General features: G+C 37.7%; 8 protein-coding genes across 8 annotated transcripts; 4 read left to right on the top strand and 4 right to left on the bottom strand.

Moving 5' to 3' along the window:
* Nucleotides 1-7,295: 7,295 nt before the first annotated feature.
* On the top strand, nt 7,296-8,070 carry K441DRAFT_240016 (uncharacterized protein). Its single transcript, XM_067640708.1, has one exon. It carries the CDS (start codon nt 7,431-7,433, stop codon nt 7,860-7,862), a length of 432 nt encoding a protein of 143 aa, XP_067499895.1. The 5' UTR covers nt 7,296-7,430; the 3' UTR covers nt 7,863-8,070.
* K441DRAFT_732074 (uncharacterized protein) lies at nt 8,064-8,882 on the top strand. Its single transcript, XM_067654241.1, has one exon. It carries the CDS (start codon nt 8,278-8,280, stop codon nt 8,500-8,502), a length of 225 nt encoding a protein of 74 aa, XP_067499894.1. The 5' UTR covers nt 8,064-8,277; the 3' UTR covers nt 8,503-8,882.
* A 68-nt stretch (nt 8,883-8,950) lies between these two features.
* On the top strand, nt 8,951-9,178 carry K441DRAFT_666042 (uncharacterized protein). Its single transcript, XM_067649600.1, has one exon. It carries the CDS (start codon nt 8,982-8,984, stop codon nt 9,147-9,149), a length of 168 nt encoding a protein of 55 aa, XP_067499893.1. The 5' UTR covers nt 8,951-8,981; the 3' UTR covers nt 9,150-9,178.
* A 19,651-nt stretch (nt 9,179-28,829) lies between these two features.
* Nucleotides 28,830-30,587, bottom strand: K441DRAFT_239867 (uncharacterized protein). Its single transcript, XM_067640707.1, has 2 exons — nt 30,504-30,587; nt 28,830-30,423 (listed from the first exon to the last, which is right to left on the bottom strand). The coding sequence occupies exon 2, from the start codon at nt 30,400-30,402 to the stop codon at nt 29,095-29,097; it is 1,308 nt and encodes a 435-aa protein (XP_067499892.1). The 5' UTR covers nt 30,403-30,423; nt 30,504-30,587; the 3' UTR covers nt 28,830-29,094.
* Nucleotides 30,588-31,791: 1,204 nt separating this feature from the next.
* K441DRAFT_666036 (prokaryotic type I DNA topoisomerase) lies at nt 31,792-34,263 on the bottom strand. Its single transcript, XM_067649598.1, has 7 exons — nt 34,106-34,263; nt 33,850-34,050; nt 33,625-33,803; nt 33,078-33,573; nt 32,891-33,027; nt 31,920-32,839; nt 31,792-31,858 (listed from the first exon to the last, which is right to left on the bottom strand). Exons 1-6 carry the CDS (start codon nt 34,181-34,183, stop codon nt 32,056-32,058), a joined length of 1,875 nt encoding a protein of 624 aa, XP_067499890.1. The 5' UTR covers nt 34,184-34,263; the 3' UTR covers nt 31,792-31,858; nt 31,920-32,055.
* K441DRAFT_666037 (uncharacterized protein) lies at nt 31,795-32,152 on the bottom strand. Its single transcript, XM_067649599.1, has 3 exons — nt 32,098-32,152; nt 31,920-32,045; nt 31,795-31,858 (listed from the first exon to the last, which is right to left on the bottom strand). The coding sequence occupies exons 2-3, from the start codon at nt 32,043-32,045 to the stop codon at nt 31,823-31,825; spliced, it is 162 nt and encodes a 53-aa protein (XP_067499891.1). The 5' UTR covers nt 32,098-32,152; the 3' UTR covers nt 31,795-31,822.
* Nucleotides 34,264-34,416: 153 nt separating the features above from the next.
* On the top strand, nt 34,417-35,694 carry K441DRAFT_689417 (DUF1295-domain-containing protein; the record flags this gene model as incomplete). The annotated part of the gene is made up of 4 exons (XM_067652292.1): nt 34,417-34,797; nt 34,853-34,993; nt 35,050-35,200; nt 35,270-35,694. 4 exons carry the CDS (start codon nt 34,417-34,419, stop codon nt 35,692-35,694), a joined length of 1,098 nt encoding a protein of 365 aa, XP_067499889.1.
* A 209-nt stretch (nt 35,695-35,903) lies between these two features.
* On the bottom strand, nt 35,904-38,779 carry K441DRAFT_239819 (RabGAP/TBC). The gene is made up of 6 exons (XM_067640706.1): nt 38,625-38,779; nt 38,463-38,574; nt 38,250-38,408; nt 37,642-38,171; nt 37,446-37,588; nt 35,904-37,387 (listed from the first exon to the last, which is right to left on the bottom strand). The coding sequence occupies exons 1-6, from the start codon at nt 38,645-38,647 to the stop codon at nt 36,114-36,116; spliced, it is 2,241 nt and encodes a 746-aa protein (XP_067499888.1). The 5' UTR covers nt 38,648-38,779; the 3' UTR covers nt 35,904-36,113.
* Between the last annotated feature and the right edge of the window lie 24,187 nt (nt 38,780-62,966).

Below are 62,966 nucleotides of genomic sequence, written 5' to 3'. Positions count from 1 at the left end.
CTAAACGTGCGATAAAGATGGTTTATCTAGCCGGAGAATAGACTAAGGTTACCCTCCTTTATTAGGGAGATTTAAACTAACTATAAGATACTAGCTGTAAGGGCTAACCCTACCTACTAGTAGGATGTCCGGGCCTATGACCTAGCCTTTGCCTAAGAAGACGCCCGCTACAAAGCTAGAAAGAACTCTATACTAATAAAGATACTCTCTTAAAGCGCTATGTTTAAAGAGCACTCTATATACGGAAGCGGGATAGATAATAACGTAGATAATATCTAAATTGTATAGATCTAACCAGTATAGAAAAGAACGTATTAATAGGATATAAGGGATGACCTCTAAAAGATATAATAGGAGCTAAAAGGAGTAATAATAACGCTAGTACCCTAGAAGTCCCTAAAGTTATATACACCCCTATTATTAGGCAACCCCCCTACCATAGACATTACCGCAATTAGCGCTATAATGTTTCACTTTAATATATACCAGAAGGATAATAAGGTCTTTATAATAAGCCTATATAAGATTAACCGAATTATTAATAATAGAGAGGAAAGGCTAACTAAGGAAACCGACGAGGAACTAGTTAAACGCCTCCTTTTTACCATTTTTATAGACTATAAGGATGCATTCTCAAAGGCGGCCTTAGATAAATTACCCCCTTACCAGACATATAATTATAAGATTTAATTAAAAGCTAATAACTCACTAGGCTATAGCCCCCTCTACTATTAATTAACGGATAAGCTAAAAGCAATAAAGTAGTACTTAATTAATAACCTAGATAAAGGGTTTATTAAGCTAAGTTAAGCCCCTTTTACTTCCCCTATCCTGTTTATAAAAAAGCCTAATAGAGGCCTTTATTTTTATATCGACTATTAAAAGCTAAACGCTATTACTTAAAAGGACTAGTATTCTATTCCTTTAATTAACGAGACCCTTGCATATCTAAGCTAGGTAAAGATCTTTACTAAACTTAATATCCGCTAAGCTTTTTACCAAATTAGGATAAACCCTATATCTAAAGATTTAACAACGTTCCGTACCCGTTATAGTTCCTATAAATATAAAGTTCTTCCTTTTAGACTAATAAACGGACTGGCTACGTACTAAAGGTATATAAATGACGTTCTTTTTAATTACCTTAACGAATTCTATACGGTATACCTAGACAATATCCTTATATACTCGGACAACAAACTTAAGTATTAAGTTTATGTTAAGAAGGTCTTGGAGAGACTACAGAATATAGGCTTATAAGTTAATATTAAGAAATGCAAGTTTAGGGTAAAATGTATAAAATACCTTGGGTTTATTATAACTATAGAAGGAATTAAGGTTAACCCTAAGAAGGTAGAGGTAATCCGTAACTGGAAGCCCCCTTATATAGTAAAAGGAATCTAATCCTTTCTTAGCTTTTATAACTTCTACTAACGGTTTATCCGTAACTATAAAATTATAGTAAAACCTCTTATATAACTAACCAGGAAGGATACGCCTTTTGTCTTTAATAATAGCTATATAGAAGCCTTTAAAGAGATAAAGGATTGGCTTATCTCTTCCCTAATCCTTTATTACTATAACCCGGACCTTAAATTAATGCTAAAAACGGATATCTTTAATAGGGTCGTAGTGGGAATCCTATTACAGTTATATCCAGACGGCGAATAGTACCCTATAGCTTTCTTCTTAAAGATAATAGACCCGGCTAAGTATAACTATAAAGTATATAACAAAGAAATGCTAGCTATTATTTAATTACTCTCCTAATAGTGCGTAGAGCTTAAAGGTATAAACTCCCGGATTAAGATATATATAAATTATAAAGCCCTAAAGTACTTTATAACTATAAAGCAGCTTACTAGATAATAAGCCTATTAGGCTAAAATACTCTCCTAATTCTTCTTTACGATTATATATTATTCTAGTAAGTAAAACTTTAAGGCTAATGCCCTAACCTAAAGAGAATAAGATATAGGACCCTAGGATGAGCTAAAGACCCAATATCGGACGCGCGCCCTCCTCTATCTAGAATAGCTTAACCTACAGATTCTTAAGGAGCTAGACTCCTAGTAAAACAAGCTAGCACTAATAGAGGAGTCCCTAGAGAAGCTAATAGGGCTAATTAACTACCTCTTAACTGCAAACCGTATAGCTAATGCCCTAAGGGCCCTCCACGAATAAGCCGTAAAAGGAAACCCCAATTTTAAGATAGAGGAAGGATTGCTCCTATACTAGGAGTAGCTTATAGTCCCTAACGTTAATAATCTACAGACTAAACTAATCCGCGAAGCTTATTGCTAAGTCTCTACGGCATACCTTAGCAAGAATAAGACCCGTAAAATTATTAACTGCCGCTACTACTAGCTAAGAATAGTTATAGATATTAATTAATATATACGGAACTGCGAAGACTGCTAGAGAGCTATAATCCCACGGGATAAGACCCTAGAACTACTTAAGCTACTCCTAATACTAGAGTGCCCTTAGTAGTATATTTTTATAGACTTCTATAAACTACCTAGGGACCGTAACGGATACGATATAGTTATAGTTATAGTTAACCGCTTTAGTAAACACCCGTTCTTAATTCCCTATTATAAGAACATTAATGCTAAAGAGACAGCCTGGCTATATGTCTATTACGTCTACTAAATCTACGGACTACTAGATACTATTATGTCTAATTATAGGCTATAGTTTATATCGGCATTCTAAAATGAGTTTACCTAGATCTTAGGCATTAAGCTAAAGCTTTCTATAGCTTATTACCCCTAGATAGACGGTTAGACAGAGATTGTAAATTAGTACCTAGACTAGAGGCTTAGGCCCTTTATTAACTATTTCTAAGACAACTGGTCTAAACTACTATCCTTAATGGACTACGCGTAAGTAACCTTACCCCACGACTTTATAGGGTTTGCCCCGATTTAGCTAGAAATGGGATACTTGCCCTATATAAGCTTTAACTAGAAAAGGCTAGAAGAACCCTAGACTATATAAGAGAAGCTATCCTATACTAAGGCCTAACAGTACGCCAAATGATTGGAGGAAGCCTAGATGGTAGCCCGCGAGAACCTGGAAAAAGCTTAAAGGTTAATGGAATAGTAGGCGAATAAACACCGCCGAGAGCCCGATTTTGCCCCTGGCGATATAGTATAGGTTATAATAAGAAATTGGAAGACTGAACGACCTAGCCGTAAGCTGGACTACTAAATAGCAGGACCGTATAAGGTTCTTAAAAAGATAGGCAACTTATATAAGATAAAGCTCCTAGATTTAATTAGGGTTTACCCTATCTTCTCGCTAGATAAGTTACGGAAAGCTATAAATAACTTATTACCTAGACAAAAGAATAAGCCTTCCCTACTAGTTTAAGTAAACGGTAATAATAAATAGGAGGTTAATAAAATACTGGCCTNTAAGATAGTANNGGGANNGCTAAAATACTATATNTAATNGAAGGGCTANAATNCTAACCTAACCTNGTACCCTNNNTAGAACTTTATAGGCTGCCCCTAGAAGCTTAAAGAATTCTATAACCAATACCCTAATACGCCTAGACCCCTAAAGTACCTAGACGAATAAATGGAATGCTAATATAATAAAGATAATAAGTTACCGGAAGAATATAGGGATAAAAACGCCCTAAAGCCCTAATATAGCTGTCTACCAAATTCTGCTATATTCTGCCGTTTTCTGCCAGTACCGTAAAATTTCAAATATTGAGGAACTTTAACCGCCGGTTGAAGTTGTCTAATTAGTTAGATCCGTGCCAAGACTTTTAGCGGCTACTCTTTCTAGCCTAGTGCTTCCACTTAGCCCATAATCGCCTTTATACTTAGTCTAGACGTACTTATATCCCCTTTATCTCCTTATCTTATATTTTGTAATCCTATATTTATAAGCCTAATGCTACCCTATTTCTAACTAAGCCTAAGGGTAGGCTTTTCTTTTAAAGAGGGGGGTGATGTAACGGCGCTATCGCATGTTACCTGCTAAATTCTGCCATATTCTACTAACCTGCGATTGGCCCGCCCAAAGCTAGCGCCTTAGCGGCTTCCCTATATATTTGTTTACATCGGTCCTAGCGACCCCTTTTCCTTCTCTTTAGCTTAATATCTTCGTAATACAGCATTCTACAAGCTTCGGTTCAGAGGCATTTGTATAAGCCGTAACAATTAGATCTCCTAAAATCGTAACTAATAAATAAAAGTACTCCTTCTATCTGTAAGGTAGTTCTATTCTTTTTACTACTGCTAATAAGATATAGTTTCTTATTACTTTACTATCTATTAGTGCTTTAAACTATTAATCTTACTAGTTAACTTACAAATTTAGGTATTATCCTTAAATTCCTTTAAGGGTCTAAGGCTCTACTATTAGCTCCCTTTAGTTTTATAGGCCTCTACTTTTCCTAATTACTAGTTACTTAATTCTACTATACTTGGCTTACTTTTTAGCCAATGCTTAGTTTACTTTTTGTCCTTAATATACTATAGATATATATTCTTTAGGCATTTCTATTACTATTATCTATCTAAGTATTCTTCCCTAAGGAGTTTTTTTAGTTAAAGTATTAAGTCTCCTAACTCTTAGACTTCTGTTAAATACTATTTATATATATATTTAGTATTTTTATACTATTACTCTTCTAGCGCCTAATATATTCTTATAGGGTACTTCTAATTCTTTTTCTTTAGATTCTTGTGCATATTATATATATTATCTATATATACAATCTACGCCAATATATAATACGCTAAGTACTTTAGGTTAACTCTAGGTTTATTCTTTTCCTTAAGTTTAAACCTCTATTACATTAATTTAAATATTACTATTTTATTTATAAGTATTAAAATCCATTATTTACTTCTCTAGTCCTCTATTTATTCTTTTAGATCTCTTAATATTATAATTAAGACTCCCTTAATATAATTTATCGCTTTTTCTGTAATTAGGTGGTCTTAAATAACTTATTTATCTAACTATATATAGAAATCTTCCTACTTATTATTATATCGTTGCCTATACCACTTTTAGTATAGCTCCTTAAGTGTATACGGTTTGTCTATAAGGAAGTATTTTCTTATTATTATATTGTAACAGCCCTTTATATATTATTCTTTAAATCTAGTTAAAAATTTTAAGTCTTCTTCCTCTTCTAGTTCGTTTAACTATTTTACTCTTAGCGTTTCTGCCCTTAGCCTATTAGTAATTCTTTATATAGGTGCCCTATTCCTTATACGTCCTAATATGCTAGATTTCTATTTTAGTTTCTATTCTTGCTATATAAGGATTTATTGCCTAAATTTTTCTATAATTTCTTTCTTTGTTTATTATATAAGTAGATTTTTAAAGTCTTCTTACTTTTTAATTAAGGTATTAGCTTTCTGATCCTGTTACTAAGCCTTACTTATAATTTCTTTAATAGTTCTTATTCTATTGCTAAAATCTTAGTCCTATAAGATTCTTAAGCTAAGCTCCAGCCTTAGTCTAACTAGGCTTCTATAGTGTTTTTATCTTATTTTAAGAGTTTTAAATCTTACTTATCTTACTTTAAGAGTCTTATACCTCTAGGAAACTCTATCCCGTGCTTATCTATATATCTCCAAACTAAGTTACTACTCTACTCTATTAATTGTCGTCCGTTATAGGTCTTTAAGCTTATTTTATTCCCCCCTAGGAATCTTAAGTCTATGGCCTTTTGCCTTTATTAAGTGGTAAGTTAGCACTAGCAGTTATCTGCTTACTTAATCCCTTTTATTAGGTATTTCTCCTTCTATCTTATAAAGTAATAGATGCTGTATCTAATAGTATTATAATTTCCATTACTAATCCTTATTCTGTAAAGGTTTTAGTCTTTACTTTTAATATAACTATTCTAAGGTCTATACACTTCCAGTAAGCTACCTTTATTACCTTATTATCGGTAACGTATGTGATGGGGTTATGAAGGTGACCCTAGTTATGACCGATTTGAAAATCAAAATTTACCAAAATGCTAATTTGGTGGTAAATAATTAGTAAAAGCTATTATAAATTATTGCATCATCCTTCCTGCGAATCCTTTGGTAAGCAGCTTCTTCTACTGCCTTCTTATTGGTCTCCTAAAGTTGCATAATAAAAGCTGTAGCTATGGCTGTAGCGGCGGCTGTGGAGGACTCTTCCGCCCGCTTTTGGAGCGGTTGATTGTTTCCATGCCTTAATATACGCTAGGTAGACTCTAGGATACGTTACGTGGGCCGCAAAATACGCACCTGTGCTTGCGCGTACGCTAGTTTAAAACTTCCTAGGCTTTTGCATAAGCTTCAGCGCCTTTATAAAGATTTTTTTTCGCTAGGCTGTTAAAGCTGCTTATAGACGATCTTTTGTATCTAGAGCACGCGGCCAGCGAGGCATGGCTTTAAGTTCTGTGCAAGGAAGTAAGGAGAAAAGTCGATGTGTTGATGTTCAAAGCGGCAGTATATTTAGCTACCCTAAATGAGAAGGCGGTAATGTAAATCGGTCATAACTAGGGTCACCTTCATAACCCCACTCTACATCGCCAAGATAAGTGGCCGAAATTGGCACCTTAGAAAATCTTTAATTTTGCTACCTACAATACCTCGTCATTTGCCCTTCAGCCCTCCTACAATCACGTAGTCTTTTGGTATACCATTTATACATCTTCTGAATCGCACACTGATCCATGGTGCTTGTAGTTGATATACTGGTTGGTTTATTTACATGTAAACAGACGGTTTTTGGTTGTTGCGCACGTGCCAATTTCAGCCACTTATTTTGGCGACGTAGAGCCCCATCACATACGTTAAATATTTTACCTATATTAAATTTATTATCTTTAATATCCAATTTATATAACAGTTCGTTAGTTCCTCTAAATTTTAATAATTTTAGCTCCTATAGCTAATAGCTTACTGTAACGTTTCCCGCCCTAACGTCGCCATTCGGCCAAAAAGACACGGAGTGCTTACGAACTTGTTCGCAAGCGCGGCGGGATCTAATATATGTACTCTTACAATTGCCCTCCCCTCTGCGCGTTCGCCCTCGAACGCCGAGCCGCAGGGGGTCCGCACACCAAAAGTCGCACCATATATTAGGAGTCCCCAGTAACGTAAGCGATTGGAATCTTCACCGACACCTCATCGCACGGATGCGCGTTAGACTGTACCAGAGCGAAGTACGTGACCGTCGGGAGTCGCACCTACGACCTACCTAGCAACGAGCCCACACACCTATGTAGATTGCCACAGCCCAGCCATGACGCAAAGACAGCTCCCCTGCCAAACTAAGAACCCCGCCAGACACAGACGCCGTTTACCCCGCAATCCTGCCATACCTTCCTCACTCAGTCTCTTCCCCTCTTTCATCCACTTCCTCCCCTATTGAATGTAGCCCCGTTAATACCGCATCCCACTACCATCACCATGCCCTCTCTGATCCAACACCAAAAATCCACCAAACACTGCCCCTGCCCCCGCTGCGATCCCTCTGACAGCCACGAAGCGCTACTCGAAGCCCGCCTATCCCCCATCGATAAATACTCCTGTCCCGAATGCAGGCGGCGCTTCGCACAGGAACCATCCCTCGAAGCCCACCAGCGCGAGAGCCTGCATGCCTACTGCCACAACTGTGACATCCTCTCTCCTACGAGATGGTTACACGCACTACNCATGCAATCGCACGCCCCCGTCCCACCGATGACGCCATCTTCCGCGACCCAATTCCGGTGCTGCGACTGCGAGCGCGATTTCAAAAATGAAGGGGCACTCGCAGAGCATCTTCGTTTCAGCAAGGCACACGGACCGCGGAAGGGGGGCAACAAGAAGAAGAAGAAGAAGAAAAAACAAAAACAATAAGAGGAGGGCAATTACTGCACGAAGTGCAAGAAGTGCGAAAGGACTTTCAAGAATCGGGGTGCGCTGGGGCGGCATCTGTCGCCGGTGCGACATAATCCGCTGAGCGACATCAAGTGTGTAGCAGATGCGAAGTGCAAGAAACAGTTTAATTGCCCGTCGGCACAGTTGCAACATCCGGGGACTGGGGGGTGTGTGTCAGGGATGACGAAGACGAAACTGAATGCAGCTATTGCAGCAAATGATACAGGACGGATAATAACATTGGGAGGAGTCACGGCACAGTGGCTGCTAGAGGACAACCCGTCTGCGACTTCGATACTCACCCCAACCTCGACCGAAATTCCTCGACTCCTATCCACCCTCCGCGATCCTCACACCCACATCCACTCTCTCAACTAACACGAACTTCTACTTCATGCTTACCTTCCAGCCTCTTACTCGGAGTGGCTATCAAACATGCCCCCTCTGCCCTCCGTCCTATACTCGCACATTCAAGCATAGAGCACTTCAACAACATCCGTCGTCAAGGGCCCACGCTCAGGTATCTATGCCCTTGTCCTTACCAGTACCCGATGAGATATCATTCCATTGCCCGCGTGCCTTGATGGGCGAGAGGAGCAAGAAGAAGGCTGTTAGGTAGTTCTCGACTATGAGTGGGCTGGCACAGCATCTTGAGAGTGGTGCTTGCAATGGAGGGAAGGAAACTTTTAGGCGCGTGGCAGAGTATGCGCAGGAGGAGATGAAGGTAATGGGGTTTGGCGGGCTGAAATTGTTGAGCTAGAGATTAGTATTTCTACGGGTTCACCGTGTTCGTCGGGCGATAAGGTGTTTAGGTGTTTGTTTTGCTTAATAAGGGTACTCCGGTGATATCTATTATATATTAGGGGGGCACGGGGGGGTTATTTGGCGCGGTTACGACCCGGGTTAATACGAGGTTAGGACCACCTCTACTACAGTCGCTTCGGAAAAGGACGATCAAATGTCAGAAACCATGATCAAAAACAGAAATTTGCCGAATCCTCACCTGTTTGAACCCTTTTTCTGTACTCGCGCATGCCACCACCCATCCTCCATACTAATATATCGCTATCGCCTATTTTTTAAAGCCATTCAAAGCCTATGTTATTTCCTATTTTAGTTAGCGCTATAACGCACAGGAGGAGAGCTAAAGCACCTAAGAATACTGCAAAGAACGCTTCTAAAGGGCCTAAAGAGGTAGACCTTACTGTCGAACCTATACCTATACCGACGCCTTTTACTGTTGTAAAACAGCCCAAAGATCTTTAAACCTTTCTTCTGAATATTATCGTATGCGCTAATGCTATAAAGATATTTAGTAATATTCTAGCTATCTTATTTAGAGCCTTTAAATACTAGGAGTTTATTACCTAAAATATATATTAAGCTAATGAATATTATGGTCTTTATTCTTTCTAGCTTAATTAATTAACTGCTATTATTACGTTATTAAATCTAAAGGATCCTATAATACCTAAAGAGGTAAATAATATAAACGAATGGCGCAAAGTAGAGGGAATAATAGAGGCACAGTTAAAGTACATAAGAAAGGCATAGAGGGTTAATCTTATAGTTAAATATAAGGCCGCTACTACACCTATTAACGCGTCTACTAATACTAAAGACGCTAATTTTACTGCGGCTATTAATGCGGCGCTTTAAGTAAGAGGTATTTTAATTAAAGCAGCGGCTAATAAGGAGGTAAAGTCCCCTAGTAAGGATTATAAAGGTATAGTAGAGGAAGCTACTAGTAAAAAGAAGGCGTTAACTACTACCAAATTACAGAAAGAGGCTGCTAAATAGCGTAAACGTGTAGAAGCTAAAAGTAAGCATCTATATACGCTGCTTAAACGCTATTGCTGCCTTTAATAGTACTATAAGAATAAAAAGCACGGCACTATATACTGTCTTAAATTTGACTTAAAGCACTACCTAACGCGCTGGTTAGAGGCAATAGAATAAAAGAAAGCTACGGTTAATATACTAGATCTGTCCTTACTATTAAAGATTAAATATAGTAAGTACCTATAGGATAAGGAGGATAAAAAAGATATAAAGGCGTCTTTAGGCAGCTATAAGCACCGTTAAGGTAACTCTTATAGTATAGATAAATTAAGCTCCCCCCTCTAACAATGGTAGCGATAAAAGGCTTATACTATAGTTATATAGTTACTAGCCAATTCTATTTAATAAGATCTATTACTAATAGCATTAACGCTTTTAATAAACTAGATATAGCAGTAAAGCTAAATATAGTAGTAAAACCAGCTATAGAACTAGTAGACGCTATAATAGTTATAGAGCGCTATATAGGCAGTACCGCCCTCTTTTATATTACTAACTATTGTTAATACTTATTTTATAGTGGATTCTATACTAAATATAAGATCTTCTTTAGTGCCTTCTTTATAGAGCGCTCTATCTAATTCTACTCTATCCTTTAAAACGCCTACCAGTTCTTACTATTTACTTTTAAATATGCCTTTTACTAGCCTACTACCTAGCAACCCTGCCCGCAGCAATATTAAATAATTAGATAGTAAGCTTAGCGCCTTTATTAAATAGCTATAAAGCCGTTATCTAGCTTTTATTTATGCCTTTACTAAAGCAGAGTTAATTTTAGTTAATAAGTACTATACCTTTAAGATACTTAAGTATGCGCTACTTAATAATAATATAGGCCATATATTACGGACGCTTTAAGTGCAATGTTACAACTACTAGGAGAGGAGTTAGAAGTAGCTAGTTAGTTAATTAAGGCACGGTCTAAAATGGAGCCGATAGAACTATATAATAAGGAATAGTAACTAAGGTTATATAATATGCTACGTATTAAATAAGAGGGATAAGAGGAACTTATATACCTTATATATAAGACGTACTTTATATATAAGGAGGATTTATTAGGAGTATAGTTGTATATTTAAAGGACTATAGTCCCTACCTAGATAGTTCTTCTCTCCTTATAGTAAATCTTAGAATATAATTAGAGTTAATCTATTAGGTAACTACTCCACTAGTTATATTTACGTTGTTAACTATTCTATACCTATATACCTAGCCTATTAATAAGTCCACTATAGTATTTCCTACAAGGCTTCGTTATATATTTACTACTAAAGTTATAATAAAAGAAGTTAAATAATATGCCACTAAAAGCAGTAGCCACAACGGCGTCTACAGTGGCGACTACTTTAGGATTAAGTAATAATACTAGTATAGCAGATACTAACTCGCAACTAGTTACTATTAGATAGCTATAGGAAATAGTTAACCGATTAATAGACAATAATAAGATATTTAAAGAAAGGATTAGTAGAATTAGAGTAGCTAAGGTTAAGTTACCCTTAATTAAGCGATTCTTAGGAGAGAAGTTAAAGCTTAAGGGATTTCTTACGTAAATGCACTTTAAGGTTACGCAGGAAGGAGTTAAACTAGAAACGTTTATAGATTAAGTTGCTTATATAGGATTATTCTTAATAGGAAGGGCACTTAAGTAGTTTAAGCCTTACTTTATAAAGATATAAGAATATAGTATAACAACCGCTAACTAGGAGGTATAGTATATATTCTTAAGTTAGAATAGGTTTATGGAATAATTAACGCAAATATTTAGAGACCCGAAGGCAACCACTATAGTAAAAAAAAAGCTTTAAAACCTAGTATAAAGGACTTTAGTAATTAAATATACGATATAGTTTTAAACGTTAGTAATATAGGTTAAATAAAATAATAAAGCGCTTATAGTATAGTATAAATAAGGACTTAAGGCGAAAGTCTAAGACGTAATTATCCTAATAGAAGATGCGGATACTCTTAAGAATTTAATTAAGTAATTAAAATTAATAATAGGATCTACTAAAGAAAGTAGACTAAGAAGGGTTAGAATAGAGTTTTATAGTTATATAAGGCGCAGAATACGCATTAATAAAGTTAAAGTTAGAAACTATAGTATAGCGTAGAGCTAATAGACCTAAATAGTATTAAAGAATCTAAAAGATAAAATAAGAAATTATAGAAACCTAGAGGATAAGGATTAAGTAATTAAAGGTTTAAGAAGTAGGGGCTAAACTAGGGATCTTAGTAGTAGAAGACGTTTAGGCAGACTCTATAGTAAGAAAAATAGTTTAAAGAAGGAGCTTATATAAATTGCGGAAAATAGGATTATTACGTTAAAGACTATAAAAGTAGGTAGAGTTACTATATAGTAAAAGGAACGTAACTAGTAGACGGTATATACGTATAAAGGGATAATAATATGCTATAAGGAACAAAAGAATATTTAATTAAGAGTTTTGCGTTTTATTATAATAATACATACTAAATTTATAAGGACGCTAAGTATGGCGTAAGCTATTAGCTATAAAAGCTAAAATTATTAAAGTTTAGAGGAACTAATAAACTAGTTTATAGATCGGACATTAAGGACAATAAATTTAACGTAGGTAAAACATTCCGTGACGATAAGGTAATAAAGGCAGCTTATTAGGAGTATATAGACCTTAGAGATATTATATAAAAGGTAAAGGATAATTCTACTACAGAATAGGGAATATTAGTAGCGATTAAGACCCCACTAGATACGATGTCTATCACTTTATAAAATATAAGAGAAGTAGGATAGTAAACTATTTTAGTACTTAATAAAGGCAAAAGGCTAAAGGCTTAAGATTCTTAAGCTAAAATAAGGTAGGCTTAAGGACCTATAATAGACAATAACCGATAGAGTAGAGTAACGGCGTAGTTTAGTAATATACGAATAAGCTTAGGGCGAAGTTTCCTAAAGGTATAAGACTCTTAAGATAAGATAAGAATACTATAGAAGCCTAGTTAGACTAAGGCTAAAGTAAGGCTTAAGACGGAAGCAAGCTTAGGATTAAGAATCTTATAAAACTAAGATTTTAGTAATAGAATAAGGACTATTAAAGAAATTGCGAGTAAGGCTTAGCAATAGGATTAAAATATTAATACTATAATTAAGAAGTAAGAGAACTTTAAGGATTTACTTATAAGACGTAAACCAAAAGAAACTATAAAAGAATTTAGGTAAAGAATTATCGTATAGCAAGAACAGAAACTAGATAAGAGATCTAGTATACTAGGTTATATAAGGGATAGAGTACCTATATAAAGAATTACTAATAGGCTAAGAGTAGGCATACTAAAAGCTAAGTAGCTTATTAAATTAGAAAATAAAAAGGATCTAAAGATCCCTACTAGGTTTAAAAAACGATATATAAAAGGTTATTATAATATAGTAATAAGAAGATACTTCCTTACGGATAAGCCGTATATACTCTAACAGCTATACTAAAAGTGGTATAGGCAAAGGCATAATGATAAGTAGGAAGATTTCTATAAGCTCGGACCCCTAGAACTCGGCCACCCCCGAACTCGGCCACTTAAGCGAATCGAACCCCACCACTTTTAAAGCTATCTATACTTAATCAAATCAATCTAATATTCTACCCCTATGTGCCATTTAGTAAATCGGCTCTGGCCTTTCTATCTGACGCCTTTTAAGGCTTTACTTTTAACTCCTTTGCCCTTATTTTAGCCTCTTTCTCCTCTACCTCCTCTATACCATATTTAATCAATTATATAATTATAATTTTTATATTTAGATCTATAGCTGCCTACCTATAAAATTTTGGGCCTTTAAGGCCTTTAAGCTGCGATTCCAAGCTATATCTTTAAGCGCCTTTATATATAGCCTCTATAGTAAGCTGCTTAAGTTGTTGACTTCCTTTTTATATAAGTAACTAAGTCTTTTAATTAAGTATATACTCGTTATAAAGGCTATAAATGATCTACTATATATTATAAGGCCTTTTTAAAATGTCTATAATATTAAACCAATTACTATTAACTTATTTAAAGCTTAAAGCCTCTATTAAAGCCTTATTTTTAACCTATAAAGACTTAAAGCCCTTCTACGGATTCTATAGATAAATACTAAAGGTATACTACCTAAATTTAACTATTTTTGCTAAGAGGCCTTCTTTTTAGGCTTTATGGTTATACTTAGTAAAGTAATATCCTTTAATTTAAGTTATATTATTAAGAAATATAAGCTCTATAATTTAGTCCTAATATTTTAATTCTATAAAAGAAAAATATAATAGATTTAAGGGTTATTATATTAAATAAAGTAGTAGAAAAGTAAGTTGTGTGCTATATTATATATATTTTAATAAAAACTTAATTATATAGTGGCTTATATAGCTATTAAAAAATAATAATTAAGCTTTATTACTAAATAATTTAGTTTTAAGTAAGAAAATATTAGTAAATTAGTTAAATATAATATAATATTTTTTTAACTATTTTTTAACCTTATATATACTTAACAGAGTGTTTTTTCTTAGTGGAATTATATTAATTGAAAGTGTTTTACTTTAAAAATTATCAGAAGTTTAATTAATTAATTAAGGGTAGATATTATCTCTATAATAAATACCTATTTATAATTATTTAGTAACTATATAAAAGTCTTTATTTTGGAGGTATCTCCTATAGTGATTTAGTTTATATATACACTTAATATAGCCTTAAATTTATTTAAAAATTAGGTATTTTTTACTCATATATTAATCTTCCTTTATACCTTTTTATAAAGGTTATAGAATTTTTAAATTTACTTTAGTTATGCTATATTAATTTAAATACTTTCTATTAACTTAGTAAATAAAAATTTTATATTAAAATTTTATTTAAAATAGCTAATTACCTATATTTTACTAAGGGGCTTAGTATCGCTATTTTAATTAAGGGTTTAGGTTACTATTTTTCTATAACTATATATATAAGCGGGTAAAACTTTATAAGTCCTATTTAAGTACCTAATTAATAAACAAAGTCTCCTATATAGGAGTTAATTGCTATTTATATTAGTGTATAAATTGCCCTAGTAGGTACTACTTAATTAATCGCTTAAAATTGACAAAGGGACATTATATGCAAGCATAGCTTTTTGCGCAGACTTATAAATACCAGATTTAAAATCTACAATAGCCATTTATAAGTTCTATATATTTTGGTCTATATTGATCGATTCGTTGTGGAGAAAATAGGTCTACAAATTGGTGGTTCGGTTTTGGTTGGGTGGCCGAGTTCGGGGTTGGCCGAGTTCTAGGGGTCCGAGCTTATATGGTTAGATAAACGAGTTATTTAGAACTACCTAATTATAGAAAAGGCCATAACTTATATTAAAGGAGCCTTAATTATAATGTTAAAAGATTTAAAGGAATAATTAGAGGACTAGAGAAGCGAAAGGCGCATCTTAGTACCCGCGAGCAAAGTTATAACGTTTAGATCAGTATAATAAAGGTTTAAACTTAAAGATAAAGATAAGTTAAGAGTTAACCTAAAGCATATAGTATACTATACGCTATTATAGATTATATGCGTAGACGATATATATAAAATATATAAAAATCTAAAAGAAAAGAATTGGAAATACCTTATAAGGATATATTAGGCACTAGATAAGCAATAGTATAGGAATGCTAAGTATATATATAAATAGCATCTAATAAAAGTTTAAGAGTTAGGAGACTTAATACTTTAACTAGAAAGATTCTTTATAGAAGAATGCTTAGATAGATAATAGTAGTAGAAATACCTAAAGAATATATATTTATAGTATATTAAAGATAAAAAGCGAACTAGGTATTAGCTAAAGAGTAAGCTAAGTATATAAGAATTAAGTAGCTAATAGTTAGGAAAAGTAGAGGCCTATAGGATTAGAGGGAGCTAGTAGTAGAGCCTTAAACCCTTAAAGGAATTTAAGGACGATACTTAAATTTATAAGTTAAGTAGTAAGATTAGCGGTTTAAAGCACTAATAGATAGTGGGGTAACGCGAAACTATATTTTACTAATAGTAGTTAAAAGAATAGGATTACCTTATAGATAAAAGGAGTAATCTTACCTATTAGTTATAATTTTAGGAGATCTAATAGCCTATAGAGGAGGGATTATTAATCTTAAAATAGGACCTATTTAGATAACCATTAAAGGAAGATAAATTAAGATGTCTTTTAATATCCTACTATTAGGACAGGATAAGGCAGTATTAGGAATGCTTTAGTTATAAAAATATAACCTAAGGATTAATTAGATTATAGGTTAAGTTAATATTAGAGATACTTAATAACGTAAAATGCAATAGTAAACTAAGTTAGTATAGTATTAAATTAGAGCAATATATAAAGAGACTAAGTAAGGCTTAAGTTATATACTAAAAAGATACTATAAATATAGTAAGAAACTATAGAGCCTAAAAAGTAAAAAGCTAGCAAATTATATAGTATAGGACTATAAAATAGAGTTAGAACTAGAAATAAGTTTAAGGTTTTTTCTAACCTATAAGCTTACCAAAGAAGAGTTAAAAGCACTTAAAGAGTTTATCTAAGAGAACTTATAAAAGGGATACATTAGGCTATTATAGTTATTAGTAGGTTATCCAGTATTGTTTATACTAAAGAAGAATAGGAAACTTAGGTTATGCATTAACTATAAATAGTTAAATAGCATTACTCGGAAGGATAGATATCCTTTACCCTTAATTAGCGAAATCTAAGATTAAATAGGTAATACGCAAATCTTTATAAAGATAGATCTAAGATAGACGTACCATTAAATTAGAATTAAGGAAGGCGATAAATAAAACGCAGCCTTTAGGTTAAGAGAAGGACTATATAAGCTATTAGTAATATAATTTAGGTTAATAAATATACTAGTAACGTTTTAGAAATAAATTAACAGTGTATTAAGAGAGCACCTTAATAAGTTTGTTATGGTATACCTTAATAATATTATTATCTACTTAATAACTAAGGAAGAATATAGGGAATATGTTAAATAGGTCTTAAAGAGACTATAGGAAGAATATATACTAGTAGTAATTAAGAAATACAAGTTCTTTACTAGGAAGACCAATTTTATTAAATTTATTATTAAACTAGGTTATATTAGTATAGACCTAAAGAAGATTAAAGCTATAGTAAATTAGTAAGAACTAGAGAATGTAATATAGTTAAGGTTATTTTTAGGGTTTTGCAACTACTACAGAAGGCTTATATTATAATAGTTAAAGAATATTAAACTATTTACCAGGCTTATAAAGAAAGAGGAACTATAGGCATAAAGAGATAAGTAAAAGAAGTTATTTAAGGAACTTAAGGAGTTATTTACCTAGGAGCTAATTCTTAAAATCTATTAACTAGGACTAGATACGGTTGTAGAAATAGACGCATTAAACTATATACTAGGAGTATACTTATTATAAAGATATAAGGACGCATAGCATCTAGTATTATACTATAGTAGAAAGATAATACTACTAGAGTTAAACTATAACGTCTATAATAAGGAGTTATTAGGTATAGTTATAGTACTTAAAAAATAGAGAGCATTCTTATAAGGCGTAGAAAAACTATTTATAGTTAAGATAGATTATAAGAACCTAACGGGGTTCCTAATAATAAAAGAACTTAATTAAAGATAAGTTAGATGGGCAGAGATGCTTATAGAATACTATTTTAAGATTTAATATACTAAAAGAACTAAAAATATAAGGGTAGACGCACTTAGTAGAAAAGCTAAACTATAGAATAATAAAAAGCTATTAAAAGTAATACTACGCAGAGATAAGAATAGATAGATTAGATATAACCACCCTAAGCTAGTAGTAACTTAAGAGGATAATAAACTAGAAAGAGTCTATTAGATACTAAAAAGCTTTTAAGTATAGAGGATTCTAAAAGAATAGCTAGAAGATTTATAGATAGATATATACAAAAATTAAAAAGTAAAGTATATCTTAAAGAGTATAGCAGAGCATTTTATAAAAGACTTCTATAAGGGAATAACTTAAGGATATAATAGAGTAATAGGCTTAGTATTAAGGCTATAAGAGGAATATATTATTAATAGAATCTAAAATATTATAAGAAAAGTAATAAAAAAGTATTTAAATTATTAAAGGAATAAACTAATAAGGTATAAGCTATACGGAGGGCTATAACCTATTAAAATACTAGAAAGACTATAGGAGGTTATATTATAGGACTTTATCGTTAAGTTACTAAAGTTAAGAGATCCTATTACTAGATAGGAGTATAACGCGATCTTAGTAATAGTAAATAAGTTAACTAAATAGGGCTACTTTGTAGCATATATAGAAGAAATCTTAGTAGAGAATATCGCTAGAATTTATATTAAAGAAGTGTTTGCAAGATATAGAGCACTAAGTAAAATTATATTAGATAGAGATCCAAGATTTATAGTAGTATTTTAGAAAGTATTCTTAGCGGAGTAAGGAGTTAGAGTAGTAACTTCTACTATATATTATCCGCAGATAGACGGTTAAATAGAAAGATTAAATTAGATGTTAGAATAGTATCTAAAATATTATATTAATTACGCATAGAATAATTAGATATTATTATTACTAATTATATAGTTTATATATAACATAACACCATAAAAAGGAATAGGTATATTACTATTTAAGGTAAATTATAGATATAAGCTAAGAATATTATTATTACTACGGTAAGTAAAGAAAATAAGTAGTATAGCTAAAAAAAGAATAAAGATATTAATAAATCTTTATATAGACCTTATAAAATTAGTAAAAAAGGTATAAGAAAGAATAAAAAGGTACTATAACGCTAAGAGATCTAAGGGATTAGATCTTAAGGAGGGAGATAAAGTATAGCTACTATATAAAAATTTTAAGAGTTAACGACTAAGTAAGAAGTTAAACTACGTTAAACTAAGACCTTTTAAAATTATTTAGAGGATTTTACCAGTTATATTTAAGTTAAACCTACTAGCTAAGATAAAGATCTACCCTATATAGTATATTATAATGCTAGAACTAGTATATAAAAATATTAAACCACTAGTTTATAAAGCAGATACGTATAAAGAATAGGAAGAAGATAAATAGTAAGTTTTAAAGATTATTAGTTATAAGGACATTAACAATAAAATATAGTATAAGGTTAAGTGGATAGGCTATAATAAGACTACCTAGGAGCTACTAGGGAACTTAAAAAATGCTATAAAAAAGGTATAGGAGTATTAGAAGAGATTAGGTTAGGCAGTATTAATAAAAAAAAATTGCTAAAAAACGAATTACCTAAAAGGGACCTAAGAAGAGCAGTTACCGAACTACTTAGATTTATTTCCTTCTTAGTTAGAGAAGAATCCATTTTTTTTTCGCTAAGTTCCTATAAACCTTATTTTATAAGTTTTTACTCGTTAAAACGAACCTTCTTATAAACCTTCTTAAGATAAAGTAACTAAGTAGACGCCGCGATATAAGCATCTAGGGCCTTCTATTCCGCATTATAAGAACATTTTAATTTAGTAAGAGCTTAAGATAACTCGCCATTAAGATAAGTAGTAGTAGATTAAATATAAGACCCTAAGATAAATTAACTAGGGAACTAGATAACTATTAAGAGTAATAAAACGCGTATATTTAGTGTCTATACGAGTAGAGGTTATAAATATTGTTATTAGATAAATGGCGTAGAGTGTATACGGTAGGGGCTGTATGCGTAGCGTAGGTCACCTGACTGCCCACGGCCCGATAGATAGCCCGACCTTTACTACCCCTTTCTTTCTCTTTTAGTAGACGAGGACAGAACACGAATAAAGAACCAGAACTACTATATTGCAATTGCAGTACCCCCCTAGGTGATACCGACACTAATCAGTGATATCACAGATCAGAATCCGGTGTTATTACAAAGAGAGACAACACGCGATCGCTCCTACCAAGGCCCGTCGATCTCGTCGCGTTTACTAAGGAGAACCCTTCCTACCAAGGCCCTAGGAACTTAAAGAACCGACTCCTACTAAGGCTCGTTCGGTTCGCGTCCACCACGCAAATTAATACCCAGTATAACCTCTTTACTGAGCGCCAGTACACCCAGCAGCGTCAGCAGCACCCCCTACCTACGCCACAATCTACACTAGTCAATTATATCCGATATAGGAATCCAACGTCCGGACTAGGGCAACAGGATTACCCTAACCAATAAGACTACCGTAAAAGACATCACTAACTATATTAACTTTAAAATCAATAAGTATACTAAACGTAACTTTAAGGATAAAAGCTTATGGGAATTATACTAAGAGGACTTTAATAATTTTGAGGTACAGACATTTAAGGACGCTTATAGGTCCGCAATTAAGGAACTTAAATAACTACTCCAACGTAATAGAGTATAGGTCTTTAATAAGAAGAGCAAATTAGTACTACAAGCACTGTACGACATCGCTTATAAGAACGACCGTACAGAATAATCAGATAAAGAAATTAAACTATTTATTAACAATAAAGGACCCTTTAATTTATATGCTATAAACTACCGCCTTAAATCACGTTTATTAACTCCCTTAATGTCATCTGTACCCCAGCAAGCTACTCCATCCGCGTAAGCTCCGTCCACACAAGCTCCGCCCGCGCAAGCTCCGTCCACGCAAGCTCTGTCCGCACAAGCTCCGCCCACGCAAGCCCCGTCCGCGCAAGCTCCGTCCGCGCAAGCTCCGCCCATAAACGTCACGGCTCCGCCTATAAACGTCACGGCCCCGCCTACAAATGTTACGGCTCTCTCTACAAACGTCACGGTTCCCTCTACAAACGTCACAGCTCCCTCTATGAATACCCCTATAACACCTCAACCACCTATTATATCTATACCCCAGTAAGCTGCACTAACTGCTACTTAACAGCAGTACTACCCTTAAATACCTGTTGCACTTGTACCCTAGCAACCTGCCTAGTAATAGTATAACTTTTAGCAGCCTACCTAGTAGTAGTAGTACGACCCTAGGCAACCTAGCTAACAGTAGCATACTCTATTGCAATTTACCTAACAATAGCAACTAGACCTAGGAGGAGGAACAACCTTATACAATGCTTAGTTATCAGCCCTTCCACCTACTTTCCCCTATAGTCTATAATAACTTTTATACCTTCTAAAGCCGCTATACCTTTAGTTCTGACTTTAACTACGCTCTGTTACGGGATACCTTAGTAACACCTTATACGCGCCTACCCGTTTCCACCGTAATATCCGTAATATTCACAATATCCGCAATATCCGCAATATCCGTAACGATATCCGCAACGTCTGCAATATCCGTAATACCCGCAATACCTAAAACATCCGCGATTACTGCCCTGAGCACCTGTTAACCTATATACTTCTTTATACTTTCTTACCTTCTTTCCTTTTTATAAATGTCGCCAGTATCTATACGAGTAGAGGTTATAAATATTGTTATTAGATAAATGGCGTAGAGTGTATGCGGTAGGGGCTGTATGCGTAGCGTAGGTCACCTAACTGCCCACGGCCCGATAGATAGCCCGACCTTTACTACCCCTTTCTTTCTCTTTTAGTAGACGAGGATAGAACACGAATAAAGAACCAGAACTACTATATTGCAATTGCAGTACCCCCCCGGGTAATACTGACATTTAGCATTAAAAGTAGAGTAAATATCGCAAGACGAATAAATATTTGCTTTAGTGCACTCTGAGTAAAAGGATAATTATTAAGAAGATGGACTCGCTAATATAATATAAACTAACCCCTTTTTTGCATAATAAGAATATAAAGATGGTATAATTTTACTAAGCAATAATATCGCAGCAATAGTGCGGGCACAACGTTAGGCGTATAAAGAAGAAGAAGCTTTAGGTATAATAAGTAATAATATTAACTAAATTAATTAGACGGATATTATACCTCTAATAAATAACTTAGAGATATTAAGAGTCTTTAAGGACAAAAATAAAAAGGAGGGAGATAGTATTACGGACGCTTTAAGTACAATATTATAACTACTAGGAGAGGAGTTAGAAGTAGCTAGTTAGTTAATTAAGGCACGGTCTAAAATAGAGCCGATAGAACTATATAATAAGGAATAGTAACTAAGGTTATATAATATGCTACGTATTAAATAAGAGGGATAAGAGGAACTTATATACCTTATATATAAGACGTACTTTACGTATAAGGAGGATTTCTTAGGAGTATGGTTATATATTTAAAGGACCACAGTCCCTACCTAGATAGTTCTTCTCTCCTTATAGTAAATCTTAGAATATAATTAGAGTTAATCTATTAGGTAACCACTCCACTAGTTATATTTATATTGTTAACTATTCTATACCTATATACCTAGCCTATTAACAAGTCTACCGTAGTATTTCCTATAAGGCTTTATTATACTATATACAGCTATATAGGGTTAGTTTAATATATAGGCTTATTAATCGCATAGTAAATAACTTAGAGGACTTTAGAATAGATTGGTAATATTATAGTACTATAGCAGAGGCCTTACTTAACGTCTTAATTAGTAGGCGCTCTATATAATAATAGACCTTATCCTCCCCTTTACCTACTACTTAATTTCTGCCCGTAAGAAATGGCCTTTTACCCTTTTATTAAATCCTTATTACTCTACCATATAGTTTAAAAAGTTACTAAAGTTATTTTATAGTTTAGCTTTAAATTAATAAATATATAGCTACTGCTTTAGGTTATAAAAAGAAGCCTTAATTAGATTAAAATTGGGTAAGTAAGGAAGAAGATATTTTAGTTTAATACTAGCAGCATTACAAAGGCGTTAAACTTCCTAGGTTTAAGTAAGCAGCAGCGTTAACGCGCCTATCCTTTATAGTTACTACGTACTTTATTGTAATAGATTAATATATTATCTATTATTAGAACTGATTAAGGCTATAAATAAGGCTATATACGAGTAAGAACCTTATTTTTAATCTACTAAATAAACATTAACCTATTAATAGAGCCTTAGTGTATTAACTAATTAGGTATATAGCCCTGCTAGGTATACACTAGTAATAAGCTCTATTTTTTAAATCTCTTTAATTCTAACATTCCCTTAGTAGGCTTATTAATAGGTACCCACCTATACTTCCTATCTATTGTCTTCTTATTATAAGCTAATTTGTTAATAAAAATAAACTAATTATGCCTATAGCTATAGGTTTAAATAATCCAGTCGTCTCTTAGGCCTAGGTTGCGTTGTTATATAATTATTCTTATAACCTTTCTACTCTATCTCCTTCGCTTTAATTTAGCCGATAGTATACTCCATGCTACTATTATATTNTATTTGTTATATAGAAACTAGAGTATCTCTTTAAAATAGGTGTTTAGACTATATAAGAGGTATTTAAGGAGGCCCTAAGGTACGCGTTAATAAATTAATATTAATAATCCCTAACGTTATATATCTAGAGCCTTATCCATAAGCAGCTGCGGCCTACTATTTGCCTTAATTGGTGGATTAATCTAGCTATATCTCTTTAAATTTACCCTCTAGCGTTAAAGAGTAAGTTAAGAAATGCCGGTCTTAACTTTTATATAGAAATTGTTGTTACCGAGGTTAATTAGAGCTTATGTAATCAATTTCTGTTTAATTAACTAAGTAGGTTTACCCATGGCTTTAAAAATAAGGTAATAATAAGGTGGTGGGTGGTGGCATGCGCGAGTATAGAAAAAGGGTTCAAACAGGTGAGGATTCGGTAAATTTCTGTTTTTGATCATGGTTTCTGACATTTGATCGTCATTTTCCGAAGCGACTGTAATACAGTAACGCGCCCGAACCCCCGTATAAGGTCGCGCAGCGACCGCCCCCGAGTACCCTCGCACACGATTTTGGGCGAAGAGATATATAATTTTAGTTAGATTGGTATCTTATAGGCGGCCACGTAATATTACCTTAAAATTTAAATACCTAAACGCGTTCTATTATCACTATTATATATAGGACACTGCTAGTCGTATACCCCCTAATTACTACACGCACATCCCCTAATTACTGCTTATACACCCCCCCCCCCCAAAAAAAAAACAGGCTTAGATCCTTCCTCCTTAGGTTAGAATACTACGTATCTTTAACTTATCTACACTTAAATCGTGAAAACAACACCACGCGCCTATACCTAAATTAATACCTTATATTTGCCTTACCTTCTTATCTAAAAGCCTATAATTATAGAGCGTTATTACGGTCGCCCTATAAATTGCATTAATAACTCTACCTAGTGGGAGCTCCTAGCATTTAAGCAAAATGCTAGCTGTACTACCCGCACGCGGGCATAAGTGTGGGCGTGCCAGTAAAGGTAATCTATAAATATTAAAATAGAGGTAGTAGCACAAAATCTAGTTCTTACAGCGCTTTATAGAGCACTCTATAGTCAGTTATTAGGTATAGGCGTAAATAAGTCAGGTATATATAATATTTTAACCTAAGGAGGAAGGATCTAAGCCTATTTAGGGGCGGTATATAAGTAATAATTAGGGCCTTTCTATATAAAATTAGAAGCCCCGCGTAAGCTAACACGGGCATAAGAATAGGAGAGGGCTAGAAAATAGATTGTCGAGGCGACGATAAGGTCGAAGGCGCGCTAAGACCCTCTATACTAACCTAGTACTAACCTAGGCCTTCAAAACGCGTCCGAAAAGTAGGGGCCACCCCTTAAGGGGGGGTGATATTTGGACGATATATCGCGGACCTTAGGGGCTCGTGCGTAACCCAAGGTTATGCCAAGATTAACCTGGACCTCTAACACCTTCCTAGAGACATTGCAGAGTCACAGAGCCACAGGTTGGGAAATAGTGGATGATCCTAGTAAACAATAAAACTGCCAGTTTCGCTCATAAATAGGACCATAAGGTATTACTGATAATATTGATTTATGCAGTGCGTAATCTAATTTCAAACGTATTCTGTGTGGTAAGGTATTGATGATAGAATCTAGGCGCTGATCAGTAGAATATTGGAAGCCGTGACATAAAATTAACACACTCCCTTCCACCCTAGTCCTCCTACTTATCCATAAATGTTAGAATCGCGACACGCACCATCATTGATAGGACTCAGCTAAACTTCTTATAAGCCTACAGGTTTCACTTGACATGCAAAATATTACAGCCTGATTTCCAAATTTATATTCTCAACCGAAATCCAAAAGAACATAACTATCCCTAAATTGCAATTTTATCCAGTTGTCTACGAATCTTGTTCACCATTTCCCAGCTCACAAAACATCATGGATCAAACGCAGTATAAAAGAAAGCTAGATGTCGAAGGAATGGAGCGACGCCGGTGAGGTAAGAGCTTATAAAGGCGGCGGCCGTGGAAAGGATAAGGAGAAGTAGAGATCATAAAGGCAGAACCCGGTGTGCACACACTTGTCCGCTTGGGATGTAACGGTTACTTCTGCAGATTTCGTGAGCCACATTTGATGACGAGAGGTATGAGAAACGGGCAGAGAGGACAAACATACTCAGCAATTGCAGGCACCAGCAGCACAGCTACAATCGTCGCCGCATGAACACGTCTCATTTCCGCAGCTAGGCATGATGATATCCTTAGGATCTGAGAGAATTTTTTGTGGTAAAGGAAGTACTTTGTATTTGGATGTTTGTATAAAGGTCTCGTGTAGATTTCTCAGTTCAGAGCTGTCAGAGGATGTAGGGCAGAGCGGGGGCCTTTTAACTTGGTCACTTCAGGACCTCCGCGAAGCGCCGATTTCCCCAATCTGTGTGGTTGGACTAGGGACAAGGACTTGCAGAACGCCGGTGGGCGGCTTGAGACATTCTGGAACAGGGCATCCCGGTATCGGCACCAATTATGTGGAGCTTTGAGCGTCAGCGGATGGAAATGTTGCTGTTAGCTGCACTTATTTGAGCAAGTTTCGTGGGGTCGGTTGCGGAAAGCCGGATTGGGCTAGGTGATACGCGTGTTACACTAAAAAACGCAATGCACTTTTCTTAGAGGTCTCCGGGGTGTTGTAGTGGATTGGGAAGGTATTCAGGTGATGCTTTTTGTGATAGCTCGAAAGTTTAGGGGTTCCTTGCAGACTTACACGAACACTAGAACGGCCACGAGACATCGTTCTTAGAATACCTTTGTTCTGTAGTTGATCTGGATAAATCTACTTAATCTTGATGCGTTGGAACTATGCAATTAGCTCAGCAGCAGGTCCCTGTGTATGTTAATACGAAGATATACCCAGCCAAGTAGTCCTAACCATTGTCTAGAGAACGCGTATGTCCCCAAACCCGTGTAAACCTCCCCCACTGCATTAACTGCGGCCAACTCTTATGTACTCTTTTTGACTCCAATAAAACCTTCTGCTATAGAGGCAGACAGAGGACAGTTTTCCGTGCTTACTACCAATACCACACCCCTTGAGTTTACTGAACTCAGCGAGCTGGGCACCCGATTTTCTTTGGGGATCTTGAAGATACATTATCTCTTAATTCGCACTGGAATGAAAGCAAAGTACGCATTCGGATAAGTCTCACTATTTGTTTGTGAGTACTAAATTAGATTTTGTGAACAATTGAAAGCTACAGAGAGCCAGGCACTGTTGTAGTTGGGTTAAGGATTCTGCAGGGTCTGCGACGGCTTAGAGAGTACGTACACTTGGCCTTCTTCGCCGGAGCTGATGGGATATATTTGTCAGGAGTGGCCCTGCCTGGTTACAGAGAATAACCTAAGGATCCCCCACCACATCAGCGATGCATGTCACATGGAGGGCCAGAAAGTCAAGAACAGCTCTACACAGAAGCCAGAACAGGCTGCGGAGGACTTCGTCAAGTTTTTGGCCTTTATCCATATCATTTGCTAGTTTGGTGCGCGTCTCTACGGTCAAATCCGGTGTGGAGAAGGAAATCCAAAGACTCTAAGGCGGAGTCCTTCGTAACTGGGCTGAACTAAGTCCGCATTTTGGAGTAAGTATCTTATAATGTTTTTGAATCAGCCTGCACCCAACTTAGGGCGGCCTGGAATCGTAAAGATTAAATATTGACAAACGCCACTCGCTGAAGATATTGTGGCTGGGCGATCGCTGGCCATGCCACAATGCCGTGGAATTAACGTACGGATGAAATATAGCTGGAAATTTTATAGGTAGGGGGCTACGGTCTTTATAATAATATCATGATCTAGGCCATATTGTCTTGCGCAATGTGTTAGGTCATCACAGGAAATAACCAGCTGGTCCCGCCTCCTGGTCCAATTAGCTTGTGAACCTCGAAACAATCCAGTCAGGGAATAAACAAAGTTTCCATGAGCCAGCATGTTAAGTCTGAAGCGTCCAGCTTGGAAGAATGTCTGCTTATAATGTATGTACTCGGGTGTAGACTGCAGGCTTTCAAAGTTTCCATGAAGGACAGACTACTGAAAGCGACTTGTAGGAGATGTGAAGGATGAGCTAGACATGAGTAATTCCCTATCCCATGTGGCAGTACTCGTGGATAATTTTACGAGTTCTATTGGGGCTGTGTTGTGGTATGAGGCCATCAGAGAGGTGCTTGACCGATTGTAGTCCAAAGAGTGTCATGATGACATTTGTTTGCTGAACATAGCTAGGCAAAATGCGGCCTAGTTTATATGAAATTCTCATGAGTTATACTTGCAACGATACTTCACCAGAACTTGTTTTGGTTGCTGCCGGCAATATTAATTTATAACTTGTCACTTCCTTGCTGAAGCGTCTAGAAAGTCGTCTATTTTGCGATCGGCTGATATAGCTGTTTGGGTTGATAGAACATGTTCAGCGCAGTTTCCCTAATCACGATCATTGATATCCCCTTAGCACGTTAGCGTCCAACGAGTAAGTAGTCCGTGCGGGAACACCGTTTTCGAAACACGCGTACATATATAGATTCTAGCAATTAAATACCCACCGCAATGCCTTCTAGTCGTGCTAGAATTTTTGTAGAAAGGGTAAGTGCTGGAAACCTCATATTAAGCGACTCAGCTCCAAAGAATAGGCTTATATATCAAAATACTACGGTGTTTAGCCTCCATCAAAAGCTTCATATTCCTAAGTACGGGCATTAAATGCAGCTCAATTGATTCGCTAGATCTTATCGATAACAGTTGGACCTGAATTAACGTGCTAAGGGATAAGCTCTTGCGTCAGCTGAGTAGTTGAGCTTGTTATCCCTGTTGAAAGCAATAAGTTGGTATTTAATGGAATGACCTAACTCTTTTGGATATTTCTATGATGAAGGATGCCGACGTGAGCGCGGTTAAAGCGGGTATTCTTCCAAAGAATGTCGATCTACAATTTCCAGTACGTGAGGGAAGGAATAGCTTGTAGGATGGACAACACGCCAAAGTTATCTATAGCAAGCGTAGGCGAGATTCTTCTGACATCCTATCTGCGACCCGTAAAATCAGAGCTCCTAATAGCTAGTATTAGACGAGGAACGCGTGCTGAAATGGGTGCTTACCTTCAAATACTACCGTAGATCATCAGTAAGTGAGGCCTATGCAGCGTGTCAACACAGCCTCTAATGATGCTAACACCTCAGAGATACGGGTTAACGTGGTATATATGGACAGCGCTCGTCGAGAGAACTGGAAATCGCGTCAAAAATTACGCTAACTATTTCTAGATTGGTAAAGCCGCGGTCGTCAGAGAAAACAAGTCTAGTGAAATGTCCCGATGAACCCTAGAGGCAGTAGAAGCTGGTATCCAGTGACAGTCTTCATACATTGCGAGCATATTCTAATCTCCTCACTGTAATATCGTCTCGGAGCTATGCAGACTCCAAATAAGTGCCCAAGCACCCCTAATTTACCTTGTCCGGAAAACATCGCAGCAATTCCGATTAGAACACAGGTAAAGAATAGTTGAAGAGGGATAGGCTGTCGCCTGATATATGATTGTCTCCTCTTCTCAAATTCTCGCGACGCTAGTAGGCATGATCGCGACCCGCTAATTCCAGAGCAGGGTGTGGTTGTTGTATATACATAAAATGGATTAAGAAGAGCGTACTTTGAATAATAAGAGTTTGTGTAGCTGCCTTGCAACTCGATGCTCTGAGAGCCAGTGAAGAGAAAGAGAGATGAAGTGTAAGACTAGAGAAGGTCGAGTTTGTTGCATGACTTGCGTAATATCCCTGCTAGCTTCATCCGTACGTTGACCAAACGTGATAAATATGTTGTAGGTAAGAGAATTTCCACTGTCGAGTGCTCCTGAGTCAGCGCTTGACGTTCAGTAGCAGGAGCCTTGTCCTCGACCAGATCCAAATATAAAAAAAGGTATCCATTCAGAACTCAGTCCTCCCAAGTGGCTGGAACCCAATCCTAGCCGTCCAAATAACGCCAGTGTCCAGGTAGTGTTGTTACATAGATCCCATCCGAAGCAACGCCTCAACAGCCTCCCGTTCCTGGGAATCTTGACCCATAGCGCCGTAAAACTCCAAAGTAGATGCCGCCGTGTTGCCCACGCCCAAGCGGGGAACAGATGCTAGTGCTGAAGGAAATGTCGTCACCGGGTGTCCGGTACGAGAATGCTGGTAATGTTTCTGTAGTTGCAAAGAGGAGAGCCTCGAACGGTGAGGCACAGATTTCGCGAAGCTTGACCCGCCCGCAGATTTGATGCGTGCGGCCGAAGAGCGCGACATGTAGTTGTAGTTGCGGTGCGTATGTTTACGCCCAAAGGTATCGTTCCCTCGTCGGAGGGCGTCGGGGCCAATGGCAGCCCAGTCCTCTTGGTCTGTAACATCGTCCAGGTCGTCTTCCAGACCGGGAATGTCATCTGCAGCCTCAGAAGAGGAACCGGAGCCGGGCTCGGAACCGTCCAGGGACATTTTGTCCGCTTCGTGCTCCGCCATATTCATGTCCTCCATCTCTTCGTCTCGTGAACTGAGAATCGAGTCTCCTGCCCAGCTGCCAGAATACAGATCCCTCTGATACTGTCCACCCCGAGGTATTTGCAGTCCGCTAACGCTGGACATGGTGTATGAATCTGGTACGCTGGGTGGTGGAGAAATCCCAGAATGTCCTATCCCGTGTTCCACCATAGGGACTGAGCCCTGATATACCGTCCGTCCCTCTCGAGGCGGCTGTCCTCTCATCCGCGCGTCCCATCGGCCCCACCCTACTTTCTCAAACTCGACCTCTCCGCAGGTGCCTCCACCTCCGCGGCTTTCTAATGCACCCACTACTAGTCTCCTGGCTTTCGTGGGAGGAATCCTGGAAAATCCAGGGACTGACTGAGCCAAGTGGTTCAGCACATGGCGGATAGCCATGGGGCCATGCGCTAAAAGGATATCTGGGAGATGATGCTTTGCGAGCATAGCCGGCGTTATAGCGCCTGCGGCTTCCAAACCAGAGAGGGCGGCACGAGAAAGGGCCGTTGGTTGGTCCTGTGCGGCAGCGTGCTCAACGGCGTCTTGGAGGTCGATGTCTGAATCCACCTGAGCAGGCGGAGGTTGGGTAGAAACAGAGAGGTGTTCGGAGTGAGGTTTGTGTGGTGGGAGAGTTGGAGATATAGAGTTTGGAGGAGTAGGAAGCATGNTCGGATGGTGTTTGGAGGTGTCGGCAGCATGGAGTCCGCCTTCGCGTGGCTTGGGAATATCCACGGAGGCGGACTTGGCCGCAAAGGCCATGGCGATGGTGGAGACAGGTTTGCTTGCGGTACTAGCCATGTTGAAAGTGTGGAGGAGATTCTTTGCAGATCACCAAATGAGTCAGGGAGGCTTCTTAGTGGACAGGGATGCGATGGGTTGGTTCCACGCAGAAAACTTACGGAGAGTGTATAGCGGCTTGCAAGAAGTGAATGGAAGCAGGCGACGGAGCAGCAGCACGCAAACGGGCGAAAAGCAAGCTGCAGTTAAGTAGCTTGCCCGGTGATGATGCAGCAACTCGGTGACCGTAGTAGGGACCGGGTTGGCGATAGGAGTAGCAGCGACGCGATGGCTGACACGTTGAAGTTTGAATGCGAGCGGCGAGCTGTAGTTCAGGATCGAACGACGTACGGTATTGCGATGGAAGGCGTATATCTTTGCTGGTTGTTGTTGCGGTTGATAAGTACTGGGCGTTGGCAGAAGGGCAGGTCGGGCTGTTCGCGACGGACCGGAGGCTGCTTGTCATTGGCCAACGTAAGACAGAGACGCCGGCAGCAGCCAAGAACAAGGAAACCTCTTGCGCATATGACCAGGACGGGCGACAGCCACTCAACAGGGCCACTCAGCAGGGCCACTCATCAGCTGCGCCTTTTTCACGATGTGTACGGGTGGCCGCCATTGCTTTTCTCAGCCTGCCGGCCCGTCTGCCGCACCCCTCCCTGAAGGATGAAAGAATGGCAGGACAGAATGACATGAGCATCAGCAAAAGTATCAGCAGAAGCAACTGGCATTTTGCAGCTCTTCTGATCAAATCGGCCCATATTCGTAGTGAGTGTTGCGCACACCAACGCCATCCCGTCCCTAATCCCGTCCCCAATCCCGTCCCCGCACTCTCCCATATTCTCCCGAAGCGCCCCCATCACCATATCGTACCCATTGAGTGAGAGCGCTGCGTCGGTGGAGATAGCAAGCAGCAGTATCCACTCCGTAGACACCCGTCCAGCGCAGGTGGAGCGCAGATGGAGCGCAGATGAGAGCATAGAGCCGTGGGAGCTTGTGCCTATCAGCCGAGCATTCCACCCCCTTCCACAATGTTAGCCGCACTACCGCACTACCGCAATCCTCCCCATCCCATCTATTTGCTCGCTCTCTCTCCCCTCGCGCCCTCACCCCAATTCTCGACCCACAGCAATACAGTCACGCGGCATGCATCGCATATTCTCCTGCTTCGCTGCCCAGCTGCCCCCGTCTCGCCGATCTCGCTCCAGTGAAAGAGGGGCACTGGGGCAGCAGCGGCGACGCCAGAGAAAGGAATGCCAGACGGCAGAAAAGCAAAAGCGAAAGACGTCGCCCCGCAAACACACGTGGTGCGCGACTGCAGGACATCTCCCGCCGCTTCACGGCCGGCTCCACTCTTCTTAAGCCAAACATCGCCCAAGCAAAGGCCTAGTGGGATAATGGTCGCTAACTGCGCCCCCGGATGCGTCGACTTGAAAATCCCTCAGCCATTCGCTTCCAGTATGTATTTTCTGATGGCCTATAGACGAGTCAATTCTACCAGTCGCTTTCACAACCCACTCTCATTGGTCCAAACTTACAGCTTTGAGAACGTTGATCTGCTGCGTAGTTCGCACAAAAACTTCTCTGTACTTCTCCAGGTTTTGATGCACCACATCATTTCGAGTCGTTGTGCCAGCGCAAATTGCTTTCATTTGGAGTTCCATCTGTTCATTGTCAGCACATGTCAGCCGGAGCAAATCTCTCAGCTTCAATTACCTCTTTGCGGAGGAATGGCTTGCTGAGGCTCGTCTCAAACCCCACATTGTCGTATCCTTCAATGAGCGCAACCCCGAGAGTAGTAGGAATGAATTCTTGCACCCCACCATTTCCATTTCCACCCCGCCCAGAGCTTGAATTTCCACCTCCTCGCCCTCCCCCACCCCCTCGTCCCCTCCCTCTCCCGCCCCTGGCTCCTCTGGTTCCAGTAGATGTGGCCTGCGTATTGCTATCACCCCACCCACCGCCTCTAGGACGGGCCATGACATAGGTCCGCTCTTTGATTTTAGCAATGTGCTCAGCCATCGTTGCATCCGTACCAATGCCATTCGCGTCCATCAATGAGATTAACTCCGGTTCGGTCAAGTATCCTGGAGCAACAGTCGTCCCATCGGACATATTAACTTCTGTAGGGATGAATGTCTCGCCGACAGAGAATTGTGGGAGCTGTTGGCTACTATCCCACCTATCGTACGGGTAGACATCTAGATAATTGCGAGCTAAAACGATTAGCCCATGAGCACAGAATATCTCGCCGCCATAGGAGATCCCTATGTCCGTTGCTTCGCCCTTTGCATCTTCGGAACAACAAGCGAGAAAGCGGCGGACGACAAATTCGTAAACACGGCGTTCTTCGCCGTTGAGTTGGGCCCCAACCGCATAGTTAACAGGATGGATTGGTGGATGGGCTTGGTCGTTATGTTGGCCGTTTCTGGGTTGTTTAAAGCCACCATTCATCAGGCTGAATCATCTCAGCATATTCTCTAAGGATATTAGATAAACTTGTACGTACCCTTGGGCAAATGGACCCCATGCTCCGTCTTGCTGCTGTTTCTCAACGAGCTTTTTGAGATCCATACCTTTATCGAATTGGTCGGTCTCTGTGCGCGGATAGCTAATCCATCCCTTCGTATATAAGTCTTCTGCAATCTTCGCCCAGTCAGCCCATGCCGGCACTTGAATGCCCATGTTTTACCTACTTTCATTACACGTTGACTATCCATCCAAAGAAGTAGACTACCCATTCTCTGCAATTCGACAGTGGTTAGAGGCAGAGGCTTCCATTTACTTGTTGGCCGCTTCTGCATCTTGATAACCTTTGCAGTCTTGGCCATTAGACACCTTTCGAATAAAATTGTGACTGCCATTCGGTCGAACAAATGGCCTCGATTCCAGTTAAAGTTAACATTGATGTTCTCCTTCTGATGTGTCACCCCGATGTACCAGAAAGTTTCTGGGACGAAGTTCTTGACACGGAAATAGCGGTCAACAACAAAGCCGAGAGTTGGAAATTGGCATGAGCCGTAGCTGATTACTTTCAGCTCCTGAACGCTATCGATCATCGGCTTAAGGGCTAATGTTTGCATCCGCGTAAAGGCTGCTCCGAGCCGAAGGTCTAATTCGATGCGTGCTGCCACAGCGTTTGCCTGCTTTTCGTCAAGAGGAATAGGATTCTTTGCAGCAGTGATAACATGACTAGAGAATTTCAGCATTGGAGGGTAACCTTAGAGCGGTGGAAGTACTAACGCTCGTTCGATGTTGCTAAACCTCGCTCTTCTAACCTCAAGTCGGGGGTTGATCTTCAAAGCGATATCCCGAATCTCCGTGCCAATGTGCTCACCTTCGCGGTCACAGTCGGTCCAAATGAAGAGAACCTGGGCAGAGCGAGCTTGTTCCTCGATGTTTGTAGCAATTATTTTCTTGTCCTGGTGCCCGTTAGCATCTGCGGGTAATTCGGTTGTGAGCACACACATTTTCAACATAATTTACTATGGGAGCGTCGAACAACTGCGATGGATTACATGAATTCCAGTTCCGATATCTTTGATCAAACTCGGTGCTTTTGATGTGCCCTGCGACGCTAGTAAAAACGACATTGCTAGCTCCCCACGTCCGCCCGAAATTGTAGTCAAAGACGTAATTCTTAAGCCAGGGAATACCGCGTACGTCTTGCTGTGTGACTCAAGTCAGCCCGAAATCTATAGTCTTACCTTTGGGGATACCTTACTGCTCGAGCAGCGGCCAAATGATTAGCCACAGCTTTGGCGATGGACGGTTTCTCTGCGACACACAGAATCTTCCCCATGCCGTGTCTAGACTGTCTGCTTCAAGCCATAGACATGAGTTTGAGTACCGGGGGTGATCAACGGGGATTTCACATATAACGACGCGTCGAGGTGCAAAAGATTCGCGTCGTTGGTTGGTGGGTCGAGCCGAAAATCAACGCATGGTGACTTCATCCAACCCTTTGGCCTGAGCGTCTAGCGTTGTCGTCACCTTCAGTGCTAAATTACCCAATCTTTCCTATCTCCAACCACCATGCTCCTCCCACCGTTAGACGTGACTCTGCCTGCAATCAAGACGCTTACCGATTGCGCCGACTTCTCCACTACTGTTTCGCCGTATTTTCATCAACTGCGGGCACTGCCGCAGCAAATAGTCCATCATTCAACCGACATTGAAGGCCTCAAGGCGCTTTACGTCTCCACGAACCCCCTCATCACCGCGCTCGCCTTTGCCCTCTTTCTATTTCCAATTGTTCTCGTTCTTTCAGAGATAAACAAAAATTACTCGCAAGTAGACCGACTGTGGAGCATACTTCCGGCAGTTTATAATGGCCATTACGCATTATGGGCACATATGGTGGGGTTGCCTACTAAGAGACTAGATCATATAATGGCAGTGTCATTTGTCTGGAGTGTACGAGAGCCTTAATGATTAGGGGAAAAATCATAGAAGTTAACAATTCGAATAGCTTCGCCTAACTTTCAACTATTGGCGGAAGGGAGGATACTCCATTGGATCAGAGGACTACAGATGGGAAGTCATAAAGAAAAATATTGGTCCGGCGCTGATGTTCGTCCTTAACGTGACCTTCATATCCCTAGCTCAAAGTGTAAGTTACCAACCGGCTGACCGTTATAGCCAAGGCTAATCAAACCCTTTTTCTAGCTCCTCCTCTTCGCCATAACTACGCCCACCTACATCCTACTCCTTACCTCTCGCATCAGTGGTGAAGGTATGAATTCTACCGACACGATGTTCTCGCGCGTCTTAATGGCCCTTATACTCATCGAGTTCTTCGCCGACCAGCAGCAGTGGAGTAAGCTCATACCTCTACCTCGTTTCAATGTTGTTCTTACCGCCTGTATACTGATTTAGCGGATTTTAGACTTCCAACAAGCTAAGAAAGAATACAACAGCACCGCTAAACCGCCGCCCAAATACTCACGTGAAGAACTCGACCGCGGGTTCATCACTTCTGGACTTTGGGCCTGGTCACGCCACCCAAACTTTGCTGCCGAGCAAGCCATTTGGGTCTGCTTGTACCAGTGGTGCTGCTTTGAGACATTCGTTTACATGAACTGGACCTTTGCGGGTGCGATGGGATATCTGTTGCTGTTTCAGGCCAGCACTTGGTTCACAGAGTTAATTTCTGCGGACAAGTATCCCGAATATAAAGATTATCAGTCTAGGGTGGGAAAGTTCTTACCAAAGCTTTGGTCAGCGGGCGTGGACGCTGAGAATAATGAGAAAAGAAAAACGACTGCTACAAGGCCCGGTGAAAAGATGAAGGCTCAACGAAAGAAGAAGTAAGAGGAAGCCGCAGTGGATGTGGAGAGTTTTCCGCGTGGAATCCGCGCTATATCGGTGATCGGGTTTTATGTAATAAGCGGTATTTCAGCGTATATGATTTTTGACTATCCAAACAGTCAGTTTTCCTACGTACGTAGAAATGCGGATGTACAGTATGCGGATTTATAGAAAATGTTTCGGTTCCTTATATTCATCTCGCAGTAACTAGCATTCCTCTATCAAACGGTATCCTATCCGTAGGTTGGCCATTTACAGAGGCCTCGTGGCACTTTCCCACATGATCCGTTATGTATTTTCAGCAGTCTAGTAGAAACCGAGGCCTTATAATTAAAATGTTAACTTTGGCTACATTAGATAATCTATCAAATTCCTCTTATAAAAACCTCTAGGAACTTTCAATCAAGATCCACATTCAATATCTAAGCAACGGCACTCTTCCCGAGTGGTCCTAAATCGATTACTTCCTCTTCCACATTCTTTTCGGCTTTCGTAGCCTTAGATTTTAACCGGCCGTCTCTCGCCGAGCTGCCTTCATCGTCTTCTTCCCCAAATAGATATCCCTTACCCCCAAGAGCATCCCGTCCTCGTGCCTGCCTTCGTTTCTCGTCTGATGGGAATGCCGTGTGCACCGAGGCCGACGCAAAGGCTGAAGTACGCTCGTCCTGGCCTAACATCCAGGAGAAGGAAGACTGAGCTAATGGAGGGCGAGCGCGTGAAGGGGAGGCTGATGGATTTGACGGACTTGGAGCGACAACGGGGGGTACAGAGGAGAGATTTGTCACTACGCTTTCACGATCGGCTGAAGGTGAGGGAATTTCCGTCCCTTGCACGACTTTGTTTAGAGATGATATATTTGAACCCGACTTCAGACCTGTAGGCGTCTCTGCCTTCGGATAGTCGGTGCCTAGTGCTGGATTGGTTGTGGCCTTCATAGATGGCGGCGCGCTAGACGTGCGTTCGGGTGGGGGTAATGCCGCTGTTGGCTTTTTCCCCGCCATAGTTTCCTCCATTGGTAAAGGGATGGTGAAGTCCTCCAAGTATACTTGAACGAACTGTACCTTCGCGATCGCAATGCTCAGAGCCTCCATAGACTCTCTATCCGTCTCCTCTTGGTCGCTTCGCTCCTTGTGGCAATCCCAGAGCTCTGACAGTGCACTTTCCAGCATTTTGGCCAGGCTCTTGTTACGTGCCTCAAGAGCAGATATTCTTCGAAGGACATCCGATGTTGCGGGTGTTGATTTCCCAGCCGGAACAACTCGCGCCGGCTTTCTATACTCTCTCCCTCCGGACCTTGGGGTACTTGGCCCAGACTGTAGTGCCTGGACATTTTTCCTGACTTCTCCTACGGCGTCTCGGACAGCTCTAGCTACACCCCACTTCTCCCCACGACTATACACTCCTCGTGCAGCATCCTGGATCATAGTCTCTAGATTGCTAGACTGGGATATGAGAGTCTTCGGCGAGCTGAAAGATGAGTAGGTGCGGTTCGAGAGAGGTGATGAACCACGATTTTGAGTAGAATTGACAACGGGTGGAGGCTTCTTCCCATACTTTGTGATGATATCGCTGCCAACGTCCGGCGTAAGGCTCTGTTTTAAAAGTAGAGCGTCATGCACAAAAGTGTGTGGGGGCTCTGGCGGTTCCGGGTATCTAAGGAGAAGAGTAAAAGCGGTGTTCGTGTCCGCTTCCATGACTTGAAGAGAGATAGATATTAGTGTCTCAAAGAATATTCTAGTCTAAATAGGACTCACGTTGCCATCGAATACGGAGGAGCATTGCGACGCAGATAAGGTCAACTAATTCGAGCGAAGGGTCCTCTGCGAAAATTATGTCCCACATAGTCAAAACCTCATCGAACGGGAACTCTCTACCAAATAGTAGTCGAATCCATCGCCTGCAGTTTATTAGCAATATTACCTTATGCCAAGATGGCATATCAAGACTTACATGAGGAATATCTGGGGCACGATATCTATCTTAATTAAATGGCTAGAAAGGCCAGGATCGGCTTTAGGGAGATACTCTTCAAAGATCCGTCTGCTTCGTACTAGCATCGGAGATTCATTCTGGGAAGAAGCCGGCTGTGAAGGACTATGGCCCCCCTCTGCAGGAGCGTAATAGAACTTCGCATTCTGCATGACAAGGCCGAACAACGTAAAGGTGTCGTGTTCGATAAAGCGGCTATCGAACATGTCTTGGATTAATTCGCCTGGCGTAGCAATGTTCCTTTCCATTTGTACGCTTCTATTTTCTATTGCGTCCCTCTCCACAACCCAAAGGATAGGTGCCAAAACCTCATGCATTCCCTGTCGGTAGCCAATATCCGGGTTCAGCTTACAAAAGATGAAGAGTATGTCAATCATCATGTTTTGTGTTGACGGCTGGCGAAAATACATATTGTCCGGCATGCATCTTTCGACATCTTGGAAAATCTCGGCTCGCAAGGTTTCGTCTTTGCGGAGGGCAACCCAGGGGGACTTTCAAGTCTTTAGTGCATGTCAGACAGATTGGCTCGGTTCTGCGGTCTCCTTGTAGGACCCTTGTGGGAACGGTACCTCTTCACTCTCACTCAGCGGATCAACGGCAGATTCCATCTCATCTGGATGCTCGATTGCCCGGAGGAAATGGGATCGTAGGGAGTCGTATGCTGCTCTCGAGTCCGTGAGAGCGTTTGGCCATGCTGAACGATCAAGTGTATTAAACAGGAAGAAGATCTAGTTATCATTACGCTTAGCCATGGCCATTCAAAGTGGATGGAACACTGCTACCTTCCAGCAGACTGATCGTGCAGTCGATGTGATGCGAGGTTCTTCCTTGGAACATACTATGCTCTTCAACTGGTCGAGCGAAGCTATCTGGTCAAGCAGCGGCCAGCATGTCCTACCTTCAATCAGTTAATGGTCGATATGGAGCGTAACCGAGAAGACTACCTTGCTTCATCTAGGGTTCTCATAGTGATTACAAGTCGGGGGAGCTTCTGCTAAGGCGCTCAAAATGATGTAGAGAGGACTTTACTTCGGGATTGTCTCGGAGTTTGTAGAAGGCAGTCACGAGGCAGTCACGAGGCGATCTCGGGCAAAGCGTTAATGTATGACGGTTTGGCACTTCAAAACGCATAGACAAAATTTTGGTGCAAAACCTGCAAACCGTCATAACCCTATCACCTACGTTATACAATTTATCTCATAGATCAGACCCTTCGTGGATCGTTGGTGCACGGGCGTACTGCTCCTTATTAACCAATGAATCTTCCACGAGTCTGAGAGCTTTATGGTCCTAGCTTTAGGGGTAACTAAAGGTTTCAAAATCTTAAGTTACTACCAAATTTTATATACTTTTTAAGTCTAATTACCCTTAAAATACTATCAGGTAGGAGCTCTTTAGCTTCTTTATTTACTTCTTAGATATCTACGTTATAGCTATCCCTTGCACTGATGACTGCCAATAATAAGTGGCCCGTGCGAGAAATTATAGGTGCTCTATATCACGCCCGCGCACGTTTAAGGGTCGTTCGGTTGCACCTCCATATTGTCACGGAACTAGAGCTCAAATCTGAATATGAGGGTGTTGTTCGGTAGATCTGACGCCGTTTGAATATGGAGCACCTCCCTATCGGTAAGCGCGTCAAATTTGCAAGCTATACCATATACAGTAGTTATAGTGAGGTTCTTGGCACCGTTTCATTACGTAGCTTCGAGCTCCCGTTACATATTCCATTTCAGTCTGGAGCTCTCGCATACGCGCCCAAGTACGGAGGCAGCGGTCAAAAGTGAAGGACCCCCCCCCCTGCGCCACCAATAAGCTACCAAAACGCCACATTACCAGCTCTTGGCGTTCTAAATTAGGAAGGAGGCTGGAGTAGAAGATGGATTTTGGCTCTCTATAACGAGAAGTGTAGATAGATAACATTATATAGACACCTATTGGGGTGTTAATATATACAATATATACAGTTACTGCTTCCGCCTACCACCCCGTTACTATAGCCTCTTTAATGACTTAGCTTGCTGCTGCTATAGCTCCTCAGACTTAATAAATGTCTTATTGAGGACCTTATTTGGAAGGTAACGTCGTGGATTTCGTTGTGACGCTTAAGGTAGATCTTAAGGTAGATCTTAAGGTAGTTCTTAAGGTGGATCTTAAGGTAGTTCTTAAGGTGGATCTTAAGGCGTTTCTTAAGCTTCTTATATAGCGAAAACAGTAGCTAGAGTAGCTCTAGCAGCGCTTTTCACTGTCTTCTTTAGAGCACGCTTTCTTGGGTTAGCCTTTACCTTTACCTTTAGCTATAGGTTCTCCTTATCCTTATCTAATATATATTACGGACGCTTTAAGTACGATGTTACAACTACTTGGAGAAGAGACGAAAGAAGCTAGTTGGTTAATTTAGGCACGGTCCAGGATAGAGCCGGTAGAACCATATGACGAGGAATGGTAACCGAGGTTATATAACATGCTACGTATTAAACGAGAGGAACGAGAGGAACTCACGTACCTTATATATAAGACGTATATTATATATAAGAAGGATTTTATAGGAGTACGGTTGTGTATTTAAGGACCCTTAGTCCCTACCTAGATAGTTCCTTCCTTATAGTAATTCTTAGAATATAATTAAAGTTAATCTGTTAGGCAACCACTCCACTAGTTATTATTACGTTGTTAACTTTTATACTTATATTTCCTATACACCTAGCCTAATAATAGGACCTACCGTAGTTCTTACTATAAGGTTCCGTTACATAATTACTACCTAATTACGGTATTAATATAAGAAGTTAAATAATATGCCACTAAAAGCAGCCACTATAACGCTATTAACGGCAGCAACTATATTGAGGTTAGGTAACGACACTAGTATAGCAGATACTAACTTATAGCAATCTATAACGGTTAAATAGCTATAAGAGATAGTTAACTAGTTAACAGAAAATAATATAACGTTGGAAAATAGGATTAACGGGATAGGCGTAGTAAAGGTTAAGTTACTATTAATTAAAAGGTACTTAGGAGAAAGATTAAAGCTTAAAGGATTCCTTATATAAATATACTTTAAGGTAGCGTAAGAGGGAGCTAAGCTGGCAATACCTATGGATTAAATAGCTTACGTAGGATTGTTCTTAACAGGAAGAGCACTTAAGTGGTTTAAGCCTTACCTAATAGAAATCTAGGTAAATAGAATAATAATAACGAACTAAGAGGTACGGTTTATATTCTTAAGCTAGAACGGATTTATAAAGTAACTTATATAAATATTTAGAGACCTAGAGGCAGTAACCACGATAAAAAGAAAACTCTAAAATATTACGCAATAAACCTTAGCAATTAAGTATATAATATAGTTCCAGACGTTAGCAATATAAGTTAAGTAGAATAATAGGGCGCTTATAGCATAGTATAAATAGGGACTTAAGGCTAAAGTCTAGGATATAATTATCTTAATAGAAGATGTGGATACCCTAAAGGAACTAATAGATTAAGCGATAAAGATTAATAATAGGATCTACCAAAGGGAACAGGCCAAGAAGGGTTAGGATAGAGTTCTATAGTTATATAAGGCGTAAAGTACGCAACAACTAAAGCTAAGTTAAAAACTATGGTATAGCGTAAAGCTAATAGACCTAAGTGGTACCAGAGAAGCCTATAAGAGATAGAGTAAGAAACTATAGAAACTTAGGGGATAAGAACTAAGTAATTAAAGGTCTAAGGAGTAAAGGCTAAACCAAGGATCTTAATAGCAGAAGACGTTTAGGCAGACTTTATAGCAAAAGCAATAGTTTAAAGAAGGAGCTTATATAAATTACGGAAAATAGGGTTATTTTATAAGGGATTATAAAGATAGTTAGAGATACTATATAATAAAGGAAACTAGACCAATGGTAGACAATATATATATATAGAGGGATAATAATATACTACGAGGAACAAAAGAATATTTAATTAAAAGTTTTGCGTTTTGTTATAATAACGCATACCAAATTTATAAAGATGTTAAGTATAGCGTAAGCTACTAGCTATAAAAGCTAGCACCTATAAGATATAGAGGAACCAATAAACCAGTTCGCAGATCGGATATTAAGGATAATAAATTTAATATAGGCGAAATATTTTGTAATAATAAGGTAATAAGAGCGGTTTACTAGGAACACGTAGCCATTAGAGATGTTATACTAGAGGTAGAGGATAATTCTACTATAAAATAAGGAATATTAGTAGGGATTAAGACCCCACTAGACACGATGTCTATTACTTTATAAGACGTAAGGGAAGTAGGATAGCGAACTACTTTAGCACTTAATAAAGGCAAAAGGCTATAGGCTTAAGATTCTTAAGACGAGATAAGAGATGACTAAGATTCTTAAGATAAGATAAGGTAAGCTTAAGGACCTATAATAAATGAAAACTAATAAAGCAGAGCAGTAGCTCAGTTTAGTAATATACGAATAAGCTTAAGACGAAGTTTCCTATAGGTATAAGATTCTTAGGACAAGATAAGTGAGATTTAAGACTCTTAAGATAAGATAAGAACACTAAGTAAGCCTAGTTAGACTAAGGCTGGAGCTAAGCTTAAGTTAGAAGTAAGCTTAGGATTAAAGAATCTAAGGGGTTAAGAATTTGGGGTATAAATTAGGACGCCCACAGATAAGAGGTAAGGAGCTTCTTTATAGATTAGAGAATCTGCAGTATAAATAGTAACTAGACTAAGAGACAGATATATAGATCTAAAGGACTTACTAGTAGAATATAGTATTTGGACTAAAGATTAAAGAGTTAATACTAAGGTTAAGAAGTAAGAGAACTTTAAGGATTTATTAGTAAGATATAAACCAAGAGAAACTATAAAAGAGTTTAGGTAAAGAATTATCGTATAGTAAGAACAGAAACTAGATAAGAGATCTAGTATATTAGGACGTATAAAGGACAGAGCACTAGTATAAAGAATTACTAATAGGCTAAAAGCAGGTATACTAAGAGCTAAGTGGCTTACCGAACTAGAAAATAAAGAGGATTTAGGAATTCCTACTAGGTTTAAGGAACGATATATAAAGGGCTATTATAATATAGTAATAAGAAGATACTTCCTTATGGACAAGCCGTATACACTCTAGCAGCTATATTAAAAGTAGTATAGGCAGAGGTATAATAATAAGTAGGAAGACTTTTATATATAGTTAAATAAGCGAGTTATCTAGGACTACCCGATTATAGAAAAGGCTATAAATTATATTAAAGAAGCCTTAATTATAACGTTAAAGGATCTAGAGGAATAATTAAAGGACTAGAGAAGCGAAAGACATATCTTAGTACCTATAAACGAAGTTATAACATTCAGATTAGCATAATAAAGGTTTAAACTTAAAGATAAAGACGAGTTAAGAGTTAACCTAAAGCACCTAGCACACCACACGTTATTATAGATTGCGTGCGTGAACGATATATATAAAATATATAAGAATCCAAAAGAGAAGAATCGGAAATACTCTATAAGGATGTACTGGATAACGGATAGGTAATAGTATAGGAATGCTAAATATATATATAGATGGCATCCAGCAGAAGTTTAAGAGGAAGGGGATTTAATACTTTAATTAGAAAGATTCCTTACGGAAGAATGCTTAGACGGACAATAGTAGTGGGAATGCCCAAAGAATACGTATTTATAATATATTAAGGACAAAAAGCAAACTAGGTATTAGCTAAAGAGCAAGCTAAGTATATAAGGATTAAGTAGCTAGTAGTTAGAAAAAGTAGAGGCCTATAGAATTAAAGGGAGCTAGTAGTAGAGTCTTAAACCCTTAAAGAAATTTATGGACAACACCTAAATTTATAAGTTAAGTAGCAAAATTAACAGTTTAAGGCGCTAGTAGATAGTGGAGTAACGCGAAACTATATCTTACTAGCAGCAGTTAAAAGAATAGGATTACCTTACAGACAGAAGGAGCAACTTTACCTATTAGTTACGATTTTAGGAGATCTAATAGCCTACGGAGGAGGGATTATTAGTCTTAAAATAAAACCTATTTAATTAACTATTAAAGGAAGATAAATTAAGATGTTTTTTAATATCCTACTATTAGGACAGGATGAGGTAGTATTAGGGATGCCTTAGTTACAGGAATACAATCTAAGGATTAATTAAATTATAGGTTAGGTTGATATTAGAAATACTTAATAACGCAGAATGTAATAATAGGCTAAAATAGTATAGTACTAAGTCGGAGCGATATATAAAGAGACTAAGCGAGGCTTAAGTTATATACTAAAGAGATATTATAAGTATAGTAAGAAACTATAGTTACCGGAAAGTAAAAAGCTGTTAAAGTATGTAGTATAGGACTATAAGATAGAATTAGAACTAGGAATAAGTTTAAGGTTCTTTTCGATCTATAAGCTTACTAAAAAGGAAGGTAAAGTATTAAAAGAGTTTATCTAGGAAAACCTATAAAAGGGATATATTAGACTATTATAGTTATTAGCGGGTTATCCAGTACTATTTATACTAAAGAAAAATGGTAAACTACGGCTGTGTATTAACTATAGACAATTAAACAGCATCACTAAAAAGGATAGGTATCCTTTACCCTTAATTAGCAAAATCTAAGATAAAATAGGCAACGTGCAAATCTTTATAAAGATAGATCTAAGATAGGCGTACTACTAGATTAGGATTAAGAAAGGCGACAAATAAAAGGCAGCCTTTAGGTTAAAAAAAAGGACTATATAAACTATTAGTTATGCAATTTAGGCTTATAAACGCACTAGCAACGTTTTAAAAGCGTATTAACAATATATTAGAAGAACACTTAGATAAATTTATTATAGTATACCTTAATAATATTATTATCTATTTAATAACTAAGGAAGAATACGGGGAACACGTTAAATAGGTCTTAAAGAGACTATAAGAAAAACAGATGCTAGTAGTAATTAAAAAATGTAAGTTCTTTACTAGGAAGACCAATTTCGTTAAATTTATTATTAAACTAGGCTAACTTAGTATAGATCTAAAGAAGATTAAGGCTATAGTGAATTGGCAAGAACTAAAGAACGTTATATAATTAAGATCGTTCCTAGGGTTTTATAATTACTATAGAAGGTTTATAGCGCAATAGTTAAAGGACATTAAACCATTTACGCGATTAATAAAGAAAGAAGAACTATAGGCATAGGGAGAGGAATAGAGGAAACTCTTTAGAAAAGTTAAAGAGTTATTTACTTAAGAGCTAGTTCTAAAGATCTATTAACTAGGACTAGAGACAGTTATAAAAATAGATATATTAGACTATATACTAGGGGTATACTTTATATAAAAACATTAAAATAGATAGCACCTAGTAGCATACTATAGTTAAAAAATAACACCACTAGAGTTAAACTATAACATCTATAATAAGGAGTTATTAGGTATAGTTACAGTACTAAAGAAATAAAGAGCATTCTTGCGAGGCATAGAAAAACTATTTATAGTTAAGATAGATTATAAAAACCTAATAGGATTCCTAACAATGAAGGAACTTAACTAAAGATAGGTTAAATAGGCAGAGATACTTACAGAATACTATTTCGAGATTTAGTATACTAAGGGTACAGATAATACGCGGGCAGACGCTCTAAGCTATAAAGCTAAACTATAAAATAATAAAAAGCCATTAGGGGCTTTACTGCGAAAAGATATAGACGGATTAATTAGGTATAATTATTTAAAGATTATAACAATTTAGGAGAGTAATAAATTAGAGAAAGTCTATAAGACACTAGAAAGCTTTTAGGTATAAAGAATTCTAAAAGTATAGCTAGAAGATTTACAGATGGATATATACGAAAATTAAGAAGTAAAGTATATCCTAAGAAGTATAGCGGAGTAATTTATAGAAGAATTCTATAAGGGATTGACTTAAAGATATAATGGAGCTATAGGCTTAGTGTTAAGACTCTAGGAGGAGTACATTATTAATAGAATCTAGAATATCGCAAAAAAAGTAATAAAGGAGTATCTAGATTGCTAAAGGAATAAACTAATAAGGCATAAGCTATATGGAGGGCTACAACCTATTAAAATACTAGAGAGACTATAGGAGGTCATATTATAGGACTTTATTATTAAGTTACTAAAATTAAGAGATCCTATTACCGGATAAGATTATAACGCGATCTTAGTAATAGTAGACAAGTTTATAAAGTAGGGATACTTTATAGCATATATAGAAGAAATATTAGCGGAAGATGTCGCTAGAATCTACGTTAAAGAAGTATTCGTAAGATATAAAGTACTAAGTAAGATTATATTGGATAGAGATCTAAGATTTATAATAGTATTCTAAGAAGTATTCTTAGCAGAGTAAGAAGTTTAAGCAGCAACTTCTACTATATATTATCTACAGACAGACGGTTAAACGGAAAGATTAAATTAGACGCTAGAATAGTATTTAAGGCATTATATCAATCACGCACAGAATAATTAGATATCGCTATTATTAGTTATATAGTTCGTATATAATATAACACCTTAAGAAGAAATAGGCATATTACTATTTAAGGCGAATTATAGATATAAGCTAAGAATATCGTTATTACTACGGCAAGCAAAGAAAACGAGTAGTATAGCTAAAGAAAGGATAAAGATATTAATAAATCTTTATATAGACCTTATAGAATTAGTAAAGAAAGTATAAAAGAGAATAAAAAGGTACTATAATACTAAGAGATCTAAGGGACCAGATCTTAAGGAGGGAGATAAAGTATGGCTACTATATAAAAATTTTAAGAGTCGATAACTAAGTAAGAAGTTAGACCACGTTAGACTAGGACCTTTTAAAATTATATAGAAAATTTTACCAGTTACGTTTAAGTTAAACCTACTAGCTAAAATGAAGATCTACCCTATATAGTATATTGTAATGCTAAAGCCAGTATATAGGAATATTAAGCCACCGGTTTACGAAGTAGACATATATAAAGGCTAAGAGGAAGACAAATAGCAAGTTTTAAAGATCGTTAGTTATAAGGACGTTGACGATAAAATATAATATAAGGTTAAGTGGATAGGCTATAATAAGACTACCTAGAAGCTACTAGAAAATTTAAAGAACGCTATAAAAAAGGTATAGGAGTATTAAAAGAAATTAGGTCAGGTAGTATTAATAAAGAAGGATTACTAAAGAATAAGTTACCTAAGGGGGACCTAAAAAGAGCAGTTGCCGAATTACTTAGATCTATTTCCTTCTCTATTAGAGAAGAATCCATTCTTTTATCGCCAAGTTCCTATAAACCTTATTCTATAAGTTTCTACTCCTTAAAATAAACCTTCTTATAAACCTTTTTAAAACGGAGCAAATAAGTAGACACCGCAATCTAAGCATTTAGGGCCTTCTGTTTAGCATTATAAGAATATTCCAACTTAGCTAGGGCTTAAGATAGTTTACTATCTAGCCGCGTAGCAGTAGATTAAATATAAGACCCTAAGATAAATTAATTAGGGAACTAGACAACTATTAAGAGTAATAGGTCGCGTATATTTAGCATTAAAGGTAAAGCGAACGTTACAGGATAAATAAATATTTGCTTTAGTATACTTTAAGTAAGAGGATAGTTATTATAAAGATAGACTCGCTAGCGTAATATAAACTAACCCCTCTTTTAAATAATAAGAACACGAAGATGGTATAATCTCACTAAGAAATAATATTGCAGCAATAGTGCGAGCACGACGTTGGGCGTGTAAAGAAGAAATTGCTTTAGGTATAATAAGTAACAATATTAACTAAATTAATTAAACGGGTATTACACCTCTAGTAAACAACTTGGAGATATTGGAAATCTTTAAGGACAAAGATATAAAGAAGGGAGATGGTGTTACGGACGCTTTAAGTACAATATTATAACTACTTAGAGAAGAGACGAAAGAAGCTAGTTAGTTAATTTAGGTATAGTCTAGGATAGAGCTAGTAGAACTATATAACAAGGAATAGTAATTAAGGTTATATAATATGCTATATATTAAATAAGAGAAATAAGAGGAACTTACGTACCTTATATATAAGACGTATATTACGTATAAGAAGGATTTTATAGGAGTACGGTTATGTATTTAAGGACCCTTAGTCCCTACCTAAATAGTTCCTTTCTTATAGTAATTCTTAGAATATAATTAGAGTTAATCTATTAGGCAACTACTCCACCAGTTATTATTACGTTGTTAACTTTTATACTTGTATTTCCTATACACCTAGCCCAATAACAGGACCCACCGTAGTTCTTACTATAAGGTTCCGTTACAATATATTCTCCTAATTATTCTATAGAATATAGTGTTTTAGAGGCCCTGTGCGCTAAGGTGTATTTAATAAGCCCTTATAATACTTATTACCTCCCTTAAGCCTTATTATCTCTTAAATATGCTAAGGGATTATCTTAATTTACTGCTAAATTCGCTACTATTTAAGATCCTTCTAAACCTTCTTCTATACTCTTTTAGCAGGCATAGGAGTTATAAGGGCGCCCTTTCTAGTGGTAGCTTTCTTAAGGTAAGGCCACGCTGGCTCTATTATATTTATATTAGGCGAATTAGGGCACTAAAGAAGCCGTTAAATATTTAAGAGGTTTATAAGAAGGTTGTAATAAAGAAATATATACAGTAAAGCCTTATCTTCTTAAATTAGTATATTAAGACGGTCTTCTTTATAAGCTAAAGTAAAGGGTATAAGCTTTGGCTTAAGAATAAAGGTTATATAGCGATACTAATTAATTCCTTTACTATTACCTCTTATAAACTTACTGTGCTTTTTATCCTATTTTTATATAGGTTTAACTCCTCTAAGGTTTTAAAGTCCTGTGCGTCTTAAAGCTATAGTAAGCTTCTACTCTTTCTTCGCGGTAGCCTTTATCTTAGCGTTAATTTTAATAAGTTCTATAGTAGTAATAAAGCGCTCCTTCTTTATTTCTAGGGCCTAAATATAGTAGAGACCTTTTCTATTATATATAAAAGCGCCCTAAAATATAAACTCTAAAAGGCCCTTTTAACGTTCTCTTATTATAGACTTAAGGAAGCGTTTTTTTAGAGTTCTTTAAATGCGGTAGCCTTTAAGGCGATAGCTAAGAATAACTAACGTCTTATTAGTCTAAATAACGTTCTTCTAATTTTCTAGCTTTTAATCCTTATAGCGGAGGTAGAATTTAAGCCTATTCTTTTTGTATCTACGCTATAAGGCTAGGTTTATATATTAGCTTTATTTTTCGCATATTTAATAAGTAGAGGATTTACTATACTATTAAGGCTCTAATATTACCGGCATTAAGGGAGAGTTAGAGGGTGCTTTTCTCTTTACTATATTGGTTATAATAAATAAGGTTAAGAACTAGTTTAATTTTAGTAGATATATACTTTTTTAGGCGTCCTAATTAGTTTCTATCTTTAAGATAGATATTAAGAATCCTGCGGTCTTTAGTCTTGTTAAAGCCTTACTCTCTAGCTATTTTAATAAGGTTCTTAATATAGGTTTTACTTAGTATATCTAAGAGTTAGTATTACTACTAGCGTCGCTGCCAAGAGGCTAATAACGTAAGCAGTTAGCGAGCTTATAAAGTTATAACAGTTAGTTAGCTATAAGACTGCAGCTAGCTAGCAGCTCGCTGCCTTAGTAATAAGATTTAGTGGTAAGTTAAAGCTTTTAGTAGAAGTTAAGGATATTTAAATCTTTAACTAAGATTATACGCTAAGTAATAAAAAACCTATAAGAATATTTTGTGTCACGGCACTAACCTAACGCATACTGTTTCATACTATCTCGTACTATTTCCTACTGTTGGCTAGCTCACCACTAGCGACTTAGCGGCTGGCCCTACTATTTATATATAATACCCCCTTTCTACCTTTTTTCCCTCTTTATACCATAACGTAGTTATTTAGTCTACTTTATTATAGCACTATAACAGTTTATAGTATCTTTAATTTGCGCCCTATCGCGATTACTAATTCCCTATACCCTAGCTAATTAACCTCCGCCCTAAAGTAATCGCGACCTATACATACCTCTACTAAAACTAATACGTCCTTAATATAGTCTTAAAACGATCCTTAGTTTTTACCTAGTGCCTAAATAGGCGACACTAATAATACCAAAATGGCCGAAACCTAAAACCCCCGCGATATTTTTATAGACCTCTTTATAGAGACATACCCTAATATCGCGTAGATAATCCGCCGCTCCTTACTGTACCCTAAGACCTTTAAGCCTAGCAAAGCTTACCTTACCCTTATTAACTATACTAATAAGTTCCTTAATAATATTAAAGTAGGACTATAGTGTATATATAATATAAACACCGCTAATAAAAAAGCTAATAAAAACCTTAATACCCTTATTACTTTCTAGATAGGAACTATTAACTCTTAGGTAGAAACTATTACCATTCTAAAACAATTAACCCCTATAATAATAGTAGTAACCTAGTAGAAAAAACAGAGATCTAAAGACCCGCCAATACTTAGCGGAAAAGGCACCCCGCTAGAATAATAAGCTAATTTTAAAACCTAGTATGTTAAGATTAAGGGAGTCTTTAACTGGGACTAGGACTACTTTAATATATTTTAGTCCTAGATCCTTTATATCTTAGATATACTAGAGGACAAGGCCTATAAGTTTATTAAGTAGGGCCTAAAGCTTATATATAAGAACCTAAATAACATATCTGCGTNGAAATNGCCTACTAAGGAAGATATACTTAAAGACCTTACTATTTACTATAAGGTCCTTAATATAACCTAGGTTATAGAGAATAAGCTTAACTATTTCCCCTAGGGCGAGCGTAATTACTAATCCTAAAGGGGAGAGCTTAATAAGCTAATAGTCTGCGTTAAGAAAATAAATAAATAGAAGGTAGATCTACTCTAAAAGTTTATCTCTTTAAAAATGGAAGAGCTGGTACTTAGACTTACCTATAAAATTAATAACAGTGACTATATAGGTTGGAGTAAGTAGATAAATATATTCGCTAAGAACCTTACAAACTATATATACTAAGCTAACCTTAAAAAGAACGCTAACCACCGCCTACCTACCTAAGCCCCTACCCCTATATTAACCCTAACCCTAGCAGTAACTAAAGAACCTATAAACCTTAATAAAATCTTAAATACGGAGCGTAAGCGCTATATTAATAATAGACTATACCTTACCTATAGCCTACCTAGCCACCAAAAGAATGCCTATAACCCCGCTAAGATAGCAAACCTAGTTCTAATATTACCCTATTAAATAACACGAACTAATAACCGCAAACGCGGCGATTATAGAGTCTATTATAAACACGGCGACTACGGAGCCTATTATAGCCGCGGTAAATACCCCCCCCCCCTTTAACTCTATGGCTTAGTTACTTTAAACTATACCCTATATAGGAGCCCAACCCGTTAATAACGCCTAGTATTAGCGACTTTGCGCTAGCAAATATAAACACAGCCATATTATTAGCGAGGTATTATTTTCTTATACCCTAACTAAAACTAAAACTAATACTGCTAGCTAGACGGACACTAGACTACTTTACTAAGACAGCTCTATACCCTAGTCGTTAAAAGGTAAACCCTTAGACTAAGTTATATTTAAGGGTCTAAACTATATAAGGAGAAAGATAAAAAGATTAGGTCCCTATTACTAGATTAATTAATCCTTTCTATTAGTAAACTACTACTTAATCTTAGATTAGCAAATAGTAATAAGAAATTAATCCTTATTTAAACTTAACTCTCCTTATTACATAACCTATACCCCTAAGTTTATATCAATATAGTAAGCCTAGTAGACTCTAGTAGTACTATAATAGCATTTACTAACGTAAAGTCTATTATAAGAAAGTATAACATTATAATTAAGAAGCTACTAGCACCTAGGCCACTGCGCCTTATAGATAATATCCTAACTTCGCTTATTACGGACTACTTCACCACCTAAATATTAATCGGCCTCTATACTAAAGCTATACTCTTTTTTATTACTAAACTCTTGCCTACTACCCTAATTATCTTAGGTATACCTTAGCTTTAGAAGTATAAGCCCTATCCTAGCTTTAGGAAACTTAAAATCCGCTTTAACTTAGACTACTACTCTAGGCACTGCCTTCTGTAGGGGATAACCAACATTAATAGGGACGCCCTATATAGATACTTAGCACTACTAAGCCTAGTACCTAGGACTATATATAAAGCCTTAATAGTAGAAGACATTTCTAATAAAGGGGAGCCTATATAGCTGTAAAGAAATAAAATAGTAGAAGACTGGACTACCCTAGTACTTAAGACTAAAATAATGGGCTAGCTAGCCCTACCGAGACTAAGGAAAAAGGTCCGCTTTATACTACTACTATTAAAAATCTAACCCTAACCTAGGCATTATTTAAACCCTAGCCGCCTAGTCTAATATCTAAAATTAAGCTATATACTATATATATATACTATAGCCCGCGTTATAGTAAGGACTAGCTATAAAACTACTAAGACCTAGATAATAGAAACCGCGCTACTGTAACGCCTAACCTTATACCTATCTCCCGCGTATACTATATAGAGCCGCCGCTTTATTTCCGCCCCCCTAGGCTAACTAAGTTATACTAGCTTAGCCGTAATACTAAAGACGTCAGGAAAAAATTTACCAGCATTTTTGCAGCATTTAGCAGCATTTGGCGGCCAAATGCGCATTCCGCGCACTATAACGTGTAGCGTATAGTATCGACTAAGGTGCGGCATACTGCTGTATTTAACAATGCAGTGCAGCTAATTACGCATTTTGCGCATTCTGTANATAATGCCCTCCTCGTACATTCTGTACATAATGCCCTTCTCGCGTATTCTGTATATAATACCCTTCTCGCACATTCTATATATCTTACTCACTTTAAGCAATAAATAAGTATTGCTCTTTTTACGTAGTTGGTGCAAAATAAATTATATTATTTTAGATAATTTAATATAATATAGCGATGGTTCTCCCCTACCCGCCTACCTACCGACCTACCTGCCTGCCTGCCTGCCTGCCTGCCTACCTGTCTGTCTGTCTATCTGTCTATCTATCTGTCTGTCTGTCTATACCTACCCGTCTATGCCTACCTATCTGTGCCTACCTGTCTGTGCCTACCTGTCTATGTCACCTTGATTCGATCGATCGATCGAATCGTTTATCGTGTTCGCTGGCTGGTCGTTCGAACGGTTGTCGTGTGGCTCTGGCGACGGTCGTGTGGCGATGACGACGGTCGTCTAGCTCTGGCGACGGTCATCTGGCTCCGGCGACGGTCGTCTAGCTCTGACGACGGTCGTCTAGCTCTGACGACGGTCGTCTGGCTCTGACGGTCGTCTAGCTCTGGCGACGGTCATCTGGCTCCGGCGACGGTCGTCCAGCTCTGGACGACGGTCGTCTAACTCTGACGACGGTCGTCTGGCTCTGACGGTCGTCTAGCTCCGGCGACGGTCGTCTGCTGGCTGTCGTTCTGGTGTCTTCCTAGGTAGGGAGGATGTAAGGAAGGGTAAAAAATGAGGTGGCTACCTAGGTGTATATAGGGGGTATACTTGGCAGAGGCACGTGTAGAGGCTATCGGGAATATAGCGGGGACCCGATGCGGAGCTTCGTGTAGAGCCTCCGTACGCAGAGCTTCGCGCAGAGCCTTGTGCAGAGCCTTGTGCAGAGCCTCTGTACGCAGAGCTTTATGTAGAGCCTTGTGTAGAGCTTCGTGCAGAGCTTCGCGTAGAGCTTCGTGCAGAACTTCGTGCAGAGCTTCGTGTAGAGCTTCGTGTAGAGCTTCGTGTAGAGCTTCGTGCAGAGCTTCGTGTAGAACTTCGTGTAGAGCTTCATGCAGAGCTTCGTGCAGCATTTAATTTTACTTTTCTGCTATTTTAGCATTTTCTAGCATTTAGCAGCTAAATGCTAATACTTAATTATAAATGCAGTATTTGGCGGCTAAATGCTAGTACTTAGTAATAAATGCAGCTAAATGCTAATACTTAATTATAAATGCGGCATTTGGCGGTAAATGCTNGTACTTGGTAATAAATGCGGCATTTAGCTGCTAAATGCTAGGAAATGCTAGAAATGCTAAAATGGCAGAAAAGTAAAATCAAATGCTGGTAAATTTTTTCCTGACGGAACTAAACACGCCCTAACCTGGATAATATTAAATATACTTATACTATTAATTTTACCCAGTTCTATAAATAAAAAGATGTAAAGGTAATAAGGATTTATATAGCGGAGCTAGTAGAATGTAAGGGGATCTTGTAGACAGGGGGCTATAAGGACACGATTGGAACAGGATAGATTGGTGAGAGAGACGAATCCTTAAGGAGGTAAGGCCTCTGGGATCGTGGAGACTATATACTACGGGCACGTGCCTCCAGCACGTGACCGGCGACCATCCGAGGGGCGTCCGGGGGTTGTCCTGAGGGCAACCCGAGGTATCCGCAATAATATCCCTTACATTACCCCCCCCCTTCTTGCGGTCGGCCCCCAATCGCCATTACCTTACGGTAGGGAGATTATAAGGGCTCGTTCCAGAAGAGGTTCGGAAAGATATTAGAGAGGTATTGGTATGCCGCTGTATATTATCTATCTATCTAACCCCTACTTTAAACTCCTGAAAAACCTTAATAAGGGAAAAACGTGACTAGAGAAAAGACGTAAGGATTACTAAGAAACCTATTAGAAGTCTACCGGAAGTATACTGGTAACTACCTAGGCTGATATAAGGATTTTTATATAACTCTACTTTTAAGCCTTTATGCCGGTTTATAATTAATTACAAGTATTATAGGCAATTTAATGTTCTAATATAGTTCTATAGAACCTTTTGGTATAGGATTTAACGTATAAAGCCTTGGCTTACCGTCATCTTTAACTGCTAAGATATAGTTTATAATTCTTTCTTATAATCCTTTTCTTATAATCCTCTGCGTTACTAACGTATTGCTTCCGCATTTACCCTTAGGCTATTAGATGCGGTTAAGGTATTAATTAGTTAATTAAAGAGACTTATTTTTTAAGATTTAGTGTATGTGGTTTTAAATCTAGTAGTCCTATACTGTATATTTAGCGTAGCTCTACTGCCTAGTAAATAGGGACATTTTGTAATAGCAATTGTAGCTATTATATAATTATTAAGAACGTTTATAACGTTATTCTTTAATATTATAGTATTATTTTAGGTCTAATTTAACCCATATACGTCTTTAATTTAACGTCTTAATTGCCTTCCCCTGGCCGCGTAGTTAGTTTTTATAAGGAAGTGATAGTTAAATAATTTATACGCGTGTTTCCTTCCTTCTAAATAGCGCTATTATAATGGAGTTATATTAGTAAGGTTACGGCTATTTACTAGAAGGGTATTAGACGGTAAAGTATAAGAACACCTTTACTTATTAAGCAGCTCCTTTTCCTTAATACCTTACTTTCCCATTATTAACCTTTATCTAATTTTAGACGTATTTTTAATATATTATTAAGATTTTCTTTTTTTCCATTAATAATTTAATATGCCTCTTTATTCTTCTGCTAACTGCTCTTCTAAGTAGATTTTATAGCGTATCCTAGCCCTGCCTTTATATATAGAACCCTAACCTCCGCTAACTTATAACTGGTGCTAGTCCTACCTAAATAATTTTGCCTATATGTCTTTAAAAGACTAGAAATCTAATAATAGGATTCTAGAGGCTTGTAATAAGACGCACTATATTAGATTTAATATCTTTAGTCCTTATAATTAATGCATGCGTACTAAGAGCGGTAGTTGCGTTAAGGTAAGCTTTTCTATTCTTAATAGATTTCTATTGCTAACTTTAAGCTTTAATAGCCTAGGCCTAAGTAGCGACGTTCCTTTAATATCCTTAACTACTATATCGCCCGGGCTCTCTTTTATTCCAGCGTAAATGCTAAACAACTTAGCCAAATTCAAGACTATACCACGGCCATCTATACTACCTATAATTCCCAGCAAGCTAGCTAGCAACGCCTGATATAAGAGTAAGGTTGGTATATTAAGAATAGGGTGAGGGATAGGGGTAATAAGAAGAAGGTTGCTGTCTACTATAGGAAGGAGTTTGCGTATACGCGTCAAGTTTTAAAAGAGTATAATATAATACATTATTAGGTAGGTTACCCTTTGGATACTTGTTAGATAGGTAACTAACAGTTGCTGTAGTAAGGTCTTAGTGGTTCTGGACTGTGCTAGCCAGCCAACGTCTCTGTTTATTCTAGGCTTAAGCGTGTTTTTATTAACTATAAGCTTACGCCGTAAGAGCTTTATTGGTATTGGTTTGGACCTAATATTAGTGTTAAGTATTTAAGAGTCTCTGCTCTAGCTACACCTTATTATCCTGCCCCTATTTTTATACCTACTTATACGCCTACTAAGGCATCTAGATCCTATTCTTGTTAGCTATTACTTAGTGGCCCGATAGATACTAATCCTACTCCTAATAATAAGGCGTAGTGGCTTTTTAGATTGGGCATTTATAGTTTAGACTTTTGGGATTTATTCTTATATATAGTAGTAATTAAGGACCTTAATTAGGTGCTTAGGAAGGCCTTATAAGGCTTTTAAAAAGGGCTTAGAAGCCCTAAGAATAATGTTCCTAGTATAGATTAATAAATGGGAATGCAATTCTAGTAAAATACCCTATTAACTCTATGCTATATACGTAAAAAGGCTGAGGACCTATTCTACCTTAGGCTGTAGCCCTATCCCTATAGTTTCCAGAGCCTATCTGTTCTATATTTAATTTAACCTATTTACTTTTTTTACGAGCTTTCTTTATAGGTCGCGATAATACTATAGTATTAGAGCGCTTTCTGCGACTTGTAGATTGTGGACCTTAGTCCTAATATTCTTTTAAAATATCTTTATAATAATTAAGGTAATCCTCTGGTTCCTATATAGAGTCCTTAGCGGGCCAGCCTAGCCATTTAACTTTAAATTAAAGCTTATTCTTAACAGACTTATAGCGTAGTATAGCTTTAACCTTATACCGCTCGCCTATTACTTTAGGGTGTTTAATTAAACCTAGATAGAAGTTCTTTTCCGGTGGTAGTCTATGCTATAGCTCTAGTAGGTTTATGTAAAACACTAAATATATATAGGCCATAAATGGGGGTAGCTGGAGACGATAGGCTAGCTTACTAATTTATTCCTTAACTTAGAAGGGACCTAGGTATCTTATATTAAGCTTCTTTAATAGTTAACGGGTCTTAATATTTATTGAACGTAATAGAACCTTATCGCCTACTCTAAAATACTTATCCTGGTGCTTGCGGTTATACTAAAGTCTTTGCTGCTCTTAGGCATCTTATAGGCTCTACTTTATATACTTTTATTACTCCTCCTATTCTTAAAGGTATCCTTATACTCTTTAGTAGATGTCCTTAGACTTCCTAATAGGATCCTATAACTAATCATACGGCCTTAGCTAGTGATTGTTGGGTATACTATTAAATCTAAATAGTCGAACGCTATAGGCAATCTAGATTAGTGTATACTTATGCGATATATATTACTTTAAATTGTAAGCATACTCCGCGTACGGAAGTAGCTCGCACTAGTTATCTTACTAGTAGTTTAAATATATCTATAGGTAAGACTCCAGTTCCTAGTTCTGGCGTTCCATTTACCCATCCGTCTATAGGTAGAAAGCTGTACTATACTAGTGGTCTATCTTTAAATAGAAGCATAGATCTAACTAGTACTGACTTATAAAGACGCTGCCCCTATTAGTAATAATAGAGTGCGGCTAATCTACTTTAAGAAAGCATTTCTCTTTAATTAGGTTGGCGAGCTTTTGTACGTTAATTATCTTATTAATAGGAAGGTATTAGATGTACTTTAAAAACCTATTAATAAGTATAAGGACCGAATTATATATTCGTCCTTAGCTATCTTTAGATAGTAGGAGATCCGTAATAAAGTCTATAGCGTAATATCGCTATGGCTCACTAGCGGGGGGAACTAATTTAAGTAGACCCTATGGCTTATGCCTGTGGATCTTATATACTTAATACTTCTTACAATAGCTAATATACTCCTTTGCTTCCTAATTAAGCCTTAGCCAATAGTATTTATACTAAAGTAATTCCACTGTCTTTACTTAACCATAGTGGCCGCCTAGAGGATTATTATAATTCTTTATAAGAATCTTCTGTTATAGATTTGCTTCTTATAGCATCTAAACCTTACTACCTCTATATAGTAGGCCCATCGGGTCTAGTTCCTAATAATAGCGCCTAGCAGCTTCCTTTCTGTTACGTTTCCGGTCTGCTTTTATATTAAAAATGGTATAGAAAGTGTCCCTCCATTACACCTCACGGATGAGATCTGTTAACCCTTTAGATAGTTCCCAGGTGAAAGCTATTTTGTCCTATACTGCTCTAAATATAAGACTAGATAGTACTATAGATCTTATAACTCTTTAATACGCGTATATTAGGAAGGCCGCTATAAGGTTAAAGTCCTTTGGTTATTATAGGGCTCCGAGTTCCGATTACTCTATAGCTTTGCTATTTATTTAAGGGGATAGCTTAGTAATTAGAGATAGTGTATTATTAGGTTCTAAGAATATATTAGGGACGTCCTATTTAGGTATATTTGGACCCTTATTAGTAACGGACCGGGTACTAGCTAGAACGTTAATAGAAACCAATAGGGTTTGTACCGCCTAAGACTTGGTGTATAGAGCTGTGGGTGCTTAAGCATCCTATACCCAGAGCTTGTTCTATAATATAGGGAGTAAGATATCTATTATCTGTTTTCCTTCTCCTGTTTTAAAGCCTTTGGTATAGTCTAGCCGTTATAATAGTTTATTAGCAGGGTTGTTTTCTCCTAGCTTATATTTAATCTTAAAATTAAATCGCGCGAGCTCCTCTGCCTATTTGGCTTATTAAGGTGTAAGCTCCTTTATAGTTATAAAGTAGCGTAGATTATAGTGATCTGAGAGTATATAAGTAGTATAGCTCGCGTACTTAAGGTAGTGTTGCTACTATTTAAAGTAGTTAACTATAGCTAGTAGTTCCTTATCGTGGGTATAATACCTAACTTTAGGTCCCTGGAATTTTCTGTTATAAAATGCTACTGGTCTCTAATGGAGCTAGGTAGCGTCTAAATACCTATTAGGTTATAGTAGGATACTGGCGAGAGTAAAATTCAATATATTAGTTATTATTATTAATAGCTAATCTGGGTTAAAATACCGCAGCAATAAAGCTTTTATAAACTTTACGCGAAGTTCCCGGAAGGCCTTTTAAACCTTTTTAGGCCATAACCATGGCTTATACCATTTGGTTAGTCCCTTCTTAGTTTTCTTTCTTACCGCCTTTAAGCTTTTTACTCCTTAGGTTAGGTCTTAGGAAGCTTCTATAATATAGTTAAATAGGTGTTAGGCGACGTCCGAGTAGTTATAGATAAAGCGCCTATAGAAATTGGCAAAGCCTAGGAACACTTAAATATCCTAGTAGCTTTCTGGCTCCGGCCACTCCTAGATTGTCTGCACCTGTACTAGGTCTATAACTATACCTATAGGCGTTATAATATAACCTAGAAACTTAACCTGCTTAGTGTTAAAGATATACTTTAACGCTTTAGTGTAAAGGCCTTAATTATCTAAACGTTTTAGCACTTCGCGGACGTGTTGCTTGTGTTAATCCTCATTTTCTAAGTAAATTAAGATATTATCTAAATAAATGACGTATATGTGGTTAACTAGTCCCCCTAAGGCTCTGTAAATGTATAATTAGAATATTATAGGCGCATTGGCTAGCCCGAAAGGCATTACTAGATACTTAAAGTAGCCGTATTAGGTCTTAAAAGCGGTCTTTTACTTATCCCCTTCTTTAATACGAAGCCTATAATAGGCGTCTTATAGATCTAACTTTATAAAGATCTTCGCCCTAGATAGTTAATCCAGCATTTTACTAACTAGTGGTAGTAGGTAACGGTTTTTAATTGTAATCTTATTAAGACCGCGATAGTCTACGTATAGCCTTATAGTTCTATCTAGTTTTAAAATAAAGAGGATTGGCGCGCCTAATGGCGACTTATTAGGCTAGATCCATCCCTTTTCTAGTAAGCCATTAAGGTACTCCTATAGGATCTTAAGCTCTTTACGTAAGAGGTTATAGATAGGAAGATTCGGCAGTTATTTACCTTCTTTTAGATTAATTGCGTGATTATACTCCAAGTTCTATAGTAGGACTTTAGCTCTCCTACCCAAAAATACCCTTAGTAAGTCCCTTAGGCCTACTAGAATATTTAACAAATTAGGGTCGCGTTCGTCCTCCGCGTTATTATTAGGTAGGTCCCAAAGCTCCCTTAGAATGCTCGCGGGCAGCGTTATACGCTATAGTAGTTGCTTATATATGGTTGCTACCGTACATTAAACTGTTTTATATGGTAGCCAATAGAGGGTAGGGAACTCCTTAACGCAGCGTTTAAGGTGCCGTAGTATACTCTCCGCATATTGCTTAAGCCAGAGTAACCCATGGCGGTTAAAGTATCTCATAAGATCCTTAAGATCGCCGCCTCCCTGCAATGTCTCCGCGACCTATTCGGCAGTTCCCCATAGGGTCTTCGTTATAGAGGGGTTGTTACTTATACTAAGCTTTATACCTATCTTGCTATTAAATAGGGGTTAGATCCGATACTCCTTTGGGTGTAGAGCGTACACTATTTCGCCTAGGGCTACATTCTTTAGAATGTCCTTTAGGCTTATTAATAATATGCGCCCTTCTAAATCTTCATCGTTCTATTATTTAAAGGCTCCTATCTTAAAGCGTATCTTAGGATCTACTTCTATAAGCTAAGGGTATCTAAGTATAAAGTTATAACCTATAAAATTAGCCACCTAAAAGGGTTATAGGCCGACCGCCTTAGTGCGGTTGTGTATATTAGCTACTAACACTATAAGCTTATAGGCACTATATAGCTTGATCCAATACTTATTTAGAAAGCCTATAATAGGTTTCCGCCACCTTTGCGATGGGATAAGTTTATGCTCTTTTACCAAATCATATTATATAAGATTAATTTCAGCGCCGCTGTCGTATAGTGCTTGGAACTGTCGTACCTTACCTATAGGGAGTGTCATTTCCAGCTTAATAGCAATACGGAGAGTCTCTCCTTCTATATCTTGCCCTAGTTACAGCTAAAAAAGGTCCGTAACTAGGGCTTTTCTTTTTTTAGATCGTTAGTGCGGTTATTACCCTACTTATTTTTCCAATAAAATCTACCTCTAGAGTTTTCTCTTAACTTCTTANAGTNTTCCTATAAAGGTNCTANANNGGTNTNNNGTTAGCCCTAGGAGTCTTTCCCGTTATTTAAGGTTCCTAACTTTAACCCTTCTAAAGTTCTCTTTAAGAACGGCTTCTTTAAAGGTTAGGTCTACCCTACGTTACTACTAAAGTGCCTACGCTTTTAGTGACCCCCTAACTTCCTACCGGAAGAGGTCTAGTTCCTTACCGTATCTTTAGCATTTAAAACTGCTCATTCAAAATCCGTATATATAGTAATCCGCAATAGGGCTCCTACGCGCTTTATTTCGTCACAAATTGCTAGCTTAATTCTAGCCTAAATAAACCCAATCTTCTCCTTCTTATAAATGCTACCGTCCTTATTTTTAAAGGGCTCTGGATCCATCTATTAAGCATAAGTTTCCATAAAGTTTATAAACTGGCGGAAGTTATAGCGGTCTAGCTATATCCCATTCTAGAATAGCTCTATATTATTATATTATACAACATACGGATCTTAAATCTATTTCTTTAGAAAGGTTTACAGCTATAGTTATATAGTAATTTGCTCTTTATTAAGCTAATTAAGTACAATCTAGTTTAGTAATCGGTCTTTAATCTTGCTAATAATCCAGCGTATACGCTCTTTAGTATTATTTTGTATTATTAGCATCTTAAAGAAGTTGTCTACCTCACAAACCTAATCATCTAACTATTAGGCGTTAGGTCTGTGGCGGAGTTCTAAACTACTAAAGGCCTTAGCTAGTTAGTCCATGTCCTTTTTCTATTTATAGCGTAGATAACTTTTTAAGTCTTCTACACCTTCTTAGGTAGGTACTAGGTAGCTCCCAGGAAGCCCTTAGCCTTAATTAGGTTATAAAAGAATTTACCTAGCTTAAATTAGACCCTACTAGATCTAGATTTGCCCTTAAAGGGTTCTAATATATTTATTAGTAGCTTCCTCCCGTATAGCTTCTAAGAGCCTTATAACAGCTTTCCAATATCTATCTTAAAGAAGATTGGTATAAGGCTCTTAACCTTCCAAACTTGGGCCTGGGGAGGCTCCTGCTATAGAGGTAGTATTAGTACTAGTAGCTAGTATAGGCTTCCCAACAAGGCTCGGGTCCTAAGTTAGTAATTAGCTTAGATTACCTAAAGGGGTAGGCCCACTTAGCTTGTAAGCAGTCTATATACCGCCACTATACCAATTATAGGCCGGTGGTCTTCCGGGAGGGTTCCGGTTAATTCCCTAGTTAAACGCATTAGTATATTCCTCTAGCATTTTTAGCTTAGGGGAAGATCTTAGAGTCGCCTCTAGCGCTTAATCTTCCGATTGGCCTAGGTAGGGCTAGAGGGGTTCCAGTTACTTTCTGGCAGCGTTGCGATTATTATAGAGGGTGTCTGCATTTTCCTTAGCGGTAACTATAGGTATGTGAGAGTCTTTAAGCTCCTAAAGTATCTAGGTATTAGGGCTCGTTCGGCCATCTTACCTAGAGGGTTATATTGTCGCAATCTCTTGCTATTAGAGGGACCTTCCTACCTTTACGCGACGGCTTTCTATAAGGTATCCGTAGAGTTTCCGTTTAAGTTGTTGCAAGATTTTAAGGGAAGATAGTAGTTATAAATAAATAATGTAAATAAATAATCTAGTCCTTAAAGCCAACTGCCCTTCTAAAAAAGAGTAGAAAGGATTTAAATATAAGGGGATCTTATAGATAGGGGGCTATAAGGACACAATTGGAACAGGATAGATTGGTAAGAGAGACGAATCCTTAAAGAGGTAAGGCCTCTAGGATTGTGGAGACTATATACTACGGGCACGTGCCTCTGGTACGTGACCGGCGACTATCTAAGGGGCGTCCGGGGGTTGTCCTGAGGGCAACCCAAGGTGTCCGCAATAATATCCCTTATATAGAACTAGTTAAATAAAATAAGCACTAATAGCTACTTAAAGAGCTGCCTATAGGCCTAATAGAAGTACTAAACCTATTAAAAAGGTCTTTCCGCTAGCTAGTAGAAGGCGAC

This window comes from Cenococcum geophilum (assembly GCF_001692895.1).
Source record: "Cenococcum geophilum 1.58 unplaced genomic scaffold K441scaffold_47, whole genome shotgun sequence".
NCBI lineage: Eukaryota > Fungi > Ascomycota > Dothideomycetes > Gloniales > Gloniaceae > Cenococcum > Cenococcum geophilum.
This window is presented reverse-complemented; position numbering and strand designations above follow the sequence as displayed.

What these genes read in the sequence shown, in the direction of transcription:
- K441DRAFT_732074 (XM_067654241.1), top strand. Translation starts at nt 8,278, where the DNA reads ATGCTTACCTTCCAGCCTCTTACTCGGAGTGGCTATCAAACATGCCCC.
- K441DRAFT_666036 (XM_067649598.1), bottom strand. Translation starts at nt 34,183, where the DNA reads ATGGGGAAGATTCTGTGTGTCGCAGAGAAACCGTCCATCGCCAAAGCT. An exon ending in ATTTGGCCGCTGCTCGAGCA is followed by an intron (nt 34,051 to 34,105) that starts GTAAGGTATCCC and finishes TGAGTCACACAG; the next exon opens with CAAGACGTACGCGGTATTCC. An exon ending in ATAGTCAACGTGTAATGAAA is followed by an intron (nt 33,028 to 33,077) that starts GTAGGTAAAACA and finishes GACTGGGCGAAG; the next exon opens with ATTGCAGAAGACTTATATAC.
- K441DRAFT_666042 (XM_067649600.1), top strand. Translation starts at nt 8,982, where the DNA reads ATGTTATTTCCTATTTTAGTTAGCGCTATAACGCACAGGAGGAGAGCT.
- K441DRAFT_239819 (XM_067640706.1), bottom strand. Translation starts at nt 38,647, where the DNA reads ATGAGAACCCTAGATGAAGCAAG. An exon ending in AGAACCCTAGATGAAGCAAG is followed by an intron (nt 38,575 to 38,624) that starts GTAGTCTTCTCG and finishes GATTGAAGGTAG; the next exon opens with GACATGCTGGCCGCTGCTTG. An exon ending in GTGCCCCAGATATTCCTCAT is followed by an intron (nt 37,589 to 37,641) that starts GTAAGTCTTGAT and finishes AATAAACTGCAG; the next exon opens with GCGATGGATTCGACTACTAT.
- K441DRAFT_666037 (XM_067649599.1), bottom strand. Translation starts at nt 32,045, where the DNA reads ATGGAACTCCAAATGAAAGCAATTTGCGCTGGCACAACGACTCGAAAT. An exon ending in AGATCAACGTTCTCAAAGCT is followed by an intron (nt 31,859 to 31,919) that starts GTAAGTTTGGAC and finishes ACTCGTCTATAG; the next exon opens with GCCATCAGAAAATACATACT.